This window comes from Microchirus variegatus (assembly GCF_963457635.1).
Source record: "Microchirus variegatus genome assembly, chromosome: 22".
In the NCBI taxonomy this organism is placed as follows: Eukaryota; Metazoa; Chordata; class Actinopteri; order Pleuronectiformes; family Soleidae; genus Microchirus; species Microchirus variegatus.
The window spans coordinates 4,702,593-4,774,681 of record NC_139823.1 but is presented as its reverse complement, the minus strand read 5'-3'; the positions used below and the strand labels follow the sequence as shown (position 1 = coordinate 4,774,681).

The following is a 72,089-nucleotide window of genomic DNA, read 5'->3' as shown; positions in this document are numbered from 1 at the left end:
AAGCGGAAACAAATTAGAGGGAGAGTTGATGAAAATCCCCAGATAATCCCATTTTGCATCTAATCATGTAATGTATACATAACAATATATGTATATATATATATATATATATATATATATACCTCTTTCTCTGTGTGTGTTCACTGTTATTCTCCCATTGGAGGAAGGGCAATCAAGTCTTAAAAACACATTGATTTGAAGTTGACCTCTTGCTATCTGATGGCTTCTCTTGTGAGCGAGGGTAAACAACCAGCTCAAACCCCACAGAGAGTGCAGAGAGTATTTACAGCACACATGAAAGTTTGCTCATTATTGAGGAGGTTTGGAGAGGGAGGTTTTCCTGATTGTGTTACCTGATGTGGTTCTTTCAGCTTGTCTGATCACAGCTCTTACCCTGGATCTTCCCCTTTCCCTTTTGCAGCTCAGCTGCTTTCACACACACACACAAATGGACACAGTAAATGTCCACACTGAAAGGAAGTCCTCTCAATCTCTCTCTGCTGGTGATTTTCCTCTCATGCTCCTGTCAATCTTTACAGATGCTTTTCTGATTAAGGATTTATTGTGAAAGATAAGCACCACAAACAATTATGTCCTGAAGAAAATTCATCCATTTCACTCTAAATGTATTTAAAAGCATGACTGATATCATACGACTGATATCAAAGAGGGAATAAATATAACATAGAGCCAAATATAATTGCCAGTTATCCCTTTTTCATCATGTTTATTTTTATAAATCACTGGCGAAAATAAATGCAGATTGCTTTTATTGACTTCATTCATTCATCAAAGAAAGCTTTAAACAAGGACATAACATTTAAAAAAATAATTAAAATAAAAAGTCATATACATTTTTCCAGCAAAGCAAATGTGACATACATGTATTGGCGCGCCATTAACTGCAGCATCTTCAGTGAGCCTTTGATAAAGTGATAATGACAAACAGTTTAGTGTTGCAAAGGATCCGATTGATTACGATTTTAAAGATGATCGCGTGTAGATTAGAAAGTCATTTTGTCTAATGAGGTTTCTTTACAGCTCCTGACAATACGTAGAAAATATGCTTAAGTGCAGGGCGACGTATAATGATCGGATTGGTGCGGGGAGACAATGCTGGATCCCAGCATCACTTTCAAATGAAACAGACACGTCTGAATACATGCATAATTAATGTGAAATAAAGTTCACATTTTCCCTGGTTTCAATATGTGACCTATTTTGAACATTGTGTTCTCGAAATATATTCAATAATTGCCAAATTAGTTGTGCAGTTCTTTAATCACTCTAATTATACAGTCTTTATTGCTCCTTAGGGCAGACTTTCACGTCTTTGTGTCAGTGGGAATTATTTTGGTGAAGAACCAAAATATTTACTCAACCACAACCTAAATATTACGCATATCAAGAGGAATTGAGAAATAATCCCCGCTCATAGAGCACAGTATTAAGTTAATCACATTAGGCAAAATACTATTGATAGTGGTCATGATCCCTAGTGAGGGAATCAGTAATTCACAATAATAAAAAAAAAAAAAGCCAGACATGATAGAACACACGGGAGTGTGTTTTAAAGACAGGGGACTAAAGCAGGCAAATGGCCCTGAGGACTGAGTGTGTATGTGTGTGTGTGTGTGTGTGTGAATGATGTAAAGAGGCAGGAAAGAGCAGTGATTGTCAGTTCAGTCTTGAAGGACCTGAACTGACTGATAACGGAACTTTGAAAGCACAGAATGGGCGACACAGAAGGATGTGGAGTCCGTGAGGTTGATAAGACCTTCATCTTTAAACCACCGCTTGTCAAAGCATTATGTATAATCACACACTGCACCACGTCTCCACGCCACCGAGGGGCAAATAAAACAGCGACATGCAAACAAACAACTCTTTGGATCATTTAAAAACTGATTTTTTTTAAAACTCTGACTGCTGTTACCACCACAGGCCGTGTGTTTATAGCTTAAACCTATTCTCCGGCCGTCCTGTGGTTCAGATCCACAGCTCTACCCCCAGGCACTGAGATGACTTTTTCCCATGATAGACTGTTTTTGAACCATTTAGCAGTTACATTATCGCTGGCCTTTCTTCCTCATTATGTTCCTTATCGCCACAGCATCGCTGCAAAGCCCCCAAATAGAGAGTTGTAATTACCCAGACTGCCACCTGATAGCAGCCCCTTCTATCAGCTTTATCACTCCAGGTCCTGCTAACTCATCACAGGGACATGGGGAAGAAAAGGCCTGCTTGTGGCGCAGCCTGCAACAGATAGCTCATCTCAGATACATTTATAGTTGCAGTTGGGATCAGAGAAAAACTGATGCACCAAGGCAATTTTTTTTTATCCACCCCTTCCCTTCAACGCCACAAAGACTGCTCTCTCTCAGTCCTCTCCGAGTCTCTCGCTCTTTATGTGAGAGCAGAATTGAGGCTGCTCTGCAAACAAAAAGTGATCCAATCTCCTTGAACCCATGGCAGGGCAGTAACATGCTATTGGGGCTTTCATAGTGTGTCACAGTCCTTCAGAGTAAAAGGGAGGAAAAAAATTAAATAAATAATAATAATCCAGAGGATGACTCGTTCCTCTTTTATATTGTACACAACACGACACTTGCATAAAAGTTGTCAGTATAGTGCTCCCAGCTTATTAACCACCTTTAACCCACATTGCATGTTTCTGTGTGCGCGTATGAATGTGACGCTGTAATGAAAAGGAAAGGAAGAAGAGAATCTATGGATTTGACATTATCTGGATTGAATGAAAAGAACATGAAAGCATTGGCAAGTTGAGAAGAAAGGTCAAGATTTATTCAGCATTCAGTCTTTTACATGTGTGCGTCTGCAAAATGACAAGTGTAAGTTAAATAAAAACATTTTTTTTTTGTCAAACTGCAAAGGAAGCCACGTTATTCACAGGTCGGGGATTAAAGTTGACCTTTGTGGTTCCTTTAATTTCTGTTCAATAAATGCATTGTTGTTTCTCGGCGCCAAGGTGAAAGCCCAAATAAAAATGAGTCTCTTTCAGGGAACATCACTTTAAGTGTTGTGCGCGCGTACTTGATGCGTGGCGAGGACTTTAACACACTAATACAAGAAGATGAATGTGAACTTGCCGATTAAAAGGATGATTCACCTTTCAAATTTCTTCATTTTGCAGTCGCTGACCTGCCTACAAGGCAAAGGCTTTCTCTAAAGAGTGATCACACATTCCTCCCCAGTTGGTTATTACTATTATCCAAGTATATAATTATGTGACGAGCCCATTGTGCGTTTACGTTTGTGTGTCGCCGTCACAATCCTACATCTTTTCCCTGTCATGTATTGCGCTTCTCCATCACCGGCGACAATGAGAACGATGAAAGAGCCTTTGTGCGCGTGTGCTCGTCAGTATGTCAAAGAAACAGCCTCAGCGACTGTGTGACCTCCCTCAAATGGGAAAATTGCAAGGATTGTATTGGAAACTCTGCGGTTCCCATGGCCTGTGTGCATTTTGACAGAGGCACTCTTTAGCACAGCCTGAAAAGAGAAATCAATCTTATGTGAGTGAGATTAAGAGATAAAAAAAAAAAAGAGTGAAATAAGTGAGTTATTGCTGCAGTTGGAGTACAAAAACACAACACGGGGGGGATTAGTGATGTTTAAAGGTGCATTATGTAATAAATCTAATTCAACTGGCCATAAAATCCTCCTAATATGTCACAGAGACTCAGGAATAATGTTCATATAACAAACTGAACTCACCACCAACAACAACAGTACAGACAAAATATTTGCATTAAAAAAAAAACATTTTGCAGACTGCAAATCATGTTTACGTTTTGAAATCATATTTTGGCATGTGGCGCCACCTACCGCCGTCTACCAATCATTGCAGTCAGTATAGTCTCAGCTGCCGAGCAACCATGGGTTGCCAGTTAAGTACCAAGCCTAAAAAATTTCTTTTTTTTTTAATGTAGTAACCGTTTTTGGCCACATTCTTACATATGGCACCTTTAAACTGCATTTTGTGGCAGTATGTTTCAGTGTGAATGTACGTTTTCTCCCAGCTTGAATGACATTATGATCAATGGGAGGCCAAGTGTCTTGTCAGCACGTCCTGTTCAGAGAGAGAGAGGGGGGGGGGGGGGGGGCTGACGGTGGCTGTCTCAGGTGATCTCATTATTTGATGGACACCGCCAGTGGAGAGGCTGCATTCATAGCTAGCCTCTCTCATGTTGCCCACTTAATCAGGCCATTACTCATGTGTGTGCGCGCGCGCGGCGCAGGCACTTATAGGAAGTATTGATCATATTTTGACAGAGTATTCTCTCCCCTCTCTCCACAGTCAGCAATGCATCGCTGATACTGTGCAAACGAGCACACGCGGCGACAGCATCATTAGATACCACTGCACGGGGGGAGGGGGTGGGGGGGTTACACTTATCAGCATTCCGACGCAGGCAGCCTGTGCTCACGTGTTAAGATGTTTGCCTAATAATTTGAACTAATCTGTTTACTTCAAGTGTTTATCTAAAACAGCCTGTGAGGGGAGGGATAGTAAAGCAAAGAACATAGCTTTTCAAACTCAAACACTTCAAAGCACTAATCGCTCCTGCGTGAAGATTAATGAATTACTCTATACAAACACTCCTCTCAGTTTTTCCACTCACTCAGTATATATATATATATATATATATATTTTTTATGTTTGGCTAAAATCAATAGCCATGCACAGCGACGCGCTAAACAGATAGCTCTCTAAACCCAAAGGCGAGGACCCTGCAAGAGTCATGGTCCCCATGGGACGTTTGCTAAAGATGCTGTGACACAACTAAAGAGCCGAGCTCCAGCAGACGCCCCCCGAGGGCTGCTCGCGTTTGGCAGCACGGGGCAAAAGTATCTCCTCTAGTCCAAATTAAGCCTCGCCGAGGGTCAAGTGAAATCAATATGTTAATCCATAAATTGTGCTGTGTGATAATTACTGAGAGGAACAGTAATTACAAAAGACATTAATTTACTTCTTGGATTCCGTGCCAGGGGATGGGTTTCATCCAGCCTTAATTCATCTGGAGGCAAACAATTCACATGGGATGGTTTCAGGGTTCCTGTGCAGTCAGCACCGGGGGTTCTTACATTGGTCAGCGATGACAAAGGTTTCACAAAATACACACTTTTGTTCCCCCCCGTGACAATGCGTCTTGGACATTACCATCATAATAGAATACAAAAAAAAAAAATCTATATGGGCTATTAAGGGATAAAACCTTAATGTCCTCAGCGAGAGACACATGGAGTGCCACACAAACACCACACTGCTTTAATAGTGCGACGACCTGTATACATTTTGATCTTTTTTTTCTTCCCAGCCACTTTGAGGCATGGCACAAACATTGTACAGGCATTCTTCTCTAAATAAACCCAGGATGCAGCTGGTCTGCCTCTCGCTGTGCACTGTCAAGTGCAAGAAATGAGTCTCTTTTATCAGGACGGAGCAAATCTGGCCTAATGTGTCTGGTAAAGAGTATCCCAGGGAGCCTCGCTCTCCCCTTTCTTTGGCCATTCTTTCCACTTTTCTCCTCTCCTGCACTTGGGATAATTGCAGTTTAATTGGGTGACAAGAAATGAAAACTGTGTCCACATTATCTAGGAGTATCTCTTTTTCCTCCAGCCTGCCATCAATTCAAAGAAGCCCATTTATCAGAGCAGGGAAGCTGATGCTTGGTCAGCGCAGGAGAAGCTTTGAGCACCAGTTAGCGAAATGAAGAGAGAAAAGGGGCCGGGAGCAATGGGAGGGGATGTGACAGCGACAAAAAATGCTCTTCAAATCTTATCTCAACCATACATTCATCTTCAAAATGCATATCATTTCCGCACTCGAGATCAATAGAAACACGATAATATTGATTTTCATAATATTGGTTTCTTGGAAAGAGAATTCCTCACTTGTCCCTGACTCAAATGAGAATGTAAAAATGCTTTGTGAATGCGAGTTTAATTAAACAGAAATATTTCACCAAACCTTTAACACAGAAAAAATGTGTGAGAGGCAGATTTTGTGGTTGGGGTGTGCTTCATCGCCAACTTCATTCATTGCCTCAGCATTCTTAAATTCTGCATGGCAAGGTTATAAACAGTGAGTCGTATATACTCAGGACAGCCGTAGCTCACCCTTTGTGTTTGTGCTGTACTCAACCTTAAAAGCCTCTTTCAGAATGCTTGAATGCACTTCATTTTCTGTCTGAGAACTTTGCTCTGATCACGGAAAAAAAAGGAAGGCTGTTTAGAGAAGGAAGGAGAGACAATGAAGGGAAAAATGGAAGCTTTCAGATTCCATTATGAGCAGTGCCCTCTCCTCTTTTTAGCTTGTTACACTGTACATTTTTTTTCACAATAATTCCTTTTTGCCTTAATATGCTTGGTAGTCACTCAAGCACAATTCTAAATGGGCCTTGCATCAGGGTTATGGTAATACAGTAAATACTACAAAAATGAGAGAGAGAGAGAGAGAGAGAGAGAGAGAGAGAGAGAGAGAGAGAGAGAGAGGGCATTCTGAGCAGGGATCACAGTAAAAATAGCAGATCAGTAAACTGCTTCATTAGTACTTTGCTAGCCTCTGCACAGAAGTAGATGAAAGAAAAGAGACCTTGCCAGTGCACTACATATGCATACCTATTCAGTCTCAGGTGCATCTGCTTTGTGTGGCACCTAAGCTTGAAAATCTGTCGTACAATGACCAAGCTGGAGTGCCTTCCACTCTGAATGCAGCAGGAGACCTTCTCTCAACACAATACTTTTGAAGGTTATTGTTATTGTCTGATCTTGGGAGTGTGCGCGTGTGTGTGCGTGTGTATGTTTGCAAGTGTTGGATGTATGTGTGTGTGTGCACAAACATAGTGTGTGGACACAATAATGTTAACAATGTACACACAAAAAACATATATATAGTGACTGTAACAGCTGAAAAACTTTAAAGTAACTTCCACACGTTACAGGTGCAAACATCCGGCTAAACATTACCTGAGACCACATAGGTATATGAGAATTAATGACATTTAACTTTATTATTATTATAATAGAGGATTAATTTTTTTTTTTTACTTTTTTACTTAGTATATTTTTACCTTTTTACTTCGTATATTTTATGGTTAAGTTCACTCTTAGAAATAAGGGTTCCAAAAGTGTCCTTCTACAAGGGCTGAGGTTCTACCTGGAACCATTTGCTTCTGAAAAACCCTTTCCCCAAGAAAGGGTTCTTGGTAACATTAATGGTTCCAGTAAGAACCATTTTGATGCAGAGAACCCTTTAAAACCCCTTTCCCGAATAAATGGTTTTAAAAGGGTTCCAGGTGGAACCTTTATTTAAAAAAAAGGTTCTACCTGGAGCCAAAAAGGGTTCTCCAAAGAGGACAAGCTGAAGAACCTTATATGGTTCTACTTAGCACTTTTATTTCTACAAGGGTTGAGGTTCTACCCTTTCCAGGAGAAAGGGTTTTTCAAGGGTTCTTGGTAACACTAATGGTTCCAGTAAGAACCATTTTGGTCCAGAGAACCCTTTAAAACCCCTTTCCTGAATAAAGGGTTTTAAAAGGGTTCTTGGTGGAACCCTCCAAAAGGGTTCCAGGTGGTGCCTTTATAAAAAGGTTCTACCTGGAGCCAAAAAGGGTTCTCCTATGAGGACAAGCCAAAGAACCTTATATGGTTCTACTTAGCACTTTTATTTTTAAGAGTGTAGTGTGGCGAGTGACATTTTCCTCTTTTAATTTATTTAGCAATTTCCCAATTCCCCAAAAAATCCAATGACTGAATAGATTCAAATCATGAGTTTATAGCACAAAGACACACTTTCAAATATAATATTCCATCTTCAGATTTAAAACAGATAAGATCAATTCATCTGAGGGACACAAGGGGGGAAAGGATCAATAGACACAGTTATGCCCGCTGACGCAATATAGTGAATTTGCTCCATTGCAGCCAATTGCAGAAACATTTTTGGAACTTGTGCGATTATTTCCACAGTCATTTCATGAAAAGGAATGAATGTTTATGATTGTAACAATGTGTGTATAGAAGAAAAGCTGATACCCAGGCATCAGCGGTGAATGGCTGCCACATTCATCCAGGCAGTGTTAATCATTTTCACACAGGGCAGCAGTATCAAATTGCTAAAGGAGAATTGCTTCAGCCCGGTCAGTGCAGGGAGCAGTTTGTCTAATCAGAGTGCAAATAAGGTTTGATCACTGTCCAGGCATAATCTGGCCCACGAGCAGCATTTACAGCACTAAATCAAGCGTCGGCGGAGCTGCAGGTGCTGCCTCGCAGACAGGCCTCCCCCTGGGGGGCCCTGTGCTGGGGAATAAACAGCAAAATAAATGGCAGTGCTGGGAGAGCGATGAGCTGATTAACTCACTGCGGGGCAGTTTCTCATTATCCCGTTAACCCAGATGGAGTCCAACCCAATCTCATACCCGTGTGTCTCGCTTTACAGTATAGGGCGCAGGTCCCACACAGGCCGGGGTGACACTGTCTGGTTTGTACTTTCAGTGAGATAGAGTTTGTAAAGATGATGTATGAAATAAGCGTGTGTGTGTGTGTTGTGTGTGTGTGTGTGTGTGTGTGTGTGTGTGTGTGTGTGTGTGTGTGTGTAGACTCCATCTCTGGGGAGACTACTAATGTGTCAGCTCCATGGCTCATTTCTTTCAATTACAGCGACTTGGACGGCGAAAGCCCACCAGCAGTCCTCTGACAGATCCATATGGGTCCCATCACCACTTATCACGGGTCACTTGTGTGCAATTCATTTAGCCTTAATTGAATATGATTTATTACGTCAACATTTGCCCGTTCTATAGAGCACGTGGTTCCCAGGGCAGGTCAGGGCAGGTGATTACTTATCATTTACCAAACAAAATAATGGGGAACGATTGTGTTCTGTAATCGTGGCTAAAGTTAAGTGAAAACCTGCTGCGAGAAGGAGCTTCATTTAAATAAATGTACTTCTTGACTGTCTGCTGCTCCAGAGAAAATGTGAAATTGCTATTGTAAAATGTTGATTTAGCACGTCACCGGAATATAAAGCATCCTCTGTCATACTTTCGAAATGAGCGTCACTGTTTTCCATTGTGGCTCCCCCGGTGGTTTCAAAAGCAAATTAATTAACATGATACAGAAATAGGTAGAATGCAAATGTTGAAGCCCTCACTTTATGCCCGGGCGTGCCTTTGTTCCCCTTTATTGTACCAAATTATTTAATTGGGTCTCTCCGATTGTGCACAGACACAGGAAGGAACACAGGCCATTGTCAGCCTCCACACAAGCCACAATACAGTATCAAATTCAATTCCCATCAAAACAGCAGGGCTGCTGTAGAGCCCACAGCAGCCCTGGAGATTAATGAAGATCTGCATCAAGGCAAAAGCGCTGGTCTGAGATGGGAGATTTCTTCCAAATAAAAGATCCCTTCACCAAGAACAAAGAGTGCCCTGAAAAGCAACGGGATGTTCTGAGAGGGTGAAATAAATCACAACAAAGGAGAGAGTTTTGAGTGGGAAGGAGGGAGTGGGGGGGGGGGGGCTGTGATATAAACCAATTTATTTTTCTTTTAATATGAGTAACCTCATTGATTTAAAAAAAGTACTCAATTTAAGCCTTCATGACTCATAGTAGACTCTTGATATCCATTTACAAACATGAGCATGAACATTTAAGTCTTGTAAACAGCATTTTAAAGGGGGAATGAGCTCATAAATGACTGCAGAGGCTAATCATATGACAAAAAATCAGGAAAAACGTACGATTCGCTGCCTTAAATATAACAAACAAATCGGGGGGTTAACCTTGATTGGCGTGTGCTTTTCTCTTCTTGTGTTCTCCCAAATATCAGTCAGAGCAGAGACACACTTCAACTGTATTCAGAGTGTGTGAATAGTTTTTCTTCTCTTCACTCACTTTGTATGAAGTGCAACAACTGGATGACTTGTTCCCTGAATGCAGCACGTCGACAGGTGGGCTCTTTCAGCTCAACCTAGCGCAATTGTTTTCTTTTTGCCTGACAGATCGCAGGCTACACGTTGGACTCTCATCTAGTTTTTGGTGCGACATTACTCGTGAAAAAGATTATATCGCTAACACATTCTATGTTTATGTGCAGTATGCATATGCATTTAGGGCAAAAACATGCTTTTTACAAGTTGAATGAACACATATTTGATTATTCTTTTAACTGGAGTGACATTGCAGTGATAAATGTTGGTGTTACTCGAGGGAGATTTTAAGTTTTTGGTCAGCGCCAACTAAACAGAGCGCTCCACTCTTTCACATTCAGCACATGGTGTGTCCCCAGACCGCCGTATTTACTTCATTTCCCCCGATTCATAGATGCTGCTCACTGGACCAGAACATTCCAGCTGCCACCTCAACATCTCATTATTTTTTTGAAATATCAGGCTTGTATCTTCTTGATAAATAATTCGCAGAAGTATAATGTATCGGACTAAAACATATTTTGAGGGGGGCACGGAGGTTAAAGTGCCAATCTCACCTTTTTAATTTTTTTTCGCCCCGAAGACAGAGATTTCCATATATAGAGTGACCATGGTTTGTGTTCGACACGAGCAATCGGGATGAAGCGCGCGGCGACACATATTGCTGTCAGAGATTGAAAATGAGGCCTGCTAACCTGTAGGCAGCCTCCCCAGACCAATCAGCTTTACACATTGCCAATGCATTTGCCCGCCACCAAAACAGAATTGTGACTGTGAAGTTTTTATCTGAGTAGTTGACAAACATTACTCTTTAATGCAGTTTTGTAGAAATGCATTCTTATCCCTCTTGGAAAGGCATTTATCTACTTGAAACCTGCAAAATGGTTGCCACAGGGAAGGATTTCTTTTAATGGACTACAATAGGCTCCGTATGAGACACATTCTGATTTTTGTGATAGATAGGGGAGCCCGAGCCATATATTCATGGAAAATTGTTTATCTTCAAGCGAGAGAGGAGAGCAGAGAAAGGCCATTCTACAATAGCATTTCAACTTTCATCTGAAATGATTCTTTTTCACTCATATAGAAATTGTTCCGTTGCATTTCAGACAGAAGCGTTTCATGAAAAAATATCAATCTGCAAAGAGCTGTCACATGAATAGAAGCCACCATGACAGAATATATATATACGTATAAATGTATGTATATATATATATATATATGTGGGTGTATATATATACATATATATACATTAGGGGTGGGGGAAAAAATCGATTCACATAAGAATCACGAATTCTAATCATCCACAATTCTGAATCGATTCATAAACTTCTAAATTTTAAGTTTCTATTTTGATTTCTTAGTGAGAGAATAAGGCAGTTAGTCTAAGCTTTTATTCATGCAAGTTATTTTGTTTGTTCGGTAAGTAAGTTTTTATTTGTTTTGAATGAATAAATGTTAACTTTTGTCTTAAGTTTGCCTCTGTGTGATCACATCATTGGAATCAGTTTATTTAAAAATCACATTATCTTACACAAACTGTATTGTTTTGATGCCATAATTTGCCTTAACACACTATGGTATACATTTTTGAATCGAGAATCGTTTTAATCGAGAATCGATTTTGAATCGAATCGTGACCCTAAGAATCGGAATCGAATCGTGAGACACCCAAAGATTCACATCCCTTATATATATATATATATATATATATATTCATGTATATATGTGTGTATTCGGCAACATTATAACATATTTATACACATATAATAACATAATTGTATATATGTATATATATATACACATATATATACATATATATACATGTATGTGTGTATTCAGCAACATTATAACATATTTATACATATAATAACATAATTGTATACATATGTATATATACACATACACACATATATACATGTATACATACATGTATATATGTGTGTATTCAGCAACATTATAACATATTTATATACGTATAATAACATAATTGTCATATTCATTGTATCTCTTTAAATATCCAATGACGTAATAAGCTATCATCATTCTAATATTGGTGATTACATAGATGTTTCATCCAAAACCTGAACGTTTTGGCGGAGAAACAGAAGAAGGGACAAAAAAAACTCTCTCTCTGGGAGGCTAACGTCCCACAGCGTCTGCTATTCAGACGGAACCACATTGTGCTGCAGTGCTGTCTCTCAGGCCTTCGTGCAGCTGAGGCTTTTTTTTTTTTTTTTTTTCTTTTTTCTTGTGAGGTCCTTATGATGCTTGGGGAGGGCCTTTCTCTGGCCCATCTCTGTAACAGAAGCCAGCAACCAGGCGACACAATGTGAGAGCACGGCCTGAAGACGAGGGGGGGCATGTGCCCTCTTAACGCCACTCTCAGGAAGCAGGGACAATAAATCAATAGACTGTCCCTCTCCAGTAGGGGCCAAATGTAAACAAATTGAAAAGGAACGGAGAACAAAACAGATTGGTGAGTGAAACAGACATACTCAATGGGGAAACTGCTGCAAATGAAATGCCTTTGTGGACGTTTTCTTTCCAGCCTTCACCGTGATGTGTGCCACTCTCAGAAACATGACATGCGATAATAAATGGAATCCAAGTCAAATTTGGATGCAAAAACAACATGTGCAAAGAGTCCTGTATGAAATCCCTTATACGTATTTACTTCAATACTCAAAGACGAGCATTATTTGGTGCTTTGAAATGAACATCAGCAATGCCACTTAATCTCAGAGACCAATGTCGGTGAGCCACAACAACATCTTTCATATAACATACGGCGCTCAAGGGCACAGATCTGTGTGCGTGTCAAGGCTGCATGCCACAAGTTAAATTAATGAATCTTTAAAGGGTTTAGTTTTTTTTTTGTTTTTTTTAAATGAGAGAATTTGTTGTAGCTTCTTTATCAAACCTCTTCATATTTCACTGAGGTGGAATGGTGCACCACATTTGCAAGGCAGAACTAATGCTATATAAATCTCAAGTAATAAGCAGGCCCCGGGGACATCATCTAAATTAAGATTTTACACCAATTTAAACCTGCCTGCAATTTTGTTCCTGCCTTCAGTGCGTGATGTTTAACAGGTGCTGCAGATGCGAGCGTTTTCCCTCCAAAGTGTCGCTATGTCTCCTTTATTAAATTCAGGATTAAAGTGGGCAGGGGGACAATGAAGAGAAAGGGGAGTCGACAAACAGTAATCAAAGGTTCCGAGTGGGCTGATTCTACCACGGAACCAATGTACTTGTCTCTCTCCTGCAAACTAATGATTTTAAAACACCACAATCTGTTTGAGGTCAGCTCCTGTGTATTTTGGATACGCTTGGCTATTAGCATCACTGAAAGCTTCAGATGTGTCAAGCCTGCTCCCCCTTCAGTGATAGTCACCTACTTTAATTTCCCTGCAGGCCTCAGAGGGGGATGAATTCAACTAAAATCACAAGCTGTTTTGTTGGCAATCCTTTGTGGCCTATAATGAATCTAATGAATATAAAGAGAGGAGCAGGGAGGGAGGGGGGGGAAAGGGATAGAGGCAAATACATTTCAACCACGCTGTGTTGCTTTTACTTGACGATTTGTGACCCTTAACAATGGGACAATGGCAAGTGTTTTTGTACCCTTAATTTGCCTTTGTGTTTCAGCTTCATCTCTTTCAACGCCAAGCATTGAAAGTTGTCAGTTGAAGAATAACTGCTGACTCCACAGTCCGTCAGACAAAGGGAGGGGGGTTAAGATGAATCCCCAGCTATCAGCCAGTCAGAGGAGCAGAAAGGGAAAGGGGCTCAAAGACAACAACAGGCGAGTCAAAGGTAGAATTAGCCGGGGTTCCCAAACAGGCCTGAAGCATTTCCTCTCTCTTCACAACAAAAAACTGCAGCACTTCCACCTCTTTAAAAAGTTGCTGAACGTTTGTATTCTCCCTCAGAGAGGTGTTTGCCACACGAATTTGAGTGGCTCATCTGATAAGAGCAAAGGATAGCGACGGTAAAGGCCTAGTGTGGTTGTGGTGCTGCTGTAAAAAAAAAAACTGCCAAGTATCTGATTGTGCGGGCGCTTCAAGTCGCAGGATCATATTAATTAAAAGCCCCGTTGTTGCCCAAAAGGTCAAACCGGCATTCAAGTCGGGGGCTTAGAGTTTACAGACGCAGCCCAAAATGACCACAATGACACACTAAACATTTCAGCGCATGAACTTTTAGGTGTTGCAGCATGCCTCGGGTAGATAAAAAAGTTCTGTGTCACTGGTTTATGCGGGTATGCTCCCCAGTCCCTGTAATGATTTCTATTCATAAACATGCAGTGTGCTATCCTCCACCTGGCAGCTGCCTCTGTGCATATGAGATTACTATTATGCATCTTCCAATCCCAAGGATAAACATCTCTCCACTTTTGAAGTTTGCAAACATGAGGCATATTTTAGTGCCGTACGACTTAAGCGCCCCTTCAGGTATCACTTGCAATCTTTCCTCATTCTATATACATTGTTCAACTTTAATGGGTATCTAATTTGTGTTATCAGCAGTAAGTAATAATTTGCATGGCTGCCCTAAGCAAATATGCTTCCATAAGCATCCCTTAGTATAGACACTAGAATGGATTAACCTCCATATTGGCTATGCCCCAATGGTCAATGCTCTTTTAGAAATAAGTCGAGGAGATAGTTTAGTTTGGTAGCATTCATGCTGTTAAAAAAAAAAAAATCCATCTGTATTTACGCCCCTCTACCTCCAGATTCAGATGCTACTTTGGATAAAAGTCTTCAATCCATAATCCATGATGAAATTACATTTATTCCTTCATTCATTTATTGTCTAGGAGCCAATAGCAGATGATATAGGGCAAAAAGGTGAGGTCGTCCTGGACAGCAGGTCGACAGTCCACCACAGAGACATGAAGGCTAATATTTTTAACCATTTTTGGACGACATACTATACTAATAACAGTTGGTTTTAATCAGTGTTTTTATTGTTAGCCTCTTTTTTTCTGTCTTTACAAGAAAATAACATCCACCATGTATCCTCACTGCTTGTGTGCACCACGGGGGGGGGGGGCGTTCAATTGTGTCGCAGTGTTCACGTATTTTGAATTTTGCGAGTTTAAAAGGACAAGAATATCACGTTAAGTTGTCACCCAAGTTGTATCTGGGTAACAAGAGACCCGGAGGAACTTAACTTGGACGTCTGCAGAAGCACCTGCGAGCTAAGCACAGCTCTCCAACGTTAGGCACGGCAAAGGAGGAGGAGGAGGAGGAGGAGGAGGATGCTGGCGACAGCTGTGTTTCTGCCCCAGAACAGCAACAGCTGTTGCCCGGCAAAAGCTGACACTCCGAGGGAGATTAACAAGTTTATAGCAGGCTACGTGTTAGAGGAGATGGTAATATCGTCAACTGCGAATTCCACAAATTTGGCGTGAGATTATCAGTACATAAATTATCAAAATGCGTCATGATAGTAATGATAGAAGAGTATATTTCAAGGGGGTCTTTTAAACAACTATGCTATTAGGGTTTTGCAGTCCCTTTGTGATCCAATAAATTACGTTTAAATGTTATGTACTTTTGGACATCCAGTTGACTTCCACCATGGCTCACAGCAAGAATAACTGAACATACACATATTATAATCTGACTGTAGACTTGTTTGGAATGACTTGCTAAAATATAATTCCATTAATTTAGGTTTGCATGGTACATACCAAGACTCGTATCCTGCTACAAAGTTATGATTAGTTATTATTTATCAGATTATTCGGTATTCACAAAATGACGTTACAAGGCAGTTGGACTGGTATCTTATTCGGCTTAATACTGAAATATGGCTGGATTTATCTTTGTAAGACATTGAGGATTTATCATCGCATGCCAATCTTTTGCCACGTACACGATTTATCAGTGATGAGCTGAAGTATGGTGAAGGTCATCATGATGAAGCATTTCAGCTGGACGCAAATCACCATCACTGCTGACACTTTGAGCACACTCACTACTCACAGGTCCTTATAGAATAGAATAGATGAAGTAGAATAGGGAAATTAGACACACAATATACATAGAGTAAAAATAGAATAGAATGAAGTGTATGTACATAACCTAAAAATGGGGAGTGTAATCAATAATAAATATGTAATAAACTGTGAACTGTAAAACTCTGAACTGTAAAATGTGTTAAAGAAACAAAAGTATTATGAATTTACATGTCTATAGTTGATAGATATGGCATGAGAAAAGAGCTTAAAGCTCCAGTATGTAACTCTGAAACAACAGCTCCAGGTCCGTGTTCAAACTTCTCTCTTTGACCATTTATTTTGGTATCCTCCTCCCTCTTGTTTCAGAGAACAATTGATAACTCTTTAACCTAAATATCTCTTTCAACACCCGTTTCACCTCACTCACGTTTCAGAGAGAGTAGCTGTTTAGCTAGAAAGCCAGCTAGATAGTAGCTGCTTCTGACTTCCCTCCATCTGTTTTGTTTTCTCAATAAAGCTGTGTTTTGTTTTCATGTCTGTGTCATGGGAGAGTTGAGAGAAACATGGAGAGAGTTGTGTGGAGCTGATAGGCTTAAGTTCGGTGGTATACTTCCATGCACATCCCGCAAGGCGAAGGCCGCATATCGTGGACCCTGGTATGCTCGCGCGTCAGCATCCTGTAGTGTCTCACTTCACCATCGGGACTGTCGATCAGAGCGGACTGTTCTCAGTGCGCCCCAACCGCGTCGCATCACTGGGGGGGGGGAGCGGCCCACGTAAACCAGGCACCAGGGGTCAGCAGCGATGTCGGCAACCCACCTGACCCGTCTTGAAACACAGATCAAGGAGTCAGAGGGCACACAACGAAACCCTGTGGCGCAATGAAAGTGAAGGACAGCGGGTGCCGCGGGATACCGGCCCCCTTCTCATGTCCTGCACCGTTGGGGAGGTGGAGCATGAGCGCGTGCGATAGGACCCAAAAGATGGTGAACTATGCCTGGGCAGGGCGAAGCCAGAGGAAACTCTGGTGGAGGCCCGCAGCGGTCCTGACGTGCAAACTGGTCGTCCGACCTGGGTATAGAGGCGAATGACTAATCAAACCATCTATTAGCTGGTTCCCTCCGAAGTTTCCCTCGGGACCCCTGGCGCTCAACTCGTAGTTTTATATGGTGAAGTGAATGATTAGAGGCCTTGGGGCCGAAACGATCAACCTGGGTAAGAAGCTCGCTGGCTTGGAGCCTGGCGTGGAATGTGAGCCGCCTAGTTGGCCACTTCTGGTATGCAGAACTGGCGCTGCGGGATGAACCGAACGCCAGGTTAAGGTGCCCGATGCCGACATTCATCAGACCCCAGAAAAGGTGTTGGTCGATATAGACAGCAGGACGGGTATTTGCTATTAGCCTGGATGCTAGAGGACGCATTCAAAGAAGAAGAGAACGATGCTACAGCTGGTTCGAGGGTTGCCAGGTCGAGGCTCGGATGGCTAGCCTTGGCGACTACTTCTTCTGTTGTGCTTCAAAATGTTTTTTCTGCTTGGTGAGCGGGGTTTAGTAATCTACCTGTGGGGGCATAAATTAATTTTGCACATGTGCTGTCCACATTTCAAAATCTGGGCTGCATGCTCGTCATTTGCACAGTGCGCATTGGGAAGTACACCAGGGCCTTTAATCAGCATCGTGTGAACTCATTTGACAGTAGTTTGAACTGTACAGACGTTTGTTTATGTACACACTACAGCTTTAAGAGAAAAAGCTTCGGGAATAAGCTCACAGTGTTTGTCTCCTGACGAGGTCTGACTAGTATGGATGACAGCTCTCTGCAACATTAACCCCATATCGGTACAAGAGCGGGTAAAGTTGCTCAGTCCAAAGCTGTGGGTTGATTAACATCTGAAATGACATGTGTAGTCTGTGTTCTCAGTGGGTCTACGGGGTAAACAGGGATACATTTAGAAGAGCTGCTTGCATCAGGCATGTGTGTTACGCTTGTTAGCTTAGTAGACAGTTAATTGCCATGGTGGGTGGTTAGAGTGCTAGGAGCCTGATCTTAGAAAATATGTCATATTTGTTAATCGGACATGCAGACACAAATAATGTGTGACAGACTGTGACCAAGACTACCGGAACATAAATACTGTTAACTTCAGAAATGTTCTTGGCTCAGGAACATTACCGCATAAAGGCTATACAGACAGCCCACTGTGTTATCAATTTATTTTATTTTGTATAGCTATTTCTGTTCGCGGGCCAATATGACAAACGACGATGTGATAACAAAAAAACAACCCTACTGAAATAGTAGCATGTCAGATTATGCTTTGTTGAGGGTTTCTGTAAACAGTCCCACACTAGTTGGAAACTCTCGGCCTCCTTACATTAGCTCGAGCTAAGGGTTCATGCAAACACAGTGAAATCTGAAGTGTGCACACCATGAATAGAGGGAGAACTCATGTAGAACAACCTAATTCATATTCCTAGAAGGAGATGTAATTTGCAAAACATATCAGATATCTGACAGGAGGGCACAGCCTCTTTAAAACTATGCTATTCAAACTTGCAATATGCAGTTTGAAAAGCTCGTCCATAAAGATTGATTAAAGTTGTAAAGATTTTGCATCAAAAGGGCTTCTGATTAAAGCCCATCTGCCATGGAGATGCTGCTCTTTTGCATCAGACCTGTAATCTCCTTCACTTGGTGAAATTGTTGTTAATGCGGGAATAATATCAATGCAAACTATATTAATAACCACAACGAGAGAAGCAGGAAAAATGTCACTTAATCAATGAAAACAAATCATGCACACCTTGCTTTGATTATCTGGAAGAGTGTGAATATTAATGTCTCCGTCTAAATCAATGTTGGGGTTGCATATATTGCCTCTTGTGTTTACTCATAGTTAAGGCATTCCTTCCTTTTATATTTCTGCTGCATCTCCGAGAGCGATCGATGAAATAGTAAATAGAGATATGATACCGGCTATTATAGCAATTCAACAACGGCAACAAAACAGTAGTGATCGTTGTTATTGTAAACTATGAAGATAGGACGTTCAAATTTCAATTAACTTTGGTTTGTGTTTGCTGATATTAATTAAGAGGGCTTGCAGAAGGACACAAAAGAGACAGGTTTATTGTCTCATATTATTCCTGTGAAAGTAGCATTAGTATGTGGGACAAAGCTACCTAATTACATGGCATGGGAGGCAAGACATTACACTGGAAACCTTTTGATCTGTGGGAGGAAATGGCATTGGGCTAGAAACAGATTCTACATTTCATTATTTGATAAGAATGGCTTTAATGAAAAATATCAGGCCCCGGGAGCAAAAAAACGAGTCAACATCACTACCTGGGTGTGGAAAATTAAACAAAAAGTGCTTCAAGGTGCGTCGTCGCAGTCAACGAATTACCTCGCGACGCGAGTTCATTAAATAAAACGTGAGGCACACCTGGTAGGCTAATGGAAGTCAAATGTATTTGCAGCAGCGCGAGAGCAAGGTGATGTGGCAATCAAAGACAAAGCAGCGGCTCGTCTCTGACAGGTTAATGAAATGCCTGCTGCTAAGTGCTCATGTAGTGAGACTGTAGTGCTCTGCCACAGCTGAAGCTTCACCAGTCGCGTGGATTCGGCGACGTGACGGCGTTGTATCAGTGTCACTGGAAGCAATCATAACATTCCTTTCCTCCTGAGTCCCGGGCTCGTTTGAAATTCCCTTGGCAGCAGAATGCTTTAGGGGGTCAAGCACACCAAATCTCCCAACAATAATGGGCCAACTATCAGTTACATCTCTCACCTGTAATCACTGGCCGGCATTAAAAGCATCTTTTTTTTTTCTGTTCTGCATACGAGACTGTGAATGCTTTTGAAATGAGTATAATGTAATCTGCGCCGCAGATATCTTCTGCTTTTGTGCATCTATCCAAGCAGTGAATGGTTAGACCTATCAGTTACTCTCTGGAGGTGATGTATGCTCGCTGGAACAAAGCTACAAAACAGATGAAGGCTATAATATGCTTCTCATTCCGACTCTCATTTTTCAGGGTTATTTTGTTTTGGAAAAACACTTTAGGTGCTAGCAGCAACCCCTTTTACCTCGAAAAATGAGGTAAAGGCTTTAATTGAATCGAGCTTAAGAAAGAACATTCTCCAAAGTACAGTGACCTCAGCGTTTGTTAGCTGAAACCAAGAAAAGGAACTGTTATCCATAGTGTGCTTTACACATAAAGAGAACAGTGTGACGTAAAATGTGAAACACACAGATTAGCCAGTCACTAGTTATATTCTTATTGTATACAAACCATTAAGATGAGGAGAATAAAAATGAATCAAAATAAATTCCACGTCGCATTATTGATTGATGGAAGTTTTCTTAAAACAGGACACAGATTTTCACCGATGAGGCACAACATTAAAGCCAGTTGCTGGTTTTAACCCTTTAAGGCAGTGTTTTTCAACCTTTTTTTAGCCAAGGTACATTTTTTGATTGAAAAAATCACTTTTTTTAGACCAATTAGGTGAAATTGGATAATTTCCCACGGCACACCTGACAATCTCTCACGGCGCACGGTTGAAAACCACTGCTTTAAGGTAAGCACCAGAAAAAAGCAAAGGAAAAAATATTTATTTGCATTTTTTTATTATTTTATTTTATTTACTTATGACAACAATAACGACAATATTTATTTATTTATTTTAAATTAGACAGCATCTCAGATACAGGCCTCTACCAAACGGTTGAGACGTCTGTACATAATAAAGCTCACATAGAGTGGTCTTGTTGCACATATATGTTAGTTATGGAGGTCTACTACTAACATACATTAACTTGTTTTTATGGTCAAAAACCTCCTAGTTGCTGTAAACGAGCCGATTGAAATCCTTCTTTTCTGACGCTGTGCTGAGCCACGATATTTCAGACATAAATCTCACCCCCAGAAGACAGAGTGTGTTGTGATTGGCCAGCCAGCATAGAGCCATCCCAACTGTCTTGTGATTGGCCAATACCCGGAAGTGACAAAATTAGCACACCCGCTTTCAGAAGCGCAGCTCCCCCCTCTGGAACGGTGGATGCACTGCTACTCATAATCAAAACATTGTTTTAACAATGTTTAAAAATAGTTTTGTCACGACTCCCCGCCGCAGTCCCTTTTATGACTTTGACCCGGAGTCAGACCCAGAGTCAGAAGACACTGTTGCTCGTGAAACACCTCCACAACGGACGCTATTCTTCTTCTGCGGTTCAATGCACGCAACCGGATGTTCCCGGACTTGTGCCCAGACCAGGAGGATCTGCTGTTTCGGAGAACCGGTATATGTAACCGGCCAGGTTTTTTCCGAGATCTCACTGAGCCCGAGATTACAATAAAACACAGCGTTCTCAGCAGTGACTGAACTGTTTGTTTTGAACCTTCAGGGCTTCATAAACAAGGTAATGACGCAGATACACACCAAAAAAACAGCGTTAATTGGAACTTCCGGTCTAGGTCCGCTTTAAAGTGTGGTCGACCAAAGTAGTACCTTAAAGGGTTAATGTTGTCGCTGATCCTTGTAAATGCACAATTATTTTTAAAAGAAATATATTTTTTTTACAAATCAAATTAGTCGATGTCGCCGAGTTGCAAATGCACGAGCAACAACAGAAATCAACATCCAAATACCTGGCTGTCAGGAGACATAAAAGTTCAACATATCATGCTGACATTATCCCTGTGATGTGAAAGTTTTCATTCTGTTACAGCCATGTGTGTGTCGTATTATCCACCTGGCTGTCTATCTGTGTTATCCTCTCTCATTTTCACTCTGATGGTTTGAAGAATAAAGACTCAGGGTTTAAACGCATTTCCCCACTGAACAGACGTTCATCGCCGGATGTGCAGCCGATAACGTCGGGCTAATCTTTGACGGCGGCGGCGGCGTCAACTTTAGTGTGTTTTTATTGAACAAAAAAAAATAACGATCGGCTTCAAACTTTCTTTTAATTGCAACAGTTTGTGCAAAGGCAGCGCACGCATGCTCTATATTTGCGAGGGTTGTGTGTGTAGGAAGCATTAGCAAGGGATGAAAGCACAAAGTTTAGAAGATAGGAAGAAGCCATTTGAGTAATTATACTAGAAAATGAAATGGGCCAGTTCTGCCCAAATTTATCAGGCATCTCCAGGATTGTCCGTAGGGAGTTAACTTTTAGACTGTTTACTGGCTCAAAGGCCAGGCATGCATCTGAAGCCACATAAGCAAGATAATGTATCCCAGGCTACAAAAGCAGGCAAATCACTGTGCATTAAGACTCGACACACAATGGACAACAATGGCTTGCATAAACACTATTTAGAACTATTCACATGGCATTGAAGAGATGGGCGTCGACTCACTATTGCTGCAAAGCCGGCGCATTGTGCGGAGGTGAAAAGAAGTCTAATGAACAGGAAGCCTTATTTGAGAGAGCTGACAGTAACCATACAACAGCCGCATTGTGCACTTGCCACCAACCCTGTGGGTCTCTACATTAGGAGAAATGATGAGAAAGTAACCCGAAAAGACACAGTGGGCCCTTGGACCCACGTAAATGCAACCAGACAATAATGGGGGACACAAGCTGTCCCCACCTTTACTCAAAGCCCCACGTTTACATGCACAGAACATCAACCGCTCTCATGGCCAAGGATAAAAGCCCCCTGGCCAGCAGGAACTTTGAAGTACATTTTGGGTTAGTTTACCACCAAAGACCACGGACGTGAGTGCAGCAGCGGTTTAAAAGTACATGTCATACATTTTAAATTTCATCAAACTCCACAGGGTGAAAAAAGAGTTTTGGTGCACCAGGCCTCCTCTTCCACACACACACACACACACACACACACACACATTATGCCCCCTGCCTCAAGCTCCATCAATCTTCCACAAAGGCATGACATCACCAGTGAGCATAGCCTTTTATAGCTTTAAGCAATAAGCCTTATTTACTGATGAGATAAGCCATCTGCTATTGTCTAACCTTCCACTTTGCTTCTTTCTCCTCGCAGTCGAAGAATCAAACGGCACTTTTGGAGGGTGACAGAGCATGCACAGGATTTTAGAGGCTTCCTTTTTTTCCGGGTGGCTTTTCAAAGGGCCCACATTAGCCAGTTCAGTTCAAAGTAGCAGGGTCAGGTATAATTACAAAAAAAAAAAAAATCCGAGCTTCTTTGAGACCACTTGTTGTGCTCTAATTTCCCGTAAATAAAAGAGTTTTCATTTCAGCAGTTCTTTTATTCTGCCCTAATAGCTGGAATATACTAACGCTGAACAGAGTAGGAAAACACATGCAGACACACACACACACACACACAGTCCGGTGAGTTTACGAGGCATAATCCGTTACATGCCACATAATTATTGTTTGTAGCAGTATTAGTCGGCCAAGTCAGGGCGGTCACTAAAGTGCTGAGGCACCGTGATACAGCGTGGCTCTACTCTTGTCTGTGTGCACACTGGGAGGAACTTAATGTTTATGTATGAACCAACACTAAAGAGAACTACAAGTTACAAGTTGGAATGTCAACATTTGCTCATTTTCCCACTTTTATAAAGTCTGTCAGAGGTGGGGGAAAAAACTTCATCTAACTAGGTTCGAGAAAATATAGCATCAACATATTCCAATATTGAGCGTCTATTTTTAACGGGATAAAAAGCCATTTTCTAACACACAGCGTTCAGTGTCACCGCGCGTATCTTAAAGAATGTATCGTGTTTGTTTTTCTTAGCTCTTCACAGAGTCGTGTCAGGCCTTGGGAACTTGTCAGATATTCGGGTTTGTAGTCACTTTAGAAAGGCTGAGCGCCGAGTCTCTGGGGAATCACTCCAGTCTTCCCATCTCCCCCCCACCCCATGTCAGCAGCCACGAACAAAGCCGCCATAGTTAATTCTCCTAATTTCATTGCAGCCTGTCGAAATCCTGTTCTCCCTTTTCTCCTTCTCCTCAACACGTACTTTATGCTGGGATCAGTCAGGTCTGAGTCGCCCACAAAAAAAAAAACCTGCGGCTCTCGCTTCATCGTCTTTCAGCGCCGAGGTTTGACACTCCCCAACTCCCTGCCATTCAGATGCCTGTACCGTGCAATTTGTTTCCATTTGTCAAACAGCAGTATACCCGTCACAAAAGAAAATGCTGGCGCAACAGAAAGTTTGTGTGAAAAAAAAAAAAACATTGTTTCCTCAACCAAAAATGGACCAATGACCACTTATTTACTGGACCCATAACAAAACACTTTCACTTGTTGTAAATACTTTTCACATTGTTCTTCTTCTAAACTGACAATACAACTGAATAGGGCATGTATCACGTCCTAAAATCAGCATCACTTTTCTCTTAATTCATCATTTCATTCACTGCCTCCATATTGTGCTGACGCTTATTTTGTGTTTTTTCTTTTTATTTCTCTTGGATTAAACTTCATTGTGCTGACAGCCATTTATTTATTAGCGCTATATCAGCACTACGTCGATGGCGTTTTCCTATACGCACACCTATTCAGCAGTATCGCTGCACAATGCAGGAAGGTATCTGGTTAATAATAGTTATTGTGTAAACTTTGTTGTCACCATTCTTGTGTTGGCTGTTATCGAGGGGGGGAGAGCAGAGAGGATATATGCTGACTCTGATGTAGATAGCGCCACGAGTATTGCTATTGTGGCAGCTGCCGTGTGGTGCATTCCCTGATAGGGTTTCACATGCTGTCAATGTTCTGTCAGGTGCATTAGCACCTCAGAGACCCACGATGCTCCAGCTGCTCTGAGCCCGTGTCTCCCCGGGCCCTGGCCGCCAGCCTGACACCCGACACAAAGTAATCACAGATCACAGCGTTTAATCACTGAAACAAGCACTCCAGAGGACCCCACTGTCAATATCCCAGTCTCTCATTATCTGTTTGGATTGCACATCCACACTGTCAGATAAACAGAGTGGAAAATTAAGATTAAAAATATGGTAATTTCATTTCAGGCAGCAGGCTCCTCTCACTGGCCCATTATGCTATTGATTACCTCTGAATTCAATTTCTCTTTTCACTGTAAACTTTAATCTATTCGCAAGCCAACAATTCAACTCCCATGGGGCTATTTGAGAGTAAGTAACCATTTAATATGACGCCGGCTGAAGATTCAGTGGCTTTAATGAATTGTGTAAATCACTCAGCTTTTAAAGGAACTGGTGTCCTGCAGTTCACAACCCAAATCTAGGCCTGGTTAAATACTGCCTTTTATACAAAGCTAAGTGTTCACTGACAGCCATCTCTGAAGGCGTAATCACCTCGTCTTGTGTGTGTGTGTATAAGGCAAATTTAACAACAACTCTTTTCTATTAGAGCTGCTGATGCAAAAAATAGATCGTAATTAGGATTTAATCATCGCATTGCACCGCCACCCTGTTCGAATAATGGGAGTAAATAGATTAAACCACTTGAACACCATGCAACTAATTTGAAAAATCACTCGACTCAACACAATAATGACTAGGTTGTTTTCTTAACCACTTAACAATTTGTAGCATCGTGGTCAAAACCAGCGGTAATCACTGACCTGAGGGGACACAACGTGCAGACAAGTGAATACACGATGAGCAACAGCAGGAGGAAATGGTTAGTGAGTCAACGTTACAATGAGACAACAATGTTTTGAAAGCAAAACGAAGACGGTACTGAACCATTACAAATGCCGTTTTATTGCTGGTAATTTGAATTCCTTCCATTGTCAATTATAAGTGACCACGTGTACAAGTTCCCTGAAATATAACCTTCTACAAAATACAAAATGTCAACTGTTTAAAATGAAAATACATAGCTGTAGGTAGTGTGATTATTGCCGGAGTAAAAGTGCAACAAAAACAGCACAATTTTTATAAAGCAAAAGAACAAAAAGTTTGTTCTGTCAGAAAAATAGAAACATTTCTCCAATGTTCCCTCGTGTTCACTGTCAGCAAATGACACACACCATTTTAACTTCACTCTTCCTGACAAGGGCTGAGGTAGACATAAAACCGCTATGGTTTAAGTGCAGAAAGACACGTTGATAAAAAACAGTGCAATTGCAAAGAATCAATAGTCTGATTAAGGCACAGTAATTACTGAAAACTCTTGTGTCTCCTCCGAGTTTGTCCTTGTCTTATCAAGCACTTGACAAACAAAAAAAGACCATAGCTGCAGAAAACTATGTTTGTTTTAAAATAATAATTTAAGCCACCTGTAATTTATCGCCGCTGGTGAATACACCCAATATATGCACCAGAGCAGGACTAAAGCTACCCAAGAGGCCGGAACACACATAAATAAACATTGAGAAGTGTAATCAATAAACAGTGATGCAGTAAAATGCTGTCAATAAAGGCAAAGCCTGCCTCTTTTCTATTCCAGACCAAAGGGCTATGACAATCAAATGCAGCACATACTATGTGTGCTAAAAGCTGCAGCACTTTTAATGCACAATAAAGGGAAGTGTATATGGTAAAGGTTTTGGTCAGCGACGGTCCACACTGACTCTCCGAGCTGTCAAAGAGACGTCTCAAAGATGACGGCGTTGTCCTTGGCACTGCGCACATCTTTCCCCCGCTTTCTGTTCATGTAAACCTGGGAAGTGCATCAGGGAAACAGTGTTACAGAGTACAGTACAAGCACACAGTCCAATCTAAGCCACAATCTGTTATGGTTATATATTTTATGACAGATCCCGTCAGAGCTGGGTGAAGGGATTTGTCACTCGCTGAGGCGTGAAAAAGTGGCTAATTTAGCCTCATAAACAACTGTGAAAAGCAAAGGGAGGAAAAATATCAAAGATAATCACTAAAATTATTAGCTTTATTCCAGTTAATTTTCCCCAATGGTGGTTTCTGAGCTAAGCTGTGTAATCATATTTAAAAGTGTTTGCTTTAAAGTGACAACAAAACACTTGATTTATTTATACAAAAAGATTATGGGAAACCGAGGGTTTCAATGAGAGAAAGTCTGTGAAGAGGCAAACGAATGTAAAAACAGGTTAGTCACAGCGATACAGATATACGCTCTGCTACGAGATTCTCTTTCAACGCGGACAAAGGAGCTATAGGTTGATATCAGATTAATGAATGTATTTAAACCTTGAGTGACAACTATAGAAACTTGACACACAACATGTGGACCATCTCAGTATTTAATAAGTGGTGCTAGACAGTTATGGATGCTGCAGTAATCTGATCTAAGGAGAGCACCATACAATAAAGAAAGGAAAAACGCAAGGGCTCCAACAATGTAACTACCAATCCACCAGTGTGCAAGGTAAGATGATACCAAATAATACCGCAGTGTGCTGAGTCTTTGAAATCAGTATTTTACTCATTTCACTCCTGTGGCTGAGAAGATACAGTCCCGCTGATAAATTTGTGCAAGGGACAGAGAGAAAATGAAATGATGCCTACTTTTTCTTATTTCACAAAGACCTGTTTGAAGTTCCAGTATGGTATCTGTAGTCCCAGACAGATGCACATAAAATGGAATTGAACAATGAATAGCCGGCCCTTATCTTTTCAGTGTCTGAAGGGGGAAATACATCAGGAATGAATTTCACAGGGAAAAAATATGGACATTCTCTATTACAGTAATCCCCATAGAAAGTTTATCCCAAATCATGATGAAGTTAAAGCCAATATTTCCAAATCGATATTGAGCGAAGAAAGCCGCTTTTCTAGAATCATCTCGAAAATGATCTTAAAATTACATTATGAGAAAAAAGAGATTACACAGAGGGTTTCTGTGATAAAATCAGCGGATGTAAATCTACAAAGGGACAATTTCTCTCTTGAAATTAATGTTATGTCGTTGCAATGTTCCAAGAAGGCACTTTAAATTAAGATGGTAATCAAGTGCCTTTGCATTGTCTGACGCTTGACTGTATTATTTTGGAGGTGGGCAATGAAGTCTGAGGTTTGAAGGGAGAGAAAAGGATTACCATGGCACAACTCCACTCTATTTGGGCCCCATTCATTCCCAAGTGTTGGGGGGGTTACTGTAATCGGATTACATTTGTCTTTAACGTAGTGACGTAACGCGTTACAGTCGACAACGTCAGTAATGACATTACAGTTACGGATTAAAAAATGATGCCCTTTGCGCTTCTTTAATGAAGGACCGAAAACACAACATCAAACGTAGACTTGTAGAATACTTTGAATTCTCATCATCATCTAATATTGTCATGAGGGCTTTAGACTTGTGTTTGTTACCAACGCCAAGTTGGCAGACCAACCACCCCAGACCGCTAGCTCCTTTAGCTCAGCATTAGCATTAGTACGGCAGCCAACCACACCTTAACTCCGTCTGCGTTGAAGAACGGCACTTTTACTTACAGCACCGCAGGGTGGTGCACAAGCCTCGCTTATTATTATGCGACGCTCTCACAAAAGGGAAAATAACTTAAACACATGAGAGAATGTGCCGAATGTAAACACACACATTACTTCCTGCTTCATTACGCACCTACTCTGACGTCACACGTAACACCACGTACACACCTTCACACACGTCACACACCAGGCTTTTAAGCTAGGTTCATGGCGTCGCGCGACAAAAAATAACGTCATATCCTGTGTCAGTCCAGGACATGACATCATTTTTGTCCGACCACAAACCTAGCTTTTGCCTGTAACTTTTTATTTACGGATGTTGATTAACAAAATTCACAATTGCACTAATTTTTTTTAGCCTTGTTCTTGTTTGTTCTGACACATTTTCGGTGGCACGTTTTATTGAATTAAAGTGTCCTCTTTTTAGTATGAAGATTCATGCTGATTTAGGCATATTGTTTAATGTTTAATTAGTGTTAATTGGCAACTAAGGTATGGTATAACTCAAAAGTAATGTAACTAGTAGTGTAACTAATTACTTTAAGCAGCGAGTAACAAAGTAAAGGAAGGCATTACTTTTTTTAAACAATAACTAGTAATGTGTAATGGATTACTTTTTATCAGTAACTACCCCAACACTGTCTAGGACAAAGGTGGGTGTAGTGACCTATTAACAATTAAAAAAGTGCTACACCAGTTGCTGCTGGCAAGTTCCGAAAGTGTAAAAAAAAATAAGATTCTCCAAAGTTTCAAATTTGATATTTGTTCTCTTATGATTCTGTAAACTGGAAAATACAATTAAATCCAACCAAAAATAACATTCATATGCAATCCAATATTATATATAACAAAATTATTACACAAGGTCAAAAAGCTGTGTGCCTCTCCTCCCAGATGAGCAACAACCAAACACTTTGACTTAATGGAGAGCACATCCTACCTCTAAGTGGTGGGAGGTTCCAAACACAAAACAACAAAAATGGCTCTTATAGTGGGTTTGGATACCTGTTTGGCTGAGTGCAGCAGTGAGGCGGCCTCAGCTCTGCCTGTCTGTTGCACAATCTGGTGAAAAAACCCTTCCTTGTTCTTCAGCAGCACATACGGCTTATCGTACTCCTGGATCCTGCCAGCGTCCAGAACCTGCAATCACACATACAATACTGGGCGTGTGAGTGTGAGACACCACCTGTATACTTTACTTTGGAGAAAACAGACATTTCAGCTGTTTCGCTGCTGAGTGTTGCATTCAGACAGTGCGAGATGAATGGGGAAACAGTAGTCCTCTGCACCTCTGAACCATCCATTTTACATGACTCACGCGACAACAAACACCGGTGCCTGCTTTCTGCTCCATGGGGTCGCGTGGACAATGAGCGTAAAACCTGTTAGCAATGTGAAAGTCTGATTCGCTGACACTAACAGACTGAAGATCAGCCACTGAGCCGTGTGTTTATCGTGGCATTTCAGCGGCTCAGGGGGGGTCCTCAGCCAAATCCGACAATCACACCTTTAAGAACACTGTCGTAAATTACCATCATTTATGTGTCATGCCATGCAATGTAAACCAAACAAAGCTTGAATAGTGCCAATTCAAGCAGTTTGGAAAAGACGATAATTATATCACAGACAAATTTTCACAAGCTCGATCCTTATAAGAGGTAATGAGCAGTTTGTTATCATTAACGCACAATTTCACGGAGTGTTCAGAATGAAAGGGTGACTGCTACAGCTGCTGGTATGATCAACAGTTTAAGGACAGGCGATAAAGTTTGTATCTTCAAAAACATTCTGTCTGATTGAGGGAAAGCTTAAGATCTGGATATGGCAAACTCAGGTGCGTCCCAGTTGAGGTCTCCCATAGAGTGCGACAGTCTGGGGGCATTTAACACAAATGTATGTGTGAAACAGTCCCCTCTGTGGGATACCTGCTTTTCCTAGGCAAAAATCTCAGTGAATGAGCAACCACCAGGTCATGGCCCGTTCCTCCACAGACCCCTAACAAATGTCGCCACAAATGGCACTAATTGGCACCTCTGCAGGCAGCAGCAGGAAAGGGCCAAAGATCAGGTAGCACCAGCGCAGGGCTCAATGAGAGGCAATGCTGTGAGGGGGAAATCAGACCAGCTGTCGCAAAGCAGGGCAGGTGAATTAAAGCTCTGCAAACGCTGTGTTGTAATCCTCTGACAATTATATATAAAAAAAAAAAAGAGGTGTTTATCAGCTCTGAATCTCTGGTGTGTTTAATGCATGGCGGTACACCACAAATTCAATCAGAGTCAAGGAACAGCACCAGTGCGCCATGGAGGGTTTCTGTAAAGGTCCAGTGCATAACATTAGGAGGGTGTATAGGCAGCAATTGAATATACTACCCAATAGAATGTTTGTATAAGTGTAAATTGCTCTAAAATAAAAACTGGGTAACACTTTAGATTAAGGAACACATATTCACCCTTAACTAGGTGATTACTAACATGCATATATGTAGCATACTAGGCCTTTATTAGTAAAAGCACGTATTAACACCTTATGTAGGAGACTGGGCAATCAAGCCTTCTCTGTAGCTGCCTCCATCCTATAGTATAACTTACCCATCGAAATTAAATCTGCCCCCAACAATTGAACATGTTAAATCACCTTTAAACGACACACCTCTTCTCCACGGCCTTCACTTAAAGGGGAATTCCGGTATTTTTTCCGACCTGGGCCCTATGTTTATAAATGTGGGTGTGTGTAGGTGAATAGTACTTCCAGCGGATCACCTCGGGCAGCAGCCAAGACGGGCTGCAGTGGCTGCAGTGTAATCTTACGGGAGGCAATATTGCCATTCTGTCATAAGTTATAGCCATAAAAGGCCAATAAATGGCTCAGATTGTTATTGTTAGTCTGGCAACTTTACCAAGGGAGAAGGTTTGGTGACAGTGCGCCACTGTGTTCGCAGCGATATTTCTGCTCGGCTGTGATGCGTTCACTGATGCTCACAGCATCCGCGCACATATACACACTGCCCTGTCTTTAATATTGGTCTAATATTGTCCATACAAAAACCTACGCCCTTGGTCCCGACCAATATCAGAGACAGGGCGATGTGTACGTCCAGCAAATGCTGTGAGAGGAGAGCGTGCTTTTTTAGATTTTTAAATGGAAGCTTACTACACAAACAGTTGTCACAAATGTAAAAAAAAACCTAATAATATAGAACATGTATATATATATATATATATATATATGTATATATATGTATGTAACTATCTTAATGATTATGATCTGGAGTTTTAATAACTGAATAAATGATTTTGGATTCTCTGTTTGTTGCAATCATGAGTCTCAGCATTAGGGGTCACTTATTCTTACATACTGGACCTTTAAGCGTGCTACAGCACATCTTAAAAATATCACAAGGTTGTTAGAGAGCGAGTTCTTTTCTGCTTAACCTGTGTTTATACTAAAAACTTTCCTGTGATATCAAAGCTGAGCGGTCTCACTTTATAACACTGACTGACTGGAGTGCAGTGGAAATTTCCTTACTCACCAGTATTCTGTCACAGTCAATAATAGTGTTGAGCCTGTGAGCAATGGTGAGGACTGTGCACTCTTGAAACTTGTCCCGGATAGTCTGCTGGATGAGGCTGTCAGTTCTAAAGGAGAAGGGAACACAACACCTCAGCACAAAAAATCTCTCTTCCTATAGAGCCTTGGGCAGGGATTTTACTCAACACAGAACAATGGCTCATCAGCAGTGAGGTATGTGCACAAGTAGGCATCCAAATAAAGGATATGACAGCTCCCTAGTTTAAAAAGATAGAGGACGATTATATTTTATATATGACTACTTTTTTAAATAGTGTCACTGTTTAATGTATGTGTTACAACAGAATTAGCCATTTGCCATATGTATGTTCTGATCACTGACGTTATTGACGGACAATGGTAAGATGGGCACTCTTACAGGCCCAGTATGATGTAAAGCTCCAGTATGTAACTTCTGTTGCCCCCCTGAGGAATTTGGAGTAATTATCAAAACACTGCCAGTGCCTCTGTATGACTCATGCCTAGGTGATCCTGCACCCCCCTGCAACACTTTGTTACCCAGAAGTAAGCATGTATTCAATCAACCTGCTGAAACGTCAGGTTTTTAGCATTTTTTTTCACTACATGGCATTTTTTGGGCATTTAAATCCATATTCAAACCATTTAGAGCGATCTTGCTTGGTAGCTAACTTGCTGCCTTGCCTCCATCAGTCTTGGTGTAAAACTAATCACTTCCTGTGAACAGCGCAGGAGTGACGTTGAGCGACAAGAGATTCAAAACGCCGCTATACTGAGAAAGAGTATACGCGTGCAGCTGACAGGCTTGCAATGTAATAGGGTCTGCTTTTAAGAATGATATCTGTTTGAATTAGTCCTCTCACCTTGGGTCCACATTGGCCGTGGCCTCATCAATAATGAGGATGCGGTTTTTGCGGAGGATGGCGCGGGCCAAACACACGAGCTGCCTCTGACCCACGCTGAAGTTAGAGCCCGACTCATTCAGATGCGTCTCCAGCTTATTGGGCAGCTCCTCGACCACGGCCTTCATCTGCACCTGTGGAGAGGGAGAGCAGAGCCCCAACCCTTCATTACTTCAGCATAAAGGCTTCCTGTGGGGATGTCTTTAAAGAGCCATCCAAACACACCCATTAACCGCCTGGCACAATGCAGGGCCAGGTCCACTGATGACCTTGGCCAGTGCTCTCTTGTGGCCAGCCTCTAGTTTTAATCCAGGCCACCAAACCTATTCAGAGGCAGGACCAGGAGCTGAAGCCCTTCACTGTGGGGGAAGCCTTCATCCTGGTCAGCCTGACTGCCCAAACACATCTCCCCCAGAACTTTCAATGGTTCCCAGTTACAAGCCGCACATTGAGCTGGGCCCCATGGCCCTAATGGGATTTCCCCCCATGACTTGTGGCGAGCAGGGAGGCTGAATGGCAGCATTGTGCCGGGGGACAGAGGGATCCCCCCTGGGCTGGCGAGGGGGAATCATTCAGAGCCACGCTGGAGTACCTCTTGGAGTGCATTCCACAGGTCCTCATCTGTGTGCTGTATGAAAGGGTCCAGATTCTTCCTCATGGTGCCCGTGAAGAGAACTGGGTCCTGTGGATAAATGGAAATAGAAAGAGAAGGCCGTGGCCAGTTAAGATAATGACAAGGGGGAAGACGTATGAAAGGGTTAAGACAGGCTTCATAGAGCACCGCTAGGCAATGCGTGAGGAGAAGATGTTCACAAAGGGCTTGCTACACTCAGGAGCTCTATTCAGTGCGCTGAGCAACTGTTCTTGAATAAGTTGATCTTTTTACTTGAAAACCCAAAGCCTGTGCACCGGTGTTGGTGGAGAATAGCTGTGCAAGACTGACACAAAAGTGCCATCTAATCACTGTTACAATACAAAGAATTGTAACAGTGCATTTCTTCTTTCACAATGTATGAAGAAATGCATCTGCAATTAGCGGTTACCACGTTATTTGATTACACTCATGAAAACCCAGGTTCGGATTACAGATATATATATTTTTAGTGAGCCACACACCTGTATCAAGGTTGAGCCACGTGGCATCTTAAGGTAAATAAAGTGAGCTCTTTATTACGGTGCTAAGGAAACAGCCCACGAGTCTTCGGGCACTGTTCCAACATACCACTCTGTTTGCGATAAACAGCAGCAAGCCGACATCTACTCCTCATGTCATGGATATTTATTCACAAATCCTACTCCTATGTGAAAGTGATTGACTGAACATTTACTAAGGCATTCGGAGATTGCTATAAAGAGACGTGTGTCACTGTGCAGTGTTGTATTAGATAAGGTTTTCATGTGGTATCATTTTCGCATTGTTTTATGGGAGAACAAATACAGCTAGGCTTACCTTGGAAGCAGGACACAGGATTTACGACACTTAAATGGTTATAATGACCACTTCAAAAAAATTTAATGAGATGTGATGGTAAATCACAGCTAACAGAGGTGGTGCAGAGCAACACGCAACACTGATACGCTTCCTCTGAATACTTATCCCAGTCAAGGATGCTTACTCAAGATACGAATCAGACCTCAAATCATGATAGTTAATGTTCACCTGGCAACTGTGAGATTAGAGCAGGAGTAAAAGTAAAGTGCACAATGTGTCTAAAAGGTTCAGCGTCCTGCATTAAGATTACAGTACTACTAGTGTGAGTGTGACTCACTATCCACGCCTCCATCTCTGCTCTGTCTCACAGATCAGCTCAAAGCCATTGCTGTGACAGCAGAACAGTGAATATGTGCTACGTGTGTTCATAATACAACACCTCAAAATACAAAAAATCTCGTCTCAACCAAACCTTCATGTCGGTCTGAGGACTCAGGACTACCTGCTCAATTTCCATTCAGAAAGAATAAAATTACAGCTTTCATGACTTGGTCCTGCTACCTGTATAAAAATGTTCCACCTCCTTACTTCCAATGAGTTTTTCCTTCTGTCACCAAAATACCGCCTTGTCATTAAGCCAGCTGAAGTCCCAATTCAAACTAGTTTTGTGACACACTTTAATTGAGGATTCAATGTCTGGTGGGGAAATAAACTGCTTTCAAGCACAGCTTTCCATAGACCGATTATGTGCTCCACCAATTCTAAGCCCTCTGTTTGCTACAGAATCCATTTTAGCAAGTCATTCCTCAGAATTCAATAGAAAATGGAATGGAGCTTTTTTTTTTTTTTTTTTTAACGCAATATAATAGTAAAAGCTTATCATAATCAAATCTGTGGGTGGCAAATAATGGAACTCTTCACTAGCAATGAACACTGAGTATGTACATATCAACAATGTACGTATCACAATCAACATACCACATAAAAATGTAAATGGCAATTTACTATTTATCTCAGGGTTTTTTTTGTGAAAGGCTGACTAACACTTTATCTCTGGTGTCTTGCATCAGAATAAAAGGCTTTCAGGTGAGGTTATATAAATGCGTATGACATCTCTCTGTGTAAGTTTGTAAAAATATAAGAGAAACTTGCACACCGGTGAGACTTGGACATGAAAATGCCATCCAGTATGCGAGTACAGATTGGCGTGCAGTTAAAGTTCTGACTCGTAACCTGCCGCTCTGCGCTCTCTCACCCCCTGTGGGAGAGACACGGTGTAAACAAAAAATCGCATCAAACACACATCGTCACATCCATACTGAACTAGTTGGGGCCAGAAAGTGAAAACTTTATCTCAGCAATGCCAGGAACCTATCAAATCCACGGAAAAAGCATTAATGAACCTGTTTTTGGGCATCTTGACGACACCCTGGAAATGTTTGAGACTTGGCCTAAGTGATGGTGTACAAGGCGACTCTGACTGTGAGGATGGGGGAGACTTCACTTAAGCAGCTTTCCCATGTTTGGGGGGTAGATGGCTAATCCTCTGTCAGGGATGGGGGAACTGCTCTCTTCACATTACAGGCCGTGGGAGTCTTCTCCCTTCCCTCCACTTTGCTGACACTCACCCGCAGGCTGGCATTTTCTTAATACCGTATCAGTTTCAACAAGCGGAAATAAAGTTAAACTGTCTCAAGGCATCCTTTTGTCTCACTTTCAGAAATCCCCTAAGTGATGACTGTAATTCTCCTCACTTGTTTTAGCTTTTTTTTTTTTTTTTTTTTTTTTAAAAGCCAAGCATATAAAAAGAGCCAAAGCATGAAGGTTTCTCTTACCAGTGTTCATCTAACATTTCTGACATTTCTCAACCATGAGGCATAACAGAACCTTACAGAAAAAAGTCAAGGTAAAAGTTTGAGGAAAGGACAAAGAGTGCAAAAGGATGAATGCTGTACTTCATTTCTAGATGATATTATTAAACATTTTTTTTTTCTACACAACAGCTGAGACTGTAGCAGTTCAAAAGAGTCACCTGGGGTATTATAGACATTTTCTGGCGCAGAGTGTGTAGACCAATTGTGGAAGTCAGGAAACCATCAATCATTATTCTTCCCTCAGGTTCTGCCAGCCGGAACAAAGCAGAGATCAAGGAGCTTTTACCAGCACCAGTGCGTCCAACGATGCCAACCTACAGTACAGGGATGAGAATTATTTTATAAATCTGAGCAAAAATACACCACTTTACAAAAAAAAAAAAAAAAAAAATCACTATTGTGCTCCATCGGGTTGTTCATTTTATTATTGAGGTTTATTGAGACTCTTAGCAATGGGGAACCTTTTCATTTGGCTATTTTAAGATAATTGTCCCATCTTTAAAGTCCAGTGTATGATGTTTAGAAGGGTTTATTCGCAGAAAATAGGTGTGTTATCACTTTAAAATAAAATTTTAAAAAATAATTTGGTTTTGCCTACCATGGAAATGAAGACAAACAACACCGTCCACATAAACTGCCTGCCTGTTGCTGGACAGGACAGGTTTTATATATAGAAAAAGATACCTGATGCAAAGAAAAAGGAGGACATTGCGTAGAGAGTGGAAGTGGATTTTTGGTATGCACAGGCCACCATAGTTCCCTGAGGCACTTGGGAAAGGTTACATATCAACCATTACACAGTGGACCTTTAATATGCAAGAATGAAAAATAACATTTTGTTTACTTAGGACAATAACTCGTCCAAAGCAAATTGCTCAGATTACGGATTATTAAAAAAAAATATTTCGATTCAATTTGTTGGTAGAAACAAACAAATATAAATGTCTCAATAATGGCACCATGAGGCAAATCATCTCTTGTTCTGAGCTGCTGATGCCACACACTGCTGTCTGCCAACATATAGGCCTATTATAGACCAATACAGAGGCAATGGGCAAGCTTTTGTTTAGACAAGGGATTACCAACAACATCGCTTGCATAACAAAGGCCCACTGTGCTCATAACCTGCCAACACAGTAAAATTCACATTTAGAAAGGATCTCAATGTACAGGACTGAGTTTGCCGGGTCCTAAAGGGCCTGTCCGAGGATTACTACGACCACAACCCAGACACTGAGCTTCTTCAAAAAGATACGGCTCCTACGTCACTCTAAGGAGCTGCTGTTGCTTCCTGTACCCACTGAGTGGCAGCTATTTCAGAATATAGAATATTGGCAGGTTGGTGTCCAAATGGGAAGTTTTGCGCAGTTTGGACATTTTGTACTTGGAAGTTCCTACAACTTCCAAGTTACTATCCATCCATCCATTTTCTACCACTTTATCCTCTGCATGAGGGTCGCGGGGGGTGTGCTGTGCCAATCTCAGCTGACAAAGGGCGACCCTGGTCAGATTGCCAGTCCATCACAGGGCCACATGGAGACAAACAACAATAACAACACTCAATTTAGAGTGTAGATATTTGACTGTGTTTGTAGCACAGCTGAGAAAGTGTGTGTTTACTGTGGAAAAAAAGAAGTCCACGTCGAACGAGCTGCTGAACGGCTATTACAGACAATTGCTCATCCCTTTCCAGTAGAAGTCACCTAGCCCTGCGTAATTGTCACCAAGATGTACAGTAATCCATCTTTTTTGTTCTTTCTGTCTTATGATTTATTCTGTGTGCTTGTTTGGAAGAGCGCAAGACAAAGAAATGTCCACATTTGTAGGTCCCCAAGGACAGAGGAGGAAGGGATTTAAACCATATATCCAACTCTGGATACTCAAGCCAAAAGAAGGAATGGCCAAGAAGAGATTGTCCACTTGTGGTAAAAACACAGTGGCTACCACACAACATTATGGTCCTCTCAAGTGGGACCATGGGTAAAGGGCGGATGGGAGTGTAACGGCAGGAGTATAATCCCAGAAACTAACACCAGTTTATATTGTGAGAATAAGAACACAATACTTTCGTCAAAATCTCAAAAAAAGAGATTAAAGGGAGTTGGTAATGAGTAAAAAAAACGTCATCACAAATTTAAGGGCATCAAATCTTATAACCTGAGATTCTTCCTAAGTGGCAAACCCTATCAACACACATTATAATCAAGCAGATATACAAAACTAAGTGACCAAATAAAGAGACATTGAAGAGCTCCTACTACATGGACATTTTTCTAGTTACACAAAATCACCTTTTTCAAAGTAAATGTATGTTACAAAAACTGCATAAGCTGTCATCCCTAAGCATTAAAGCAGGTCCTTTGTTGCCTTTAACATGTATATCTATGTGGGAATAATAATAATAACTGCTATCTACCTCAATCTGCAATAAAAACAAATGCCACACATACGGGAAACAGTGATCGGGAAGTAGGAATCACCCTTTCCTTGGTATTCATAAATCAGATAAATCATTATCACAAGCTGTCTTCCCTTGTTATTGTAGATAAACACTGTATGTCAAAGTTCACTTGATAATTTTTACTGTGCACAGTCTTGGGAGATTAATATTATGTCACCCATAAACTATTGGTCTATTAACAACAGAAGGTCAAATGAGATGTCGTGGACCAGTTGTGTGCTTTTATATGACTATCTATAGTGGTATGACTGCAGTCAGGGACAGAGTGAATGCATCTTATACTGTAGGTGATTGGCACAGGTTTCCTTGTGCAAGGAGAACCGTCAGGATGCACAAAGCCTTTCACCCCCATGGTGTGCTGCAGTGATCCCTCCCATGGGCTGACAGAGCCAGGGGCTCGACACTTATCAACCCATCCATTGTGAAATCAGCCGCCCTGGCCAACCATAGCCATGCAAAATACACCCCCAGCATTAAACACAATTTCAATCATCCTCAACCATCTCCCTCTGCCGACCTCCCTCTCTTTCTTCACCCCTCTACCTTGGCCTCTTCTCTCTCTCTATAGTGAATAAACTGTTGTCACCATCAGGTAACTCAAAATGCAAATTGGGAACAAATGGATCCACTTGAACAGTCTTAATTACATGATATGTATTCCATGAATCACAAATGGTATAGTCCTCGAAGTTCAGCCGCACAATATTCTGTCCCTTTAATAATTGATTTGAAAATAATGCCACACAAAAAAGAATCACACCACACCCTCTACACGGAGTGCATATCAACCCAGGTCATGGACTGTGCACACCAGTAAGCATGCACAGGTGGGAGTAAAGACAAGAACCTTTTCGCTGGCTGAGAAGACAACACTCAGGTTCTTCAGGACCAAAGGCTCACTGGCACTGTAAGAGAAGTTGACTCTGTCAAAGGTGATGGAGCCTTCCTTCGGCCAGTCGGGCGGAGGCTTTTTATCCGTCTCCCAAGGCGCTTCACTCTCCAGCTCTGCATACTCAATCACTCTCTCCACTGACGTCATCTACAACAAAATAAGACAAATTACTTTAACATTAAAATGAAGCATAGTTTTTTAAAATTCACATAAGAAATGGGTACTTGTGACGTCCAAACCAAAAAAAAAAATACAAAATCACATATAGTGTATACAATAAAGAGAAAGTGAACACTTTGGTATCTGCATTACAATATAAAAATATGGACAGCACACAATGTAAGGCAGGGGTCTCAAACTCAAATGACCTGGGGGACAATGCGCATCTACTGTGGTCGAGAGGGGGCTGGCCTAGAGAGCAAAAAGTGGGGGGAAAAAACAACTGTTCACAATATTGCATCATGACATCACACGTATACTATTTTATATATTATTATATACACATATTATTTTAATTACATAATAATCGTGTGTTACTGTAAAATTTGTACCAGGAGCCGTTTCAGCCACATTCGTGGCTCGGGCCCTAACAAGTGTATTTGTATAAGTAATTGAATGTTGTATATGATACATTTAATAATGGGATAATTATGACCAAATGTCTTATTAACTGCTACGCTACATTTCTGTTATAAAAACATTGCTAGCAAATATATTATATCATATTCCATCACCTTGCTGACAGCTGTGCCTCAGCTACACACTGTGTTTAAAAGACGGTGAGGTCATGGACCATGTTTTCATTATAACAAGATATTAAGTGGGGGGCCACATGTAATCGATTGGGGGGCCGCATGTGGTCCCCGGGCCGCTAGTTTGAGACCCCTAATGTAAGTGAACAAATAACGCCTCAATTATTGTACTGTTCATAATCATGTTGGATATTTCATTCGAGCATTCAAATTTGAGTGAACCTTGAAGTCTTCAACAAAACCCAAGTCGAGTCAAGAATTAGAAAACATGTTCAGTCCAGTCCTTGGACCAACTGTTGACCACATGGAGACCTTCCCTCCACTTCTGCTGTTAAAGACCTTATTTGAATATTTACTACTATCACCAAAATGTGCACCAGTGGTGGCTCCACCTGTGCCCTAAGTTTCCTTGCTCCCCATGGTACTCATCCATCACAGCGTAGCCCTGCATGATCCTGTTGCTGGTAACAGCCAGGTATGAGCCCGACGCTACAGCACCAGGCATTTTCAGAACGAGTTGAAGTCCAGTAAAAAATAATGTGTGTATTATTATAATAATATCTATTGTATTCTCACCATGTTCTCAATCTCTGCACTCTGTCTGACGCCCCACTGAAACATGCCTGTCAGAGTGATGGCATAAGAGAGAGCCAGACCCACCGCACCAGGCTCCAAACCTGTCATGTCATAGAAATGCAACAAACAGTCACACAATGAAGAGGTTATCATTATGGATGTCATTAATAATGTCACATGTGATTTAACCAGGACTCGTACAGTACCATGTCTGAGGAAAAGGCAGCCAAATGAAATAATGGTGACGAAAAGTGAACAAATTCCATCGAGACGCACGGCGAACCAACGAGAAGTAGTCAGGAATAAGAACCAGGCTTCTGGTAAATAAAAACAAACAACAAACAGTCATAGTGATTAGATACTACACAAACCATATGGTTTCAAATGTGCACAAGTGAGCCATAATTCTCTTTTTTTACCTGAGTGAAGATCTTGATGGTCATCAAAAATCTGCTGAAACCTCTGCTGAACCTTGAAGGCACGGATTGTGCTCAGGCCTTGGAGAGAGGACGAAAGGTGGGAGAAGACGGGACTGCGAGCTAAAAGAAACGCAAACGGAACAATGTCAAGCATCAGCTGACTGTCGTTGACATTTAAAAACAAACATGCATCAGTGACAACAGTTATCGATTCATTTATCATCACACTTTATCAACACGCTTGAGGAATCTTTTTTGCATCATACAAGAATTAAAGGCGCCATATGTAAGAATGTGGCCAAAAACGATTACTACACTCAAATTAAAAATTCCGAGGTCTTTTAGGTTTTCGCATTCGCCGCCATTGTAGCTCAGACCTAACTGGCAACCCGTGGTTGCTCGGCAGCTGAGACTCTACTGACTGCAATGATTGGTAGACGGCGGTAGGTGGCGCCACATGCCAAAACATGATTTGCAGTCTGCAAAAGATTTTTTTAATGTGAATATTTTGTCTGTACTGTTGTTGTTTGTGAGTTCAGTTTGTTATATGAACATTATTCCTGAGTCTCTGTGACATATTAGGAGGATTTTATGGCCAGTTGCTTTAGATTTATTACATAATGCACCTTTAAATAATGTCTCTGATGCCAATCAATTTTGGTTTGAGGTTGCAGATTAATTTAAAGTGGTGTTCCATTTCTCTCTGATAGATTAAAAAAAAAAAACTAAGACCCTCAGAGGTTTTTGACTAAACCATTGTTCTCGATTATGATGGAACATGTTGGCCAATAAGCATTTGGGCTCTCGACCCGGAATAAAATAGATAAACTAAAGCCTCCAGCGGCCTACTCATGCACACTTTGCATTTTTCTTCATTGTATGTGATGTCATGAACTCCCATCTCTTGAGGAAACCGAGTGTGGCCGAGCCATAGGCCTCCACCACCTTTAGCCTTTATGCTAATGACCATGGCCTTCTTCAATGGTTTATTAGCATTCCTGTGGTCTGCTTTTGTCTTTTGGTTTAAATGGACATTTCCAAGCACCCACACCAAAAAAAAAGAAAAAGGAAAAATTTACTGGTAGACTCCAGACGCTTGATATCCCTGGAGGTTTGCAGGAAGTAGCGTCTCAGATACAGAAAAACGGCAAGAAGAGGAACAATAGGGAGAAGGATCCAAGGGATGATGACCGCAGCAACTACGACGACTCCAACAACTTGGAGAAAAATCTGTGAACAAAAGAAAAAGATTAATTAAAATTAGAACCAAAAGCTCCAGTGCTGCTGTGAGGGCCAGCACTGAACAAGAGGAAGTGTTCAGCTCTATTTGTGTGAGACCAAAATGGACATACAGTAAGGAAACAGCAGGTTGTGGGACCGAGCTTATGTGACTCACAGTGTGAAAGGAAAACGATTGCGGCACTAATTCTCACTTAGTAACAGGTGAGAATTTACCACTTGGCCAATGTAGCTCATATCCGTGGCTCCCTCCGGCTTTCCCTTCAACACTTCTGGCCAGTAAGCCTCCCTGGCAGAGCAGCCAGCCAACAGGCATGGCCACAATGACTGACAGAGGGCTCTGGGAACCACACTGTGGGTGTCTGATACATCACCACACAGCCCTCAACAACACAGTGACTCATCACCTGTCTTAGTGGCTCTGTGACACATCAAGACCAGGATACCAGAGCTGCCTGAGGACTGACAACAGCAAAGCAACCACACCTGCACTATGTTTAGAAAATTGAAAGCAGCATCTGATCACAGTTATGACTGTCAACATTAAAGATATAATGATTTTGCAAAAGCCTGTATGTGGTGGTGGGGATGACTCGTAACTTTTTCACTTTTTCTCAACTGCACTAATCTAAGGGGTAAAGTTACACGCAGATGTAAGTTTCTACTTGCAAAATATAGGATTTGCCACTGATATAGGACTGATCAGAGATTCCTCTGGAGTAAAAATACAATATGCTACCTTAAAATAATGTCACGAATTAACCTACTCCAATAATGTAACAGATTTAATGACTTTGTGGGCTTTTGTTTAAATCAAGTAACTTATTTATAATGAAAATCAAATACAGGTATTTTTCTTTTGATACTTAAAAAACAGTTCTATTCACGTACGTAGGGTAAGCGTTACAGGGCGTCAGTGATCTGGATACATCTTGTCACTGAAAATGTTTGAGCCCAATCTTTTTCAACTGAAAGCTAAACCTTGTGACATGATTGGTAGGTGATAAAACTTAAGCCTCACACCCTGAAATTAGACACATCCTAAAACATGGAGATTAGGATCGTAAGGTGTACCTTCAGTGGTCTCGAGCCCCGACTGGCCCTGAGACATGGAAAATTTAATTTTGCCCCTTAATTACAGATCTGCCACTAAAGCGCATGATCACTTTCAGTGTATTTATACGATGAAAAGCGACACAATCCTATTTGAGGTTGAGATAAGGGGGTAGTATTAGTCTAACCATTGCCATAGTCAAGCTATGACAATCAAACCAGTTAAGTGGAAGCTGCTGAGCCCAACTGATCCCAAGAATTTCACAGTACATAAGTTTCAATCTTAGTCTTGATGGAAGGGTAACAGACTGCAAATTGAGATGGTGGCACATGGGCCATTACGTTGCACGTTTCCCAGCATTCCCTTCAGGGGCACAAATATTAACTGAACACAAATCTTATCATACCGTTTTTCTTTCACTCTCCTGCCGCCGGTCGGTGGCACATATTACACTGCTCATTCATGTTTGCTGGTTGGCTAATTTGAATTCTAATTGGGCCCATTTCAGCAGGAGCCATTAATGTCCAAACCAGGGTGGCTTATCTGACAGCGGGGGTCATCTGAGGGGACAGAGGAGGAGCAGGAACCAGAAGATAGGAGTCTTGCCTCCTCCTCATCCCAAAGGTCTCTGTCGCCAAGACCCCGTTTGATGTGATCCATTTGCGTGGTCTGTGGCGCTTATCATGTCAGCATCAGGAACACCGTGGCCCCCCACCCACACCACACACAGATGACTCCGATAAATGATCCTACAAGCGTTCATTTCACCCCCCCCCCATCCTCCCTCCAGACTGCATCCATATCTCCTATGGAACCACACAGGAATAGAAAACTCCCAAAGCCACATCCCCCCTGCACACAGAAGTGGATAAAAGGATGAAAGCTTTTGTATACAAACAGTTTAAATAAAGAATTAGTGCTAATTGCTCTTTAGCAAGAAAAGAAAGCTACCGCACGCATGTGATTCAATCATTCAAGCAAACTGGGCACACTGCTGTGTCTAAAGACCATTCAAATCTCTGCTGACCCAATTGCTTTATGTTCTCCGTGATTCTATCAGCTCTTTGATGTCCAAATAAATGTAGAAAATTGAAGTTAATGGCTATATTTGTGTTCAGCTATGATAGCAACTGTTGTTCCGCAGCAGAAAATAAACACTTGTTTAATTAAACATCCCTCTGGACACAAGGATTCAGTGCACTTTTTTTTACAAACCCCCTTTTCATCCTCCCTTTATTTACTGTCAGAGTGCAATATTTGCCACTGGGAAAGACATGCAAACAAAACAGGAAATGGGGGGAATGCGTGGTAAAGAAAATTCCTCAAAAGAAGTCTTCTGTCACGGCTGGGTTTTGTTTTTTTTTGTTTTTTTATTCCACACTTTCCATGACAGAGCCGCACAATAAGTTGCAAGGGTCAGTGGTACTGAAACAAAACAGGGCTGTTCCACTTGGGCTCTGGAACAATAGAGGTGACCCAATCCATTCTACTCTGTCTCTGGGCTTTATTTTAGCATTAAATGCCACGATGCTGTGGCTTTTCTTTGGGAGAAATGACTGTGGACACCTCCTTCACATTTTCCCTTTCTGGGCCATTTTCACTTCATAAAGCTGCAGTCAATGTGTTTTGTGTGTGGTAAGGAGGGTCTGACACATACTGTGGTGGTCTCAGTCGCTGTCTACATTGGTGGCTCAAGTAGTCCTAGGATTAGGCTTTTGTGTGCTGTGAAAAGGTAAAAGAAGTCACTTATTTGGGCTCAGTCAAGCTGCTGATTTCCAACCCCATTTTGGAAATAAGAGAAAGGCTTTGAAATGCAGCCCCCACCTCACTACACTATAAATCACTAGTGTCCAGTAAAGTCATTCATTCAGTCATTGCTCCTTTCTCTTCCACTTGATAATAATACAAAACCTTTTTCAAGAAAACAGCAATTCACAAATACAAAAGTCACAGAAAAGCACAGAACTCATGATCCTCATCGTTTGGTCATGAGGTGAGGACTCAGAAAGACTTTGTTTTTTAAGTTCCCAGGCTCAAAACAACCCCAGGCCTGGCCTGTGCGGCAGAATCGGAGCAGCTGAGGTGCTGGACTGCAGCATAATGGGAGGACCACACATACACACACGGGAAGCTTTTACCGACCATTGCTCACCATCAAATGACCATGTGCGGTATTGCTGAGTGGCTAGTTAACCACACCCATGAAGACAAACACACACACAAACACAGCGCTGTGTTTGTGTGTGTTCTGGTTTATTCAAATAAGTGACAACAAAGTATCTGTATATGAGCTCTTCTTCTGGCTTCTCACTTTTCCTATGTCACTTGTGTTTTTCCCACCTTCTGCAAGGACGACAATGGCACTGTCATAAAACAATGGTCAAAGGGGATTTTTTACGGCACAGCCTATGCATTTCCAAACAGGGCCGTCTCCTCTGTGTTTCTCAGGCTAACCTGTGTAATGCCTGGAGCCAGTGCATTCTTCACTCCTTCTGTCACCAGCGTGGTAAAGAAGCAGAGAAAGCCAGTGAAATCCCATCCTACAGCGCTAACGGTTACGTCAGCAGTTCTCATATCCCACAAAGCCGCTAAAAGAGGCCTGACACACAATGTGACACAATATAGAGACTCACACAACCCACCCGCCAGTGTTCTTAGATAATAGCCATTTTTTTTCTGTGCTTGTGTCCCTTCTGCGCTGGGTTTTTGCATGTGCATAGCCACGCACAGCCCTCTTCCCTCACACACAGGCTAAAAACTATTTTCTCTCTCTCTCCAGATGTCAGTACTGTACTTTTCACTGCTGCAATTTACTTTATGACTCAGGAGCAAATGTTTATATGACATTAACGCTGGGGAGAGCAGGCCAAGTCCCATGAAAATGAAAGCGATTGTCACCTGGTGTCTGAGCATAAACATCCTGACAAACCGAATATTGTCAAAGGCCTATGAATATATCTATGGACCCCACAGTTAGTGGTGTGACTTGGTCAAGAGCCTTCGCACAAAATCCTCTGCTGAAAGACCCCTGAACTCACCCCTCATTGTCCTCCCCTCCTCCCCTGCGCCCTCTGTGAAAATAGAGGTAACCCAGGATTTAAAGGTCAAGTCCACACAAAAGCCGACAGTCCCAAATGCCTGAGGTGTTTTTAATTGACATTTCTGTCTTTGTCCCCTGACCATAAAGAAGGGAGAGAAAGAACCCTTTTTTCGCAATATACTAAATTACTACTAAATGAGACCTGTGGAAAAATCAGGCTCTGGAGTTTAACCAGGTTCACCCAGCTTGAGGGAATCCCCTTGTTAGGCGAGTATGGGGGCAGAGCTGAGAGGCTGTGAAGTGCTTACTCCACCATAAAGGAGGAGGTTCTGGTGCAAATCCTCGCACGGAAGCGGTCTCTCCCCATAGGGAGAGATAAACCAGTTAGGGCATTGTTTATGAAGTTTCACTTTATTCCCCACTGACAACCATTTGGACAATGACTATAGGGAAATGTCCCTCTGCGAGTGAGCAACAATAGGATCAGCAGCTAATACTTTGATAAAGAAAGAGTGAAAATCTTCCTTCCTGAAAGCTTTCAAGATGGCCCCATGAAAGACACCTGCAAACAAGAAAGCAGAAAGCAGCGCAAACAAAGGTGTTTTGTCCAGAAGATGCCAGCTTTGTCCTATATCACAATGACCTCCCACTCTCTGCAGCAGCAAAGGACCAAAAGAAATAACATCCACCACATGCACTTAGTCATACTTGCACCATTTGCTCTTTACTTATTATATAAACATTATTCTTTTACTAAGGCAGAAAATAACTGATAAGAAATAATGAATGATGTAATTCATGAGCGTACATGTGTTCAGTCACAACCTATTGTACTTTCCCAGTTTTTGTTGGACCTTATGGGTCTTCTACAAAGTTATTATTTTACTCTGGCTATTATTCACCTTATTATCAAAATGAGGGAAACTATACCACACAAAAAGCTTTTTGTGTGAATGATCTTTTGTGCTTTCAGCATTTAAGATGGCTTTTGTCTACCGTGAGATGGGTATCTGCCACAAACATCACTCAGGCATTGTGGAGGGAAGATTCTTTTTCAGCACGGCTTTGTTCTATTCTTTGGCCCTAACCAAGGAGCCACGCCTGCTCCTCTACCTAGAATTGTGCAGCAAACATTCCCTTCTTTGTGACGCTAGGTGCATGAGCTGGCTCATCTCCGCAAGGCTTTCATGGGAGATGGCTGTCACAGTGGCAGGGTGGCATTTGGTAACCCAACCTGGTTATGCACTAGGGTGGCCCTTGGCTACCAGGCCTATAAGACCACAGAACCTGGGTGAATTGCACTAGGGGCAGCAAGTCCTGCTGTGGGTACATTGCATTTGACCTGTCGCCTCCTCGCCTCCTCGACCACATTTGAAGCGACCTTGCTGCATGCCTACTGATCACATCTCTTTGCCACTCAACACATCAACCTTGTCACCTCTCTCCTCCCCTCCTCACTGTTTTCCCCTCCACATCTGACCCATCATCCCAGGGCCCTTTATTTCCTCTTTGGTTCCTTTCTTCCTCCCTGTCACTTGCTTAGTAGTCTCCATACACATTCTCTAAAGATGCTGCTTCTGTTGTGTCACACAGAGAGAGCCACGCCCTCAGCCTATGTGCACACTTTTATTAAATCTGTGCAGGCGCTAGGCCGCGCCGGCGGGTAATCCTACAGTAATTGTTTCCAGATTAGGGGACCAAGACCACAAAGCAGGTTTAGCCAGGCATGAAATGGCCTCCCCATGCTGCACCGCCAGCGACGGAACCTGCCGAGGTAAGACTCACCTGGATAAAGTCCACAAAAGTCCATGGGAGGAGTGAGTCCAGGTAACCAATGTCCTTTGAAAACCTGTTGAGGATCCTCCCTGGGAGACAACACAACACAAATGAACAGATTACATGAGATTAGAGTATATATGTATAATAAAAATAATGATTTTACAGCAGTTGGTGAAAATGTGGAAATATGTGATGCATTGTTGAATTGTACTGTGTCAATGAACCAGCTCTAACTAAAAAAAAAAAAAAAACCTGGTACATTTGGAGGAACACATCTTATTATGCTCAGCACACACAATAAAAAACATTTTGTTTGCTTTAATTCCAATGAAATCTCACAAGACTACTGAGCAACAATTACCAAAGTACCTTTCAATTTAAAAGAACAGAGCTTATAAAGCGAGCATAATAACAGATGAAAAACACAAGCCTATCTAGATTATACAATGAATGATTATTTGTCGAGCCTTTCACAAAGACTGCCATACTCTTGGCTGAATACATGAGGGAAGCTTTTGTTTGGAAACAAAAGGCAACAGAAGCCGCGTACCTGCCTTTATTTTCTGACTGGCAGTGTCAGTGACGTTAATTGAGTTGCCTCCAATCTGCTCAGGTGTTCATTATTTTGGCTGGTGCTCCACAGGTGCGGAGGCAGCCCTTTATTGTCACTCCTTAAGTAACTTTGCTACCCTCTTCGGATTCCACACAACATAAGATTACACTCCAGCTGGCTTCACACACTATTTACTGCAGGGTCAGTGACAGCCAATCTCACACGATACAATGCAAAAGCAGGTGAGACAGGAAGACTTCCTCTGTGTCTTTTCTGTAAAGAAAGCCCCCAAATGCTCAGAGATGGACAAAAAGTGCCGACGCCTCGACAGCCGCTCGACTGCCACAACTATGACAGATTTTTTTTTTTTTTTTTTAAGTCAAGAATAGCTGCAGTAAATAGCCTCACGATGTTTCATACTGTTCCGAGCATCACTAAGTAAATGATAATATCTGGCTGGGGATAAAGCAAATAAAGCAGCACTCACACATTTAGGGCATTACCTCTGATGCCCTCGATGACACAACGTCAGTGACACAGTTAGTTTATCTAGGCTCATGTGAATCAGGGTGGGACTGGGTCAAGTAAATAACGGAATGTGACATGTGTTGGCAGTGTGGTAATGCGGGACCCCCTCAAGGCACAGTGGAGCCATAGCACCACTGACCTAAAAGTTGCCTCCTAGCCTCCTTCTCAGTCCTACGGAGGTGGGCCCTGTAATCACTGCTCTCCACAGCTGTAAGCAGCTTACAGCTTTATCCAAAACTCTGCTCCCGCCTAAAAACATGCATCCAGACGAGGCTGGGCTCCCCATAACAGCCATTGCATAAACCCAGCCAAGGCATTATTCCACACAACAACCTAGCAATGCTCCAAATCAGCACTGATTCAAAGTCAAGTGGCATAAGCATGTTGTACACTTGGAGGCAGACTAATCTTATTCACAGTGTGAGTGCCCGTTTAGCATACAGACATCCTGAGGGGAAGGTTCAAGCAAGGGGGCAGAGCCGCTGCTATACTAGTGAAGAATGCCTCTTCTTTAGCCTGGGAATAGGGGGGGGGTACTTGTCAAACTGTGTTTGTGGAAGATCCAATAATACTTAGGTAATTTCACTGTCTAAGCCATAGATGACCCAAATTCATGCATATTTGACAAACAATGCCAATGAGAAAAGGATAGGTTTCTGCAGGTTACATCATACCATGGTTGGAGGGTGTTAGTGCAGAAAACATCAGTCAGCTATCAGCTGTTTGACAAGCGGCTCAGTTAACAGTGAGTTTCATAGGGTATGAAGTAAAGACCATTCTCCGTCCTACACAGACTATAGAAGGGATACATTACAGTGATGCAGTTACACAAAGACATTGGCTGCATGGAAATGCCTATGAGGTAAGATCGGTGCGGGACAATGGCTTCAATCACTATGGGTGGTTGTCAACAATATCACCTATTGTGTCGAGAGGGGTATAGACATTTCAGGATATCAGCAGCATTAGTATCAAATAATTTCTCATGGTTTAAGACTCCCAGGGTGATTTGCACCACTTTTTTGGGCTCAGGAAATATCAAGCCCTCCCAACCAAGGCGACCCCCCTTAGGTGGAGATATTAGTTGAGCAGGGCCCCCAATCACACTTAAAGAAGTGGAACAGTGGGCTCCAGCTACAGCAGGGTGTGTGGCAAATTGTTGTTCCCTGTAAACATCAAGATAACTGGACAACTCAGAGCCACTCCATGTGTGGGCCGCGGTGCAGTTTGAGGGGCCTTTCAACGAAGCAGGAGTGATAATGAAGGAATACTGGGGAAGGGGGCTGCCAAGGCTGGAGGTGGCACAGCTCACCTGCACTTCTATGAAGGGCCCACGAGCCTGGGGCAGCCTCCCACCGCCGGCACCTTGCTGCCAATACTAATACATTCTAAATCCATTCTCTTCGCTCACACCGCCAGGCTCCTGCAATCTCCTCTCCTTCCCTTTCATGCAATTAAATAGTGGAAGTGCAGAGTGAGGGGGAGCCCTATCAGCCATACTGCACACACACGGCTCCATCTCCACATTCAATTTACACACTTCGATATCATCATCCTCTCTGCAGTACTGCATCCACTTTGCTCTTCGAACCAGCCAGACCTGGAATATAGACATTAAAAAACACTGCTTCTGTAAACACAATTAGAATCTCACATCAGTGACTACCGAAAAAAAAAAAAAACTGAAGTTCCTCATGTCAACAGCAGCTGAGTGACACCTAGCAAAGAGATGGCCCGCTGTGCCAATGTGAAAGAGGGACTGTAAGGCGTGTGTGAGTGTGTGTGTGTGTTGACTGAAACTCCACTCCTCGGCAGTGCTGATGAGCTGAAGCCCTGGCCTACAGTCTCTGAGGGGATTAGCCCACTCAGTGACACTAAATTACAGGGATCGCCATCAGCTCAACACATCCACTACTGTCTGCGCTGCTCTAACTGGATCAAACTCGTATTAACGGCTATAATACGACTGTACATATTAGTAAAATTGAGCAAAGCTAATGTATTAAGTTATATTAATCCTTATAATGTGGGGATTTCAGTCAGCGCTGTTATCAACAGCATTTTGCTATCTTAAAAAATTTCAAGCAGCATTGTTACTACATATAAAGGTTTTAATCACCAAAAAGCCCCAACTCGCAAAATCAACTATCTCCACACAGCACAAAAGATAACACAGAAACATGACTCAAATGGCGCGAAGGCATTCATCCACTGATACAGAAGAACTACAGTGCCTTTCCATCAATAATAATTCACCACCAGTGTACTCTATTGTTATAAACCACATTCACAGAATAACAAATAAGGCCTTTGTGCACCGATGCTTGAAATGGTAACCTTTCACTCTGAGGACAGCTATCAAACAGCGACCCTGTTCAGCAGCAACGCACCCATCACTTACACATGTAAACATTTGTCCAATCCTTAACCAACACATGGGCGCACAGCTGCAATATATACACACGTATGGCAACGCACTATAGTGGATGCAAAAGCAGCTGTGTTGGAATTGATGAAGGGAAAATTATTGGGCAAAGCAAAACGTTGGGAATTAAAGAGAAACTGACAACAGCTGTCATGTTTTTATTTTAAGCAGGTTTTTACAGAACTGACTTTATAAAAAAAATTATTAAGAGCCAAAAAATAAGTTTTTACTAATCTACTGTTGACATACTGTCCACACCATGTTATATGCTGGCCTACAGGGAAAACTGTAATGACTGGACTGGTCATACAATGGTTACTGATAGCAGCACAACAGCAATCAGATAGCAGTGTCTGTTAAGCCTCTCCTTTGCTGCACTATTAAACAGATTATTACATTATTCAAAGTGTTTGTCCTCCTCCTCTGTGTAGATTACCGAGCACGGCACACCCAGATAAGCCATCAGGTAGTCAAATACAGTATGCAACATAACAGCAGCACTAAAAACAAGAGTTAAAGATTAAGACCTTTGGTGTTCACACCAAACACGGCTTTGCAAAGGGAAAGCTTTGTTGCTACACCCACCTTTGATACAAGTCGAAACCACAAGCTCCTGAACACCCTCAAATCATATTTAGACTTGTGTTAGCAGCTTATTATGACTCATTATACAGACTTAGGTTCCCTTCTTGCTAAGAATTCCCACCCAGGCTTATTGTGTTGTACATGCAATTTCACTATGGGAAGATTAGGCCGAGTAATTATCCACTGACAGGTGAACAATGTTCCAGAAAAATTAAAGTTATCAAAGTGGGCCACTTGACAGTTGATTTATATCAATGACAGATTGTAGTCACATTAATTCAGCTGATTAAAATAGGTCTGTAATTAATACACCAAATCATAGTCGATAGCAAATGATTCAATCCTGTAATTTTTCTTTTGACATTAATTACACCTAAGGAAATTGTGTAAATTCAGACATATTTAGAGTGTTTGCTCATTTCTAAAATCATCTGCCTACTCTATTGACCATGGAGCTACAGCCTACAGCGCTAATGAAATATTCAAAGATTTCTGATATAGAGCGCAAGTCAAATACGTCTTTATTTACACAATAGCCTTGTCCAAACACAACACTCTCCAAGATCTACAGCAAACTGTATTTATTCAACATGATGTTTGCTTCTTCTTTTTTTTTTTTTTACTCACCGACAGTGTCAGTAAAGAAGATAGCGCTCTCTTTGCATGTATTAAATACATCATGGCTAAATATTAAGCTATATTACAAGGTTTTTGACTGAACTGACCACATTTTTGTATCGCAGGAGATACTTTTATGATGCCAGTTCATTCAAGGTAAAATAGAGTCGAGTAAAGATTACCTAATTAATATTATGTGTTGTTAATTTTATCAGTACAATTGATTATTAGGCATAAATCTTTGATTTTGTTTGAAGTGTTTTAACATCCTAAAGTGTTAATTATTATATCATACAGACCTTGATGGAAATGACAGACTATGGAGTTACATACAAGGCAGGCACACGGCTGTTTGTTAAGTGGATCAAAACGTGACAAAACAAGTAACAGTCTGCACTCTAGTGGTGAGATGTCACAACAGTAACGTCTACAGCAAGTGCAACTGGGTGTTAATGTCTCACAACCAGCATATGCTTCGTCTGTAACCTTGACCATGCAAGAAATCATTTAGTTATTTCAATGTGCGCTTCATATGATAGTGAGCAACTTACCGATAGGATTGATGTCGAAAAAGTGAACCGGGGTCCGCAGGATGGCATTGAACATGTTGCCGTGTAGAGTTTGGGCTGAGTTCACCAGGACGTTAAAGAAGAGCATACAGCGAAAGAAGCCAAACACGATTGCAAAAGCTGTTAAACCTAAGAAAATCGCAAAGAAATAATATTAATCACCACATAAACAATGCTGAATGTATGTCTGAGATGAACATCAAGCAAAAACATATCCCCCTCAACTGTGTTTTTGTCATAAATGCTGATCTGTCACTGTGGATAAAAAAGCTTGAAAGACTGAAAAGCATGTAAGTCACAGGGAGATAATCGGAGCAATCAAACGGCAATGAAAAAGAAAGGCACTGCTATCTCTCTGTACAGCTGAGGCCCATGCACATACACTGGGCCTAGAAGGCCTTGGGCCACAGCCAAATAACTGCGTGTCTGTTCACTGAATGGCTGCAAATTGAGAGCCCCACAGTACATAAAAAGCTATATGTGCTTCGTGAGCTTCACCTGCGTAAACACCTAGGTACAGGTCAAGGTCCAGCTGCTGAGGGAAGCTGCCATTGAGGTGCTCGGTCACATTGATGCGCTCTTGTTCAGAGGCCCTGCGAGTCAGACACAAAAGGGAAAAAAATTGACAAGGACAAGTAAACAAAAAGAAGAAAGAAAGCTACAACATGGAGGTACTACACAAAACACATTTCTTCTGTCCTGAGGTACAAGGTTGGTTTCAACAAGTGACAGATAATGCCAAGAAGAACTGTTGGTTCAATCGTCTTCCGTTATTAAAATATAGAACCACTTCCACTTTGTAGAAATATGCCAAAGAAAAAAAAAACTGTTTATTATTGCAAGCATTGTGTTTTTAGTGTGTGTAAAATAAACAAATCTCACCAGTGAGAAATCCACCAGTCCTGCAGGACGAACGCAACCTAAAGAAACACAAGCAAACAAAATAATCATTATTTTATTGTATTCATTTTTTTATAAAGCAATTAATTGCATTAATAAATGATTGAACAATAACATATTAATAAAAGAAAACAATCAATTGAAGAATTTCACTCACATGTGCAAGGACATTAAGTAAAAGGAGGACCAAGAGGACCAGCAAGTTAGCACCTGCCCTGAAGTATTTCACATACATGCGCACGCCGATGTTTCCCTCTGAGCGACCTTCCTCCTCTGCTTGTAGCACTGTCTACAAATACACACCCATGGCATTCAGCACCACTTCATCAAATAAAGCTTTTAGCAACAGGGAAGTATCAGTGAGTATCTTCTGCTCTCTAGTGGCTTAAAGGATGAACAGCAGGCCCGTTTAGTGTGGCTTTAACTCAATACTTACCACTGCATGTGGATCCGCTCCATCTATCAAAGAGTAACGAGAGGAGCACAGGGAGGACTTGGAGGACAAAGAGTTGACCGAGATTGTACGTGAGCGGGAGTGGGAGTGGCTAGAGATAGTCCCTGGGATGGGAGATGTGCCTTGCTTCTCATCATCCTGGCTTTCATCCTCCTCCTTAAGCAAAGAGGTAAAATCTAGTCCAGAGCGCTGCAACTCACTGTACGTCCCTCGTGCCACCATCTGGCCCTAACAAAGAGAGAAATCAACGACAAGAATAATACATATTAAAGCTGTTTTGCCTATACATGTAACTTTAAGTAACTTTTAAAACAAATAAAGAAAAAGTATTACCTGCTTTACCCTATTATCACATTTAGTGTTATTATTTGTATGCTTTATATATGTAATTGTACTCAAAATCACATGTCAAACACAAGGCCTGGGGCCCGTTTATGTGGCCGACGAGTGATTAATTGGTCTTAAAAATCTGTGTTAAAATAGGTCTATGCTGCTTTAAGGCGTGTGTTGACCATAAACTACATTTCCCACAATGCATGGTGATTGTGTTACCCACAAAGTGACGGCATCCCGCCACTAGATCGCAGTGTATTGTTGTATATGCATCATGCGATGAGTGAAATTGAGAGGGAGACTGTGATCACAACAGAACCAAAAAGATTTGGTAGTGAAAGTTAACTTTATTGTGGCTGAAGAAATGGCCCATGCTTTAAAGTCTTTTTCTGAGGGTGCGTTTTTGAAGCACTGCATGCTGAAGGTGTGTGAGCTGGTCTCCCCCGACCAGATACAGGATCAAGAAACACCATCTGGGACCGGGTTACATCTAAAATGCATCATATCTGTAACTTGAATAAGTAATAAATACAGAAAGTTATTTAGCAATATGTTACGGAGTCGTTACCTTTAGTTGACATTATTTTTGGTTAGATTTATTCTGTATGACAGTTATCTGGCTCTTTGAGGGCAATCATTATGCATACGTGGCCCTCAGTGAAAGTGAGTTCGACACCCCTGATTTAAATAAAGAATTAATTAAAAGTCAGTTCAAATAATAATATTAACTAGGACTCATAAAAAGGTGTCCTCGCGTCCCCCCACGCAAGTCAGGGAACGCAGTAGTTGGCTGACCTCACTGTCTCCGCATCACTCAACAGTCTTCACTTTTATTCGTTAACCCCCTCAAAAATATAGGTAGGTCTCTTGCATCAGATATGAAATTTCGAGGCAATCGGTCAATGTATGGCAAAGTTATAGGGCACTTCCTGTATCGTAGCGAATGGTCAAAATTCGCCAAACTTCCTGTCATAAGCAGGATATGATTGGGAGTCAGGGGTTCAAGGTCATTGGGGTTCAAGGCACTCCCACCCCCAGACACCTCCATAATGTGACCCTGCTGGTGATTACCTTTTCTGTCTCTGCTTTAATTCTTGAATGATGTATATGCAAATACCCATATGCACATAGCGGATACACATACACAAGTACAAGTATTTTGCCATTCACCTATTGGATGTATAACAGTAAACACTTGGGAGGTTGCTCTGTTATAGACATGATCATATGTCACTGACAGCTAGGTATTGTGGTTGTACATATGCTATCCATACAGAGCAGTTGTAAAAAAAAAAAAAAAAAGAAGGGCAGTAAGAAACAGGCAAATCAAGTTAGAGCACTTCTCTTTAAGATCAAAACACAAACACTAACCTCCTTCAAGACCAGTATAAGATCTGCAGCTTTCAGATACTGTAGTTGGTGAGTAACTAATATGCGAGGCTTCTTTCTCAAAACTCCACAAATGCACCTAGGTGAAAAAAAACAAATGTTTTGAAGCAAATAGAAACAATTTAAACATGCTGTCAATATGACAATATGACATTATCTTAAATGTGCTTTATATTGAGATCGGCAACAATAATAACAGGACTTACTCTTCAAAGAGATGTCGGCCCACCTCTGCATCCACAGCGCTGAGGGGATCATCCAGCAAATAGATATCAGCATCCTGATACAATGCTCTGAAATACACACACACATATATATGGAGGATATATTGGTCTCAGATAGCAAACACAAAATAAGTTTCTATAGAGTCAATCAACATACCTGGCTAAGCTGACCCTTGCCTTCTGTCCTCCACTGAGGTTTGTCCCTCTGTCCCCAACAAGCGCCAAGTCACCCCCTGGCAAGAGGTCCATGTCCTGTGTGTACTTTTACTCATTATTCACATACACACACACACACATATGTCACGACAAGCTAGAGGTGCTGTAACTTTGTGATTAACCGACCAATAATATAGCATGGAAGATTCAACAGGTAATGAATGGGAATATGACTTGAAGTGACTCTCACCCTCTTGAGGGCGCAGGCCATCAGAACTCGATCGTACTTCTCAGGGTCGAGCTCCTTGCCAAAAAGGATGTTGCTTCGGATTGTGCCGGGCAAAATCCAGGCCTGCTGAGACGTATATGTCAGTGCTCCTTTGACATTGACCACGCCGCTTTCCCGGCTCAGTTCACCCAGGATGGCACTGAGGAGCGAGGACTGACGCACACAAACACACAAACACGTATCCTTAAATGTCTTTGATTCTTTTCAGGCTGTGTCTCCTCGTGGGTCATACCGATGTCACCTACAATTTATATTGAGCAAGGCTGTAAACTCAAAGCTGTCCAATACCCGCTGGCATTTGCCATAGAAACCAAGGTCATAGTTAAGACCTCAGCGATAGGAGGGGTGACCGGTGGAGGACATAACAAACAGCCAGAGTCTAAGGGTCCGTAAATTGTACAAGTCTTTTTTAAGGATCTGAAGGTGTATGATGTGAGTTTGTTGAGATGTGTTTACATGTACAGGATTTAGTACTCAATAGAAGCTTCACATATTTAAATGGACAAGTAGAAAGTATGACATTTGATAAAAATCTACCAATCAAACTCTTGCCAAATAGAGCAAATAATGCAGGTTAAGTCCATTAGCACCAGGTCATTCTCTCCATTTTTCACATTTTGCTAGAATAATTGTGGAGACATAAGTAAGCTACAGCAACTACAACAGAAAATGTCCTCAAACAGTTCCAGATGTTCCAGATGAAAAATGAAATGTCAAAATGTTTTGGGGAATCCACGGAAACAGTGATTCTGTAATTACTCTCAGTGCCAGAAGAGGGAGACAGACGTTCTGTAACTGTGGGTTTCAGATACAAGGGGTTCCCTTAAAAAACTTTCATGTCACCTCACAAGGTTTCCCTCACACACATAATGATAGAAAACAAGTAACTGCACATAAATCACAGTAACACATTAACACCAGCAAATCAAGCAAGATGACTCAGGCTGCTTTCACACCTACAGCATTTGGTGCGCACCAAATGTGTTTGGTCCGAGACCTATCTGCCCTACTTTGGTACGGTTCCTCTGATGTGAAAGCAACCAAGCCAAAATTGATGAAACGGTATAATTTAATGCATGAAAGTGCCGTGTTTTTTTCCCGATGGTCTTCATGGTCTATTTTGGTTTGTTTAAAACTCTGCATATGTGAAAACAAAGCGTACCCACGTCTGTTTGCTACAGTGTAACATTTTTCTGACTGGTGCAGACCAAAGCAATAGAACCATAGGTCTGAAAGCACCCCAAGATGGGCTGCTGGTAAGGAAGTAAAACCTCAACATCTGATTTGCACGTAAGAACCATTTAATTACATATGTTTACATGACTAAATAAAACAGACATACCTTTCCTGCCCCAACAGGTCCAATAACTGCCACAAGCTGCTCAGGCCTCACTGCGAAAGACACATTATATAAAGTCGGCGCCTCGAGCATCTGCAAGAAAAAAAAAAAATAAACTAAATGACTGTCACATGAGTAATTTAATGCCTAATTTAGTGTTAACTGCTCAAAACTACATCATAACATGTGCATCACAATCTGTACAGCACACAACATTATCTATGCTTAGACCTTTTTAGTGTCTAAGGATTGCTGCATATGTTGTATATTGGAGACAAAGTAGTGAGACAATGTTCCTCACTTTATCCCAGTAGCATATTAAATCCTTTATCTCCACCATACAGTCCTTCTCTGCCACTGGAAATTCCAGATGCTGAGGGGCAACTTCATCCAGCAGAAGAAAAGTCTTAAGGGAAGAATCACATGTGAAGTTTTCATATTCAGAACTTAAAAATGACTTCTATGTCTATGTAGTGGTGAACCTACTTGGATCCTTTTGATACTGACGAGAGACTCTGAGGCCTTCTCAATGGCAAAGGGAAAGAAGAGTGTAATGGTGAGTCTGACTGCCCCGTAGAGGGCAATGGCCATAAACACTCTGCTAGAAGTCAACACGTTCCCCATCAGTACATAAACACACACGGTGAGGAAGATGATGATCTTGCTGGCCACAAAGAAAGACGCCATGTTCAGGCCACGCAGGTATGAGCTTTTCATGATCTTGGCAATTTCCATTCTGAAAACAAAAACATAATTGTCAGTCAATTTATATTATATATTATATGAGGCAGCTTACCTTAAATCAAAAATGAAAACATATTATAGTTCTGCATTTTTATTTTTTCAGATTGTTGTCGTTTTTATTACTGTTATCTTTATGTTTTTGTCTTTTTATTTGTAAAGCACTATGTCGTTTTAATTTAAAGGGGACATATTATGCAAAATTAACTTCTTAATCAATGAAATCTTTATATTTGGGACTCTGGAGGCCCTATCAGTCGGCAAAGTGTGAAAAAAGATGACTAACTCATGTTTTTGTGGTCCTACTCAGTCTAAGTACAGGAGAAAAAACATGCGAGTTTGACTTCCGTGCTCACTGGGACGTCACAATGCGCTAAATTCCTGGAATTGTTGTCTCGCGGAGCTCCACTTTGTCTGTAAAACTTTATCTGTCCAGTGGATACATGTTATATATGACGGCAATGTGACTTAAAGGGATAGTTCGGAATTTTGAACATAAGACCTATTTTCCAACTCAGCCGGTGTGATGGAGACGTCTGGAGACGTTTTCAAAAAGTTTAATTCAGTTCTTCTATTTGCCGAGTTCGCTGATGCTATGGCTAGCGCAAGTCAATGATACAAGTTAGCATGGCATTAGAAACACTCATACCGACTCCACAGTGCATCCCGAGGCAAATCGATTGTAACGGCAGACTATCGATGTACATATCTGTGTTGATAGAATGTTTGAAATAAAACCAACCTTGCCATTTGAAGGATTTATGTCTCAGCAGCAGCAGCAGCGCTTCATACTTCCAGCAGCGGCGGAGTGATTCCACTGCCGGAAGTATAGTGCTGAGAAAGTAGTCCCTCAAAAATCCATGCGATGCAACGTTAGTTTTTTTTCAAATATTATTCTATCAACACAGATTTGTACATCGATAGTCTCCCGTTACAATCGATTTGCCTCCGGTGCACTGTGGAGTCGGTATGAGTGTTTTTAATGCCATGCTAACATGTATCATTGACTTGCGCTAGCCATAGCATCAGCGAACTCGGCAACTAGAAGAACTGAATGAAATTTCTTGAAAACGTCTCCAGACGTCTCCATCACACCGGCTGAGTTGGAAAATAGGTCTTATGTTCAAAATTCCGAACTATCCCTTTAAGTTTCGTTTAACTTTTTTTTAAGAGACTTCTACTAAACAAGCGATCTGAACAGGGCTGTTTTGGCAGGGTGATTGAACTGCTGTGGTGCTTCATCCTTATGGTATTTTGACCAAAGCATGTCACAGACATGTTTATTAGGACACTAATAACTTGGTTAACTTGGAGAAATAGGGTATAATATGTCCCCTTTAAGAAATGCTATAAAAATATGTATTTTTAATGTTATTATAATCATCAATAACTACCTTCTGACCTCGTCCACCAGTGCAATGAAAGGCTTCTCCCACCCATACATCTTTATCACACGGATCCCAGAGATGACTTCATTCATTGTGCGTATTCGGTCATCTGTAAAGACCGCCGTTTCAGCCCTAAAATAGCAGAGACAAACACAAGGCATGGCACCAGTGCAACAGAAACTTGAGAAAGCAGGAGGAATGCGGAAAGATTTTAATCACATGTACCAACCTAAGTCTGGAGAACAGGCGTCCAAACATGGTTTGTAAAGGCATCGAGATGAAGAAGACAGCCATTCCCGCAAGGCATGATGGGCCAATTGCATGCATCAACAATGCTATCACAGCGACTGCTTGTAGGGGTCCAATCCACAAAAAATGAAGATGTAGGGTTACCTGTAAGAAAAATAAATAAAGGATGACAAGAAAATATTAGCCAAGTTCTGAATTTTTGACCTAGAAAGTCAAATATATAAGATAAATACAAAAGACAATATGGACACACTGTTAAGATACTCACCTCATCAAATTTATTGACATCATTTGATACAAGGTTGACAATTTGTCCTGTTGTAGTTTTGGAAAACGCAGTGTTGTTTAGACACAAAGCCTGTGCAGAAGAAAAGAGTGACAGCAAATTACAAAAAAAACACAGCAATGTGACAAATGTAGATAAATATAATATATAAAAATAGATATAAAACAGATACTTCCTTCATGACTGACCTTCCGATAGATAATGTGGCACATGGCCACACGGATCTTCATGCCTTCTCGTTGCGCAGAGTAGAAGTAAAGATGATGAAGCACAGTCATGCTTATGGTGGACAACGAGATGCCTGCAGCATAGGCATAGGCTTCATAGATTGCAGATTTGTTGGCCGAGTCTTGATTCTCAAAATACCCAATAAGCTTCCCAAGGAGCAGTGGCTGAATGACTCTGAGAATCTCCTGATGGAAGACAGAGAAGTGGATGCGCTGCATGAAAACAGTTTCCTTATTCTAGACGCAGCATTGCTCACTGTGGATGTTTGTGTTTGGTGAATGACAGCACTGTACCCCTAGGAGGATGTATATTCCAATTAGTGAATATGATCTCCAAAAGCACTTAACAACAACTTTGGAAAGTTTTGGGGGACGCATTTCTTTTGCTGCCTGTTGAACTTCGTGATTCCAATACCTTTGAAAAAACAAAGTGAAAAGGAAAGCAACCGTCACTTTGAGTCACACTCTGACTTAGCACTTATAATATATACAGTTAGAATTTCCCCCAAAAAACAATGGAAACTACTGAAAGGAATTATTAACTCTTATATTGATTTAAGGTTCGATTCCCAGTGGCACTTTCTGTGTGGAGTTTTATATGTTCTTCACATGTGCACGTGGGTTCTCACCAGGTACTCCGGCTTCCTCCCACAATCAAAAAACATTGAGATTAGGTTAATTTGACACTCTTAATTGACCGTAGGGGTTGGTCCTGTGATGGACTGGCAACCTGTACCCCATGTCAGCTAGGATTGGCTCCATCTCCCCCCTACGACCCACATGTGAAGGATAAAGCAGTTGTCAATTAATGAATGCTCTTTTAAAAAGGAAAATGTACACTCTATGTGTTAATATCACATAATTATGTACAATTGACCTCAGCTCTCAGACTTACAAACATGAACGCTGTACATTTTATGGTTTACATTTTCATATTTTATCAATCAGTATTTTCTTTTTCCTTTGTATTAAAGCTCCCATAGAGTGGTCCTATCGCACATATGTTAGTTATGGAGGTCTACTTACATACATTAACTTGTTGGTCAAAAACCTCCTAGTTGCTGTAAATTAGCCGAAAGAAATATTTCCTCACTGAAGCTCTCGTCAGTCACGCCGTTTCAGACTGAAATCTCACCCCCAGAAGACAGACTGTCTTGTGATTGGTCAGCCAGCGAGGGCTTTCCCAACTGTCTTGTGATCGGCCAATACCTGGAAGTGAGCATAACAGCTCTCAGAAGCGCAGCTCCCCCTTTGGAAACAGTGGATGCTATGTTATTCATTATGAAAACATTGTTTTACAATGTTTAAAAATGGCTTTGTTCACGATTCCCCGCCGCAGTCCCTTTTTACGACTTTGACCCGGAGTCGGACACAGAGTCAGAAGACATTTTGAAACATGTGAAACACCTCCACAACGGACTCTTCTTCTTCTGCGGTTCAATGTACGCAACCGGATGTGCCCGGACTAGTGCCCGGAGCAGGAGGATCCGCTGTTCAGGAGAAATGCTGTTTACATAACCAGACCAAGTTTTTTCAGAGATCTCGCTGAGCCCTAGATTACAATAAAGCACACAGCGTTCTCAGCAGTGGCTGAACTGTTTGTTCAGAACCTCCAGGGCTTCATAAACGAGGTAATGGCACATTTTTGGTTTCTACAATGCGCAGTCATGATGTTCTCACTTTGAACCAGCTTACCTTTATGCTGAGCATGCGAGACAAGACTTCCTAAAAGCAGTAGCAGGATGTACATCACCACAAAACAGATAGCAGCATGTCACAACTCATGACTAGGCGCCCCGTCTCATGTGACATTTTGAGAAGTAATATCTATATATAAACACAGCAGGTTCGTCTCCAAACAGAAGTACAAACTCAGGTGCCAAAGTCCCTCAGAGTTGGTGGTCTCTGCTATTAATGGAAAGTGCAGGGTGCTGAGATAAGCCAGTCATGAGAAGAGAGTCGTGTTATTATCATCTCCTGGTGGAGAACAGATCATTACAGTGTTACTACTGTTTAAAAGTTGTTTACATAATACTTAACACAATATTTGAGTGTCAAGATTACCAGATTTTACGACCGTCAGTCACAGGGATACATACAAAACTGTGTTGTCATACACGTAGAAGACATGCTTAACATGCAATTGTAAAATAATAAATGAGCTGTAACTGCAGCATGAAGGTCACACTTTCCGTTACCTATGACCAAAAAACCTGCTGAGGTTAACGCCCTTTTTTTAAAACTGTCATGAAAGCAGATGCTGATAATGACCAGAAGGTGGTTTTGTCAGTCCTGTAAACCTTTCAAGAGGTGGAAGTCATGGGAACAAGGTATTAAGAGCTTGGCTGGTACTGGCAGGCCGTTATGGCTGCATGAGCAGGGGATGAAAATCCCATACACTTAGTGGGGGGTAGAATGTTGACACAGCATAAGCATATTAGTGGTACAGAGGAAGGACTTCTTTGCAATCTAACATAGTACAATTTAAAGTGACAAGAGTTTAAACCCACATTTGATGAGTACATGACTCTGTTCTGGGCTCATGAATCTCCTGCTGACCAAGTTTGAACACTGGATTATTGTTTGTTAGTGCTAATACAATGGTGTCTAACTGTATAAGAATCTAACACTGTTAAGTCCAAACATGGAGACAAAAGCTTTAACATTTAAAATTATGAACATAATTATTATGCCATACCTCTGTAGTTCCTCTCCAAGTCCCTGAGACGCATCCTCGGGTAGAACTTTGTACATGTCATCTTCTTCCAATTTCCTCTTGTAGCCGATTCTGAACAGGGGATTCAGCCAACTACAAGTGAAGTATATGAAAATATATTCAATAGTGGAAATTACATTATTGCTCAAGGTGTAAATGAGTGTGTTTAATCAAAGTTCCTTTGTGTAAGAACTGCTGGCATCTAACGGTGAAACAGCTGAGTGATGAACCAATGGGATATTCTGTATCAGATATTATAGGATATTGGGGGGAAAAAAACAGAAAACAATACAATCCAAAAACTATAACTACTGTATAACAGCTTAACTAAGCACAGACTGCTAGTATTCGTCGACAATATCAACCCCTTATGACTCCATACATCCTGCAGTCATAGCAATTCTACACCATGTGACCAGGAGGATGTTATGACAGGGCTATTCAACTAAAATGTCTGGAGGGCCAGCTTTTTGGAAAGCTGTCCAGCCAGTGGGCCAGTCAACCGCTTTACTTACTATTTTGTTTTGCATGTACAGTAAACGAATACAAATAGATACGAAATGTTATAAATTATTTAGCACATATTTATTTAAATAGTTTTGTGCTAAAAAGGTAAGTAACAAAATCGCCAACATTCAGGTACAATACAATTTGCGTATAGTGCAAAAAGGTCACAGTTACAGTACCACCAACATTTGGGTATAACAGTCACAATTGGCTCTTACAAAATTAGAGGAAAGAATATAAACAACATTAAGGTGCAATGGCCACAAAAAGCTGTTTTTGCAGAACTATAAGTAACAGTAACAATAATATTCAGGTACAATTGCTACAGTTGGCAAAATAGTGCAAAATATTCTAGTACATACATAGGCTGCGTGCAATTACAGCTAGTAAGTATTTGCGAAAAAGTGTCGCAAAGTGCCAGAAATAGGCAACGCTACATTTTTTTGGCTTTTTAATAATACATTCATTATTTATGGGTTACTGGGCCGCGGGCCGGTCCAAATTGCTTGAAGGGCCGGTTCTGGCCCCCAGGCCTTAAGTTGAATAGCCTTATTACTCTATCTTTTCTCTATACCATGAATAGTCACTTTAACTGGTCCACTTTTTATAAACAGTCCTATAATGAAAAAACCTGTTTCCTCTTTATGAGAGCAGAATATTTGTAACAAGGCACACCTAAATTCTACAAACATCCCATGATGGATGGATGGATGGACACTAGTTATTACTAACTTAATACAGCCTTATTACTGCCATGTGGAAATGATGTAACAACAGACTCCGTGTAAAGCATCTGCCTCAAACCAATAATATGTTAAGTTAATATGAAGTTTAAGCGAAGAGCAAGTCTGACAACTTTTGTGTCCCAGTTAAAAAACGAGTTCAGCCCTTGAAACCCAACCCCATCCTGGCTGGCACGCAGCAGTTTGCTCCGGTTAAAAATCTGCTCAAATGAATCAATGGCACACACACAGTGAGCTCTGTAACCTCCACCGTGTGAGAGCGGTGGAGCTCGTGTTTGTGTACGGACAGATGCTCTGAGCCTGCAGTCACATCCAGGAAGAGAGCAGTGTGTCCCTATGGCCACGGCACACGCTCGGCACACGCTCGGCACAGTCACGCAGGACAACTTTCCAGTCAATTCAAGTCAAACACGGGCTGACGTCGACGTTTTCTTACCAGAAGAAAATCTTGGAGAGAAGATTAGCCGAAGTCGACGGATTATCCTTCGCCAGCTTCCGCAGAGGTTCCATGCCCTCGCCAGTTACACAAATAACCCGAGCACTTTCTCCGCGGGCTGTTTGGCGGAGGGATACAGATTAAAAACTTGGCAGAACAAGAAAACAAGCAAGGGCAATAGCGTCTGCGAACTCCGGCGTCAGTCTATATAGACTTAAAAGCTCAGTAAAGTGTAAAGGGAAAAAAAAAAGAAAGACGCACAAGACTGTTAGGTGAACGCGAGGCTGCGCCGCGTAAAACCCCGCCCACACGGGTTGCGATTGGCCACGCGCGTGTCCATCATTTCAACTGAAAAGTACAGCCCCAGGCTTCACTGAGCCGTTATGTTCTCGGAATAGAAAATAGGAAAAAGTATTGTGTCACACAACAGCCTGATGAGTTACAACGGTATAAATTGATTGTAAATGTAACGCAAATATTCCACTTTCTACTGTTGCATATCCACGCGCGACTTTTATTTTGAAGTATCCATAGAAAGAGAGACTTCCGCTCCACCTCCAACAGCGGCTCATCTGACACTTTTACCCGGCGTTTGCGACCTGGTTAGATCCGCTTACTACTCACTGACAATGGCCTAACAAGATGTTTATAATATATTAATCTATCATATATCTACACGTGATATAACAGAAACTACACTACAAAAAAAGGTGCATAAGTCTAAATACTAATAATAAAAATGGTGTTTTTCCAACAAATATATTAATATAAAATAGGGAGAACAATGAAATTAAATTTTAAAAGCTGTCTCATACCTTGTAATTATAGACACAATTCTAAACGAATTTGAAGTGACTGGGGGGTCACATGACTTTAGAGAACGCACAGAAATTATTAATATAAAAATAGGGAGACCAATGAAAATTCAATATAAAGAGGTGTGTCTCATAATTTACAATTCTAGACATGATTCTACAGGACTTTGAAGTGACTGGGTCATATGACTTGGAAGCTATTGAAAGGAAATAGTAATTTTTCCACAAAAATATTAATATAAAAATAGGGAGACCAATGAAATACTGTATAAAGAGGTGCATCTCATACCGTGTAATTATAGACACAATTCTACATGACCTATAAGTTAATGGGTCAAAGTGGCCTGGAAGTTACTGGGGAAAGAAATGTGCTGGCATTTAAAAAAATAAATAATGACATTATTTGCCATCACCACAGTTGTTCCACACAAGACGTATTGTTGGGAGTGACCAGGATGGACAGGATTAGGAAGGAGCAGATTAGAGGGAGAGAGCTCAGGTTGAACGGTTTGGAGATGAAGTAAGAGAGGCAAGGTTGTGATGGTTTGGTCAGAGGAGGGACAGTGATGATATTGGACAAAGGATGAAGACCACCGAGAACGTTCATGGATGTTGTGAAGGAGGATATGATGACAATAAAGAGGACACAAGGGATGGAGGCAGATGATCTGCTGTGGCGACCCCTAAAGGGAGAAGAAGTATGAAGACAAATTGCATTTGATATGGAGTTGAATCATCTTAATGTCTGGAAACATTTGCCCACCCCAGCTTTAAAATGTACTTTTTGTAGGTAACTAGGACTAATGATGACTATATTTTGTTATGATGTGGTGGTGAAAGTATAGTGACAGCGTGTACTCAAATAAAACATGTAACACTGCACATTGTGTAATACAAGTATTTCATTACAAGAAAAAAGCAAGCACTTAAACGGGTTTAATCTATCCAAAAATAACATCTGTGCTTGAGCGATTTCTAATACTTTCTTCTGGCATGTACTAAGCTACAAAAGAAAGTCAGGTTACACAAACAAAACAAAGAATTTAGTGAACTTTAGTTGACTCCCCTTTCCCAATCACCAGATCTGAATTTGAAATGTGATAGAAGAGATTTGCACCATAGATGACAAGAAAAAATGATGCACCATTCAAAGGAATGTTTCACAAAGAACTGCGGCTGTTTTTAGAGCAAAGGGAGGCTAGTACCATGTAATACTACGGTGTTCCTAAATGTTAAAGACAAGTTATTATTTGTTATTTATCAAATCTGAATTAAGAAATGACTTCCTTAATTATGACCAAAAGAGGATTTCCTCTGAGTCACACTCAAGTTTCGAGTCTGTTAACTTGATGTTAAATGTTAACTTTTCTATTTTCAAATTAACCGTTAACTTCCGTCTCCTTTTATTGTTCACCTGCCAAATTTAAATATTCTGACAGGTTTAAACGTAACGGATGTGAGCCGATACTGCACTGCAGAAACCCCTCATATGACAGAGTATTAGGACCACATTGAGAAAAAAATAATTCACAGACCCGAAACACCATTGATGATGTGTCCAGGTTGCACCATGAGGTGTATTGCAGTACTCTACTGATGAAACCAAGGAGGTTTGAGTCTATTTTGTTACCATCAGCCAAGATTGTGCCACAATATATTATTTACAAACTACATTTAAGTTCACCACCTTCAATTCTGAATTTTGAAACCCTTATCACTTATAATTTTATAATTAAAACAAGTTCTGATTTTGCAGCTTCTTAAAATGTGTACATGTTCTGGTTTCTTTGCTCCGTATGACAAATGATTTAAAAATAAATTTGGGTTTGTGGACAAGACATTTGAGGAAACACTGATCAACATTTTCAGGACCAAACAGAGAAAAGAATGAATAGATTAGGGAAATAATCGCCAATTGTAACGTGAAGAATGACAAACCTGTAAAAAAAAAAAAACAGGGCTGTAACAATTACCAAATTAATGATAATCGGTAGTAATCCGTTCTAATCCGTAATTCTTTGCTCCATACGACACAAATAATTAAAACGGATTCATTCATTCATTCATAAAACAGAAGACAACAAGACATTTGAGAACATAATTTCCCAGTTTGGAATTTGACCCATTTCCAATGATCAACAGTGTCTGGACCAAGCACATTTAAAGAATATTTGACTGGTGAATTGATTAGAGAATATGCACAAAAAAAGCACAAAAGCATCATCTCACAACCAAAATGTCAGTCATCTCTTCTTCCCGTCAGTCACGATACACAGGACACCGAGACTGGAAGAGTCAACTCCTCGTCCCTCTCTCCATCTTCGTTTGCCACGCAGATCACCAGCTCTCATTCGCAATAAGCTACTCTGACTTCTTTGTATACGACTCAGTTGTCTCAAACCTGCTTAACATCATTTACATCTGTGCCTCAGGCTTTGGTCATTTACAGATTGTTTTCTTTTAAGGGTTGTATTTGACTGCCGAGTATTTGCCTGCACTGATTTGTGGAGTGTTATCTGACTGTGATTCATCCCATCATCTACTGTACCTGAAGCTGAGACAGTCAGGGGTTAGACGGGATCAGAAATATTAGCATTGCATGTGTGGCTGCTTATACTGCTGGTACTATAACACTATACAGAACTATTTGAATAGCACTTTTCAAAAACAATACTACAAAAACAAATCCTTTTGAAGGGTAAAACAGAAAAAAAAGAACTTCATTAAATAAAATAAACATAAAATTAAATAATACAAATAATACATCTTATTAAAGGCATATCTAAGATGACAAGTCTCATGTCCAGCAGCATCTTTTTATACCACAGGTGTTAGTAGCTGAATGTAAGGAAGTTATGAGATGCATCACGATGCATGCCATTTAAAACCTTGAGCAAAGTTGAGGACCGGTCCCCTATCTGGATTTGTACAAGTTTGAGTTGCTTTTGCAACTGATGCAGAGTCATGTTTGACGAGATCGATTTAAAAAAAAAAAAAAATCACATTAATCCACTAGAGCTTTGAGATGTGCCCATTTATAACTATTCTCAATGGTACCCAGATTTAATATCTACTGTGCAGGCTTTTAATTTAGTTTCACTGTCGGAAACACAAGTGGTTCCTTTGTCCAGCACTTGAATACAAACCACTCTTGCAGCCAACTACACGCGATCACCGTTTGGTTCGGATGCCAGCAGTAAAACTGCTCCTTGGGGTCAACAACTTCTATCCTTAATACACAAATTTGTTTTTAAATAATTCCACATTTTTACTTGTCAAAATAGCACTAATCACAGAAAAACTGAAATAAATAGTCAACCATAAAGTTCAGAACAAACATTTTACTGATATAAAGAGGGCAATAAATACAGGTTTTCAATGTCAATCATTACAGGCTAAAAGTAGCTGTGGCTGTATTTTAGTGTCATGATGCATCACATGTGCATGTACAGTGTTTTGTCAAGTGTGGTTGTGGGTCAGTGGGGGGTTCTGTGTTTAGGTGATAAAGTCCATGCATATCATGACAAGCTGAGTCACAAAATCAGATGGATCCTTGTCTGATTTTGGAAACAGCACAGCCATGGTATGCCACACAGTCAGGATCCCTGGCCAGACTTCCTCACACACAGAGAGAAGAAGGGGAAGGACGAAATGCCTTACCACGTTACGAGTCGACTAAATTTACCTTGTTCTCCATTGTGTGAAGAAGACCCAGCTCATTAAAATCTTGACCGATTTACAAATTTAGCAATTAAGTCACTCAAACATCGATTCAGTTGGGTTGCGCAGAGAGGTTGCGATCTTTTGCATGATTTCCCAAATGTTTAGAGGTCATATTAATGACCCCAAGAACACCAAATTCAATTATGTTTTTTTCCTAAACTGAGTGGGGCTGTGGAGGCAGGGGGTTCTGGCTTTATGTGGTAAAGTCCATTTACAACAAAAATAAATAAAAAGGTGACCATGTCCTGTAGGGCCGAGTGACGTAGCAGCCATTGAGGCATGTGAAGCGTTTGGCAAGGTCCAACATCTAAAAGTAAATGAAAAAAATGAATCAGCACACTTAAGTATTTAGTAAATAGATATTAAACAAATTGGGTACCATCTGAAAGAACAAACCTGACAACCCGTGGAAATGAGGCATCATCGTGGAAGGGTTGGTTCATCTTGGGTGAATTCCTCATCGTAGAAGGGTCAGCTCATCTTGGGCGAGGTCCTCTGCAGCCAGGACGGGACTTCTCCAGGTTGTGGTGTCCAAAATGGAGTCCTGTGATCCAGAAATCTGCTTCAGCCTTCATCAACAAAGGCAGAATTTGATAAGGCATAAGGAAAAAAAAAGTAGAAGTAAACTAATTACAAAATCCTCAGGTAGCTCACCTGGTCAAGTGTGACAGGTCCTCACATCCAGTCAGGGCCCACCGATGGATGCCCTCCCTAATCTATACCTGCCTTTCCTGTTCTACACTGACAGTTGCAAGTGTCTTGGTTGGCTGCATGAAAAACCGTCGAGGCAACTGGGGGATTTGCAAACGTTCATTCCGATTGTGTAGCCTTGCCATAAAAAGTCCTCTGCTTAAACCCTGATTTTGCAAAGCATGAAATAAATCAATACAAGAGAGTACTTTCACATCAGACTCAACCCTGACTCCTGGAACTCAGCCCACAGAATAAAGGTTTTATTTCAAGTCGTCACATCAAAAGTTAAGTTCAACTTTGGCGTAACCTTCAGTTAAATAGTCCATGTTGTCTCTCTGCCAGGTTTGTTTCCTCCTAAACAAACGCGCTCTAAACCTGCAACCTACAATCCCATTTATAAAATAAACTATGCAGGATAGCCCTGCATCCCTAAGACGAGTAACACAGAGTTTTGCAGGGGAAGATAGAAATCCCCTGCTGGGAGGCCTCCCAACATGACGCGCAAAAAGGCTTTATGAACACAAAAAGATTCAACACCAGTCTTTAGAGAGAAATAAACCTGACAATGAGACAAGTCAGCATTAATATTGAATTCCAGTTAAGTTAGGGACTACAAAGGCTGAAGGCAGTGCATAAAGATTAAGACTTAAATGGATATCAAGTGTGCCAACAAATGCCAGATTTAACATATTTCATAACATTATCCATGGGCTGAATAACACCTAAAATCTAAATGTGACTACACTTGCATAACACTCAAAGTTTAGCTTTATAATCACACCAGGAACCAATTATCTTATGAAAGCAATTACCAGTTGAGAATAAAGGAATAACTGCTCTAGCTCTTCGTAATCAATCTTTACATATTTTAAAGTCATGTGACTGCAGCCATGAAAGTAGCCGTGTCTGTAGTTTAGTGTCATGATGGATCACATGTGCATGTAAAGTGTATTGTTAAGTG

The 72,089-nt window shown here is 41.3% G+C and overlaps 1 protein-coding gene across 2 annotated transcripts; it reads right to left on the bottom strand.

The window, feature by feature from the left end:
- Positions 1-25,616: 25,616 nt before the first annotated feature.
- On the bottom strand, positions 25,617-66,110 carry LOC310943371 (ATP-binding cassette sub-family C member 4-like). Of its 2 annotated transcripts, none has more exons than XM_083908922.1 (31): positions 65,898-66,110; positions 64,194-64,304; positions 61,790-61,910; positions 61,457-61,681; positions 61,251-61,340; positions 60,963-61,126; positions 60,740-60,865; positions 59,091-59,340; positions 58,906-59,010; positions 58,608-58,697; positions 57,227-57,418; positions 56,978-57,072; positions 56,803-56,889; positions 56,579-56,675; positions 54,857-55,102; positions 54,578-54,709; positions 54,403-54,440; positions 54,019-54,113; positions 53,503-53,649; positions 48,249-48,328; positions 42,210-42,360; positions 41,131-41,250; positions 40,918-41,028; positions 40,712-40,812; positions 39,339-39,530; positions 36,189-36,344; positions 33,317-33,406; positions 32,686-32,858; positions 31,806-31,911; positions 29,282-29,416; positions 25,617-26,528 (listed from the first exon to the last, which is right to left on the bottom strand). In XM_083908922.1, the coding sequence occupies exons 1-31, from the start codon at positions 65,969-65,971 to the stop codon at positions 26,451-26,453; spliced, it is 3,978 nt and encodes a 1,325-aa protein (XP_083765048.1). In that variant the 5' UTR covers positions 65,972-66,110; the 3' UTR covers positions 25,617-26,450. The 2 variants fall into 2 exon arrangements, with proteins under 2 accessions (XP_083765048.1, XP_083765049.1); XM_083908923.1 differs by lacking the exons at positions 64,194-64,304; positions 65,898-66,110 and adding exons at positions 62,194-62,264; positions 62,631-62,667.
- Between the last annotated feature and the right edge of the window lie 5,979 nt (positions 66,111-72,089).

Excerpts from the sequence above, each read along its gene's own strand:
- LOC310943371 (XM_083908922.1), bottom strand. The coding sequence starts at position 65,971 with ATGGAACCTCTGCGGAAGCTGGCGAAGGATAATCCGTCGACTTCGGCT. Across the intron at positions 61,341-61,456 it reads GCCACATTATCTATCGGAAG|GCTTTGTGTCTAAACAACAC; the intron begins GTCAGTCATGAA and ends TCTTCTGCACAG. Across the intron at positions 40,813-40,917 it reads CTGCCTTTTCCTCAGACATG|GTTTGGAGCCTGGTGCGGTG; the intron begins GTACTGTACGAG and ends ATGACATGACAG.